The sequence below is a fragment of the Euleptes europaea genome, chromosome 14, assembly GCF_029931775.1.
Source record: "Euleptes europaea isolate rEulEur1 chromosome 14, rEulEur1.hap1, whole genome shotgun sequence".
Taxonomy (NCBI): domain Eukaryota; kingdom Metazoa; phylum Chordata; class Lepidosauria; order Squamata; family Sphaerodactylidae; genus Euleptes; species Euleptes europaea.
Window position 1 is genome coordinate 16334891 of NC_079325.1, and position 62211 is coordinate 16397101.

General features: G+C 44.8%; 4 protein-coding genes and 1 non-coding gene across 5 annotated transcripts; 4 read left to right on the forward strand and 1 right to left on the reverse strand.

Moving 5' to 3' along the window:
• The first annotated feature begins 2746 nt into the window (after positions 1-2746).
• Positions 2747-8432, forward strand: RPUSD4 (RNA pseudouridine synthase D4). Its single transcript, XM_056860878.1, has 7 exons — positions 2747-2914; positions 4015-4180; positions 4940-5141; positions 5346-5439; positions 6273-6423; positions 7068-7165; positions 8229-8432. Exons 1-7 carry the CDS (start codon positions 2747-2749, stop codon positions 8430-8432), a joined length of 1083 nt encoding a protein of 360 aa, XP_056716856.1.
• Positions 8433-14180: 5748 nt separating this feature from the next.
• Positions 14181-22279, forward strand: PANX3 (pannexin 3). The gene is made up of 5 exons (XM_056860879.1): positions 14181-14361; positions 17288-17430; positions 19434-19648; positions 20099-20763; positions 22254-22279. Exons 1-5 carry the CDS (start codon positions 14181-14183, stop codon positions 22277-22279), a joined length of 1230 nt encoding a protein of 409 aa, XP_056716857.1.
• Positions 18985-19050, forward strand: TRNAI-GAU (transfer RNA isoleucine (anticodon GAU)). The gene has a single exon. It is a non-coding gene; the product is annotated as a tRNA-Ile (tRNA).
• Positions 22280-32126: 9847 nt separating the features above from the next.
• Positions 32127-42157, reverse strand: SIAE (sialic acid acetylesterase). Its single transcript, XM_056860663.1, has 9 exons — positions 42019-42157; positions 39675-39847; positions 38259-38397; positions 37365-37548; positions 35178-35287; positions 34953-35086; positions 33779-33933; positions 33268-33463; positions 32127-32363 (listed from the first exon to the last, which is right to left on the reverse strand). Exons 1-9 carry the CDS (start codon positions 42140-42142, stop codon positions 32127-32129), a joined length of 1452 nt encoding a protein of 483 aa, XP_056716641.1. The 5' UTR covers positions 42143-42157.
• Positions 42158-50210: 8053 nt separating this feature from the next.
• SPA17 (sperm autoantigenic protein 17) lies at positions 50211-57300 on the forward strand. Its single transcript, XM_056860935.1, has 4 exons — positions 50211-50384; positions 53618-53688; positions 54138-54200; positions 57091-57300. The coding sequence occupies exons 1-4, from the start codon at positions 50231-50233 to the stop codon at positions 57298-57300; spliced, it is 498 nt and encodes a 165-aa protein (XP_056716913.1). The 5' UTR covers positions 50211-50230.
• Positions 57301-62211: the final 4911 nt, after the last annotated feature.

The window sequence follows — 62211 nt, forward strand, 5'->3', positions numbered from 1 at the left end:
ATTAAAAGTTCTCTATTATAAAATACATATATTCAAATATAATTCTAAGTTTAATGTTTAACTAACAGTTATGATTAAAGTTTATTTTCAAATTCTTGGAATTTTTATTTTGGACCTTAGGGTCCCTGCACCGAACAAAAAAGTCCTAGTGGTCCCTGGTCAAAAAAAGGTTGGGAACCACTGCTCTAGAGAATAAGTCCAGAATGTACCAAATCCACTGCTGTGGCTACACAAGGCAAGCAAAAAGAAAATAAGTATTTTTGTATTACAAACTACTGATAAAGAAATGAGCAATAAAAGCCTATCCAACTATGCATATTCCAATGGAATAAACTGCAGAGAAGGCATTAAAGATTTACTTTCTTAATGTTCACTCTAATAATTATGTGCACAGAAACAGTAGCCAGGGTTTAAAATTCAAGTTCAAATTATTTGTGGTACCCCAAAGACCTGGTCTATCCTGCACAAGGGTAAACACTAGTTTATTATTCTTGTACCATTCGAAAACCGATCTTACATTATGGTAGTTATCTATCTTTACTCGGAATTAAATCCTGTTGTATTCAGTAGGCATCCTTTACAGGTGTGTATGTGTATATAGCTTTAATTTAGAATTAAATCCCACTGAATTTATTTGCAAGTAAATAGGTTTGTTGCTATGTGTACTCATGCCGCAACTTAAAATTAATACTTTTTGCCCTAATCTCAGTGAGGCAAGCAGCATGAACATTTACTTAGAAGTCCTTGAGTTCACAGGGATGCTGCAGTTTATATTGGGCTACTAGTGCCTTGCAGCATAATGCAGGCAGTAAAGATCAATCCCTACTTCTAAGGTGCTTACAACCTAAAATTGTCAGTGGGGGATGTGCAAATTTACTGGCCTGAATGGTGCTTTGAATCTCATAATGGAAGAAAGGTGGGACATAAATATGAACGGCCAAAGAAGACAGCGCAGCTAAGCATCCATCCAAAACTTCACAAAGGTCATATTTTTTAACTGATAACCCGATTTAATTTTTTATTGCCACTTTTTGGGTGAAATAACAGGCCAAATTCAGTAAATAAATAGGGCAGGTAGCACACATATGAACAAACGCCCTTACCCCTATTAAATAAGATTAGGATTTAGAGCCTTAATGAACAGCTTAACCTCTTCTATACTTAGGAAGAAAGAGAATGACAGAGAAACAGTATGGTTTATCCAAGCCCGAACCCTTGACCTTTCCTTCCAGAATGTCATACATTCTGATAGTTAAACATTTAAAACTAAATTCCTACCCTGTTATTAATTATGGATTTAATTGCTTGTAAATGGTGCTTTAACTTTCCGAGCGTTATCATTTTATAATTATGGCTGTATTGTTAACTGTACATCGCTCGAGCAGTTCTTTAAAGGGGGGGTAGGCAACATATAGTGTAACTAAAAAAAACTATACATCTGGATTTTTCATTTTCTCGTTTGGCCAAATACATTCACTAGCACTGTAATGCTAAGCAGAGTAACCGCAGTCAGTGAGCTTAAGTTGGAGTAACTTTGCAACAGACCACACTGTAGATCTCCCAGCCAGCATTTAGGTCATCAGGCAAGGACCGGGGGAAGACCTGGGTTCAAATCTTCATTCAGGCACGAAACCGGTGGGGGTCATCTTGCACTGTCCTTTCTCATTCAGCCTAACCTACTTCACAAGGCTGTTGTGAAACTAAAGGTGAGGGGAAGGGCACCATGTATGCTACATTATAGGCGTCGGAAGTAAGAAGCAGTAAAGCAACTATATGGAACAGCAATCTATAAAGTAAAGCTTCTCCTCTTTACACAATACCTGGTTTCAATAAATTAGTATTTTTGTTGTCAGACACACTGACTCGCTCATCACTCATAGTCTCATTTTTCACTTGAGCAGCTAAAAAGGTAAGAACAAAACTGGTGCCAAATATAGTTATCAGCTAGAACTGATGGCCAGCTAGCATACACTTCAATTATACTGTATTTTATCTTAATTTTACACAGCATTTTATTTTTATTGTATTTTTTGTTTGTTTGTTTCGCTATTTAATTTACTTCGCAAAGGCCTTTGGCTCTCTACCAGAAGCGAGCTGTGGCTCACGAAAGCTCATCCCCTGCCAGAAATTTTGTTAAGTGTTTAAGGTGCTGCTGGGCTCTTGCTCTTTCCTACCAACAAATATTACTGCTACAAGTAAAGGGGAAGGCCAAGTGATAAAAACCCTTTCGGTAAAAAGATAGGAAATCCCTTACGGAAAATCTCAAAGGGGAACCCTCACAAGAGACGGATACTCGTGACAAGGGCGAGCTATAGCGCCACACTACCCTCCCGGGGAAACACTTACGCCGCTGTTCCGCACTCTCACTCTGCTGCCGCCGTTCCTTCCCTCAACGGCCGTTTAAACCGAAAAATGCCACGGGCTACCGCTGCCCCGCCCCTTCTAAGAACGCGCGTTTCCTATTGGCCCGCTTCGCTCCCGCTCCAGATATTATTAGCCATTCCACCTCTTGTTCCCGCCCTCCAACCGCCCTCTTTAAACGATCAGCGCCGGCGCTGCTGGAGACGCAACCTTGTACCGCGATCTCATTGGAGGACAGGGACCAGATCGCAGCGTCTCTCCCGATGGCCCGCCTACTTCGTTTCTGATTTGCCGCGCTGGTGACCCGCGAGCCAAGGAGCAGGCGGCCAGGCCACGCCCCTCCCCAGCGCCTGGCTGCGGCCGGCCTCGACGATTCCGAAACAAGATGGCGGCTGCGGGGAGGGTCGCGCTTCGCGTCGGGCGCTTCGCTGTGAAGCCAGGAGGACGGCTCTTCTCTCACAGCCCGAGCGCAGCTGCCGCCCTCACCGCGGAACAGCTGGCGGAGAAAATACGCGCTCAGAAGCGGGAGCGGCTGAAAACGCCGAAGGTGGAAGTGAGTCCGTTAGTAATTGACGGTTGGGCGGCACGTTTGGGCGGCGACTCTGATTTTCCCGGCGTGCATCAGATATGTACTGAGTCAGGCGGGGACTACATTTCCCACCATGCACTGTGCCGTAGGAACATTGTAGCTTTCTTTGGTTCTTGTAGGTTATTCGGGCTGTGTAACCGTGGTCTTGGTATTTTCTTTCCTGACGTTTTGCCAGCAGCTGTGGCAGGCATCTACTATTGCAGTGTTGTGTTTAGACTATCAAACTATGCCTGAGGAGTTGGCAGTTCAAATTACCACTAGGCTGTGAAGCTTAGTTGGTGACATTGAGCCAGTCACACTCTCAGCCTAACCTACTTCACAGGGTTGTTGTGAGGATCAACCTGAAGGGGGAATCCTGAATGCCACCCTGAACTCTTTGAAGAAAGTTAGGAATGCAGTCTATCAGCACTTCAAATATACCTTGTATCTATAGTATGTAAAGTCATTGGCTGTATACCAGTAGTGTTTTTCAAGATATTTTCATCTCGGGGGAGGCAAAGAGACTGGCAAGCTTTTGCTATACAGCAGTGGTTCCCAAAGTGGGCAGTACCACCCCCTGGGGAACAGTGGGATTACCTAGGGGGGCACTAAGAGGCAAGGAGGCAGCAGGGGGCGCTAGAGGTGGGCCCTTTCAACTGTGTTGTTGGATAGAGTAGGGGACACTGGGATTGAGTTTGTGGAACCAAGGGGGCGGTGGCCTGAAAGGTTTGGGAACCACTGCTATACAGCATTGAGCTAGAAATTTTACAGTGCAATTCTGCATAGTTACTCCAATCTTAGCCCATTAAAAGGAAGTAACTGCATAGGAGTGCACTGTTAATTGACTTATCCAGGTATGTTGCAAGAATGATGCCTGAAACCATGTTTCCATGCTGCAGTTCTGAGACCCTGTTTATGGATTCATTAGTTAACAGTTTTCAAGCAGAGTTCTGTTACAACAATGTTCTTGTTAGGTTATGTGTCACTTGTATATGCTTGTTTTCTCTCTCATATATAAAATATCAGTAAAAGGTAACTAAGAATTGATTTAATTATTGTATCCTTTTCTCACTGGTTATTTACAGGTTCCAAAAGATCCAGTGCTGAGGCGCGTACAAGAACTCATTCAGCTCACCCAACAGCTACAGCGGGTTCATCCTAATGTGTTGGCCAAAGCACTCAAACAGGGGATCCTGTACCAGAATAAAGAGATTGTGGTGATTAATAAGCCATACGGCCTTCCTGTACATGGTGAGAGAAATAGAATCTTTATTTGTTTCCGTATCCTTATTTATTTGAGCATTTGACCCACTTTTCTCCACTGTGTGGGGAAAAACCGACACATACAATAACAAAGAAACATCACGTTTACAAAACACACGTTACCTAACAACAAAACCATTAGCCATCTATGAGTGTCTGTTTGGGGGAGGAAGTCTCCTGTTTGTTTTTGCTGCATCAGACTTATACAGCTACCTGTCTGGAATCTCTCCATGTAGCTTAGTGGAAGTGCGAGAGAATCTATGTTCTAGAGGAAAAAAGCAAAACAGATCCCCCCCAATCTGTGATATTTCAGAACTTTCTAGAAGCTTGTCTATGTTTTACCATGTTTTTCAGGCAAGCAGTGGCTCATGTAATTAGAAATTCGGTTCACATTGCTGGTGGCCGGCGCTGTTCGTAACTGAAAATAAGACTTGGGCTTACCGATTAAAAGACAGAAGGGAATGGAGGGAAATGGTAGAGGAGGGAGATTAGTCTGACAATGCCATAACATGGAGGAGAGTAGTTAAGGCATTTACATCCAGCTGGCTGACCTACCCTTGCGAATGTTCTCTCTAGGAGGTTGGTCCTTTGGCTCGTAGACAGAGTGGTCTTCTCATCACTACTACAGTCACCGGGCATTTGGAGCGGAGCACTTTCTGGTCTGGGGAGGCATGCTTCCTACAGCTGCTGATTCAAAATCTGTTTTGATAGTCCATGACAAGGAGTGTTTCTGCTTTTCCCTCCCAGGTGGTCCTGGGGTTAAAAGTTGTATCACGGATGTGCTGCCAATCCTGGCGAAGATGTTGGATGGCATGAACGCTGAACCCCTGTACCTTTGTCACCGGCTGGACAAAGAGACAACGGGTGTGATGGTGCTAGCGCGGGATAAGGACACTGCAGACAGGATCCACAAGTTCTTCAGAACCCGACAAGTGGAAAAGAAATACTGGTACGGGAAATCTTAGTGGCACTCCGGTAATTTTGTTTTTGAGAAGCTCCGATATTCCATCAGCCATGAGTCTCCACTAAGAGGCAGCCATATTTGGCACAGTGCTGATTGAAAGAAGAATCCTAGAGCACACTTCCCTCTTACAGGGAGAGACAAGCATCCCAGCATCGAGCTGAAATGTTTCATTGTCCGTTATCTTGGCAGGGCAATCTGTGTCGGAGCACCAGAGCCAGCAGATGGGCTGGTGGACATTCCCATTGTGGAGAAACAAGTGGAGAGTCACCAGTCACACTTCAAGGTGAGTTTGCTTCCTCTTGGCAACGTCTTGGTTGCTTTAGCCAGAATTTCTTACAGGAGTGTTTTCTGATACATCCCTTCTGTTCCTGAGCACCGCAGCGTACTTTTATTGCTCCAGTGAATCTCAACACGATGCATATTACAGTAGCTCTCCAAGATCCAGAAAACAGTGTATTGCTCTTGAGTGCTCTTCAATCTATATCACTTTCTGGTTGAACTACTAGAACTGTGCCAGTGGATGGTGTTACCCTTGATATCTCATGGAGGAGCAGTTCTACAGCATTGAGAGCCAGTGTGGTGTAGTGGTTTGGAGTGATGGGCTTGCATCTGGAGAACCGTGTTTGATTCCCCACTCCTTCACATGAGCGGCAGACGTTAATCTGGTGAACTGGGTTTGTTTCCCCACTCCACCACATGAAGCCTGCTGGGTGACCATGGACGAGTCACAGTTCACTTAGAGCTTTCTCAGCCCCACCTATCTCATAGGGTGTCTGTTGTGGGAGAGGGAGGGAAGGTGATTGTAAGCTGGTTTGATTCTTCCTATAGTGGTAAGAGAAAGTCAGCATATAAAAACCAATCCTCCTTCATATTGTCACGTTGAATGCATTGGTTTCATTGCCTAAATTCACCAGGTATGTTAACAAGCTCCACCCAAATCATGTGAAGCAAGGGAAGTGTGGATGGGAATGTATATTTAGGTTGGCATAAGCCAGTCTGCCAGGTGAAAAACTTGCTATTCTTATCCTCTTGCTTGCAGTCTCTACAGACTACCCACTGTGACTGTGTCTAACTGTCCAACACTCTGACTAATCTAGTTCTCTTTCTTTGCCCTAGATGACACTTGCTCCAAACTATCGTGTTTCCCATGAGGATGGGAAGACATTCAGAGTACGCCAACATAGAGATGCCCAGGCGGCAGTGACCCGCTACCGAGTTCTGAGTAGTGCTTCTTCTTGTTCCCTCCTTGAACTCCAGCCCATCACAGGTAAGGCCTTGTGTGGGTCACTCTTTGGCAAGTGATTTCTGGATGAGCAACCTTCCCTCTAGAGCAGGGGGTCCCCAGCGTAGTGGCCCCATGGCACTCGCTGACCCCTTTCCTGGTGCCTGCCAAGTGTTCTTAGAAAGTGTGCGGGGCCCAGTGGGGCTTTTGCCCAGCAGGGCTTCTGGTTCACCACTGGAGAGCTCATTGGCTGTGCAGATATTTTAGGAGTTGCTTCAGCAACAGCTGCCACAATGGCACTGGGATCTTCACTGCCTTAATCTGCGTGTAATGCAAGAAAATATTTTTAAACACTACGTTCATTTCAAAAGGTACCCTGTTAAACAGTTCATGCCTGAAATGCTGAAGTTACTATTTGAGTTATGCATAACCTCATTCCCTGACATTTTGTAGTTGGCTGTGCCTCCTGTGGCAGCCATTTTGTACATGCGCCCACCAGCCTGTGTGAGAATTCCAAAGGTGTCTGCAGGCTCAACACGGTTGGTGACCCCCGCTCTAGAGATAGGCAGTATATGGAGTGCGTTGCCAAGAAAGGGCCATAAATGGAGAGGATATACTTAGCTGTTATACTTAAGGTGTGGCTTTCTAAAAACGGCCTCCCTCTCCCATCCCTTTTGTTCCATACGCAGGAGTGAAACATCAGCTCAGAGTCCACTTGGCCTACGGCTTGGGCTGTCCAGTCCTTGGGGACCACAAGTACTCACATTGGAGCAAGTTGGCACCACAGGTAAGAGATGCATGATGACAAGCCATCGAGGGTGGGATAAAACATCAGTGTACCTCAGCTGCAGAGGCATAGGTAACTCAAGGCCTGGCATAGTCATTCTAGAATGCTGCCAGGCATGTTCATGTCTTGCTGTTCCATTCCAGGATCTCCGTTTGGCCACATATAAAGAGTATAATGTCAGTAATTCCCCAAACTTACTGACTCCAAGCCAAGAATATATTGTGGTCCATTTCAAAACATGTTCTGAAGCCAGCGTGGTGTCGTGGTTAAGAGCGGTGGTTTGGAGCGGTGGACTCTGATCTGGAGAACCGGCTTTGTTTCCCCACTCCTCCACATGAAGCCAGCTGGGTGACCTTGGGCTAGTCACAGTTCTCTCAGAACTCTCTCAGCCTCACCTACCTCACAGGGTGTCTTTTGTGGGGAGGGGAAGGAAAGGTGATTATAAGCCGGCTTGATTCTTCCTTAAGTGGTAGAGAAAGTCGGCATATAAAAAAGCAACTCCTCTTCTTCTTCTGTCCAACTATTAAGTTTGTATTTAGAGGTGCCTGTGCAAAACAACTTGTGACTTTCTCAGTTTCCCATCGGTATTCACTTTAGGATTACGGTATCTGCAACATTTGAGGTCTTCTTTGATTCCCCCCCCCCTTTTCTTTGCAGTCCAGTGTAACTGCATTTGCTTATTGTATTTTTTATATTTTGCAAGCTGCTTTGGATCCCCATTGAGATAAAAGTGGGATAAAAATATTGAAATAAGTATGCTCAAATAGACTGACTTCAGAGTCATATCACTAGCTGGATAGCTTTGAAACGGGACTAGACAAATTCATGGAGGATAGGTGGCTGAGTGGCTATTAGCAGTGATGGCAAAAGGAAACTTCCACATTCAGAGGCAACAGGCTAGGGAGGTAGCAGCCATACCCCACTTGTGGGTTTCCTGTCAGTATTTGGCTGGCCATTGTGGGAAACAGAATGATGGACAATTGGGTCTGATCCAGGAAAGCTCTTCTAATGAGGGCTACTCAGTTAAATCACCACTCTTTTGTTTCTTTCTTTTTTTTAACAGAAGCTTCCCGCAAAAGCGCTGAAGAGGCTGGGTTTGGAACAGGTCAAAGCCCGTTACCTCCCCCTCCACCTACATGCCTGTGAGCTGACCCTGCCTGAGGGAGATGAGAACGAGGAGAAGATCCATTTAGTCTGCAAACCACCCCGCTTCTTCTTCCGCTCTTTAAAGCGCTTGAATTTAGACTTTCCAGAGGGGGAGAAATAGTGAGTGAAGCCTTTATTGGGGAAATGGCTTTGCCTGACATTCTCGTAATGTGCAATCTGCAAGCCGCAAAGCAGTTGAGACCCCAAGAGGGCCAAATGTGAAGTGGGAGAGACTCTCCTCTTTCAAAGCTCGCAGCATCTGGAGAATCTTGGTACCCAGCTTGAGAGACCAGAGACGGCAATTCCAATGCCTGGGGTTTGGACTGTCCACATGGTTAACTTGTTTGAAGATCCACGTGCTTCTGGTATCAAAATGACTGTCAAGACTCATTATGAGTGAAAAGTCAGGAGGCATATGAAGCCCAACACAACTGATTATTCTTTTGAATAAATAACCTGCCGTGTGCTGAGTGGGTGTAATCTAACTGAGGCAGAGAGAAACAGTCAGGAATCACACACAGTTGCTGAAAGGATTCCCAGGATTAATCCCAGCCTTTCCCCCAGGCCTAAAGTTACCTGCCTTTCACAAGTGCAGTCATGAAACTTCCCTTCCCCCCCGCCAGCTGGCAGGACAGAAAGGGTAACCTGATTTTTAACTACCTGTAATGCCCTGACCTGGATGGCCCAGACTGAATAGCCTCATCTTGGCACCTCAAGCTAAGCAGGGTCAGCCCTGGTTAGTACTTGGATGGATTAGTACTTTGGGGAGGGGCTGTGGCCCAGTGGTAGAGCATATGCAGAAGGTCCAAGATTCAATCCCTGGCATCTCCAGTTAAAGGGACTAGGCAAGTAAGTGATGTGAAAGACCTCAGCCAGAGACCTTGGAGAGCTGCTGCTGGTCTGAGTAGACAATATTGACTGACGGAGCAAGGGTCTAATTCAGTATAAGGCAGCTTCATGTGGGAGACCACGACAGAAGTCCAGAGTCATGACACAGGGTCCCCCTCTTGCCTTGAACACCCTATGGGGCGCCATAGGTCATCTGCGATTGATGTCACTTTCCATCACCAATGCTTCTCCTTCTGGTCAGGAGGGCATCTTGGAATGGATGGGTATTCCCTTCCATGGGTCGTTAGGGTAGGCAGGAACTAGTAAAAGACTTTTGATGACATGCTTCCTGCCCGGGCCCACCCCTCATCCTCAGTTTTCTTCCTGCTTTTGTTAGGGTAAGGCAGCGCTTGGGGTTGCTCTGCTGCAAACCCCCCCCCCACACACACACACACACATGTATTCTACAGGACCTAAATTCACCCGACCCATCTTCACTGCAGCCTCAGACCGTAAGCGACGGTATGGCTTCGTCTTTTGACCCCACCACTGGAGGACCACATGTCGGGCCTGCCCTCTGTCAGCCAGCCATGGGGAGATGATACAGGTAGGGCTGGGGTGCTGATGAGGGGTTTAACCCCTTTCCCCAAACCATTTTTCTGACTCAAATACCACCACCACCCCATGCTATTTGCCATTGGTGGAAAATGCATGGCAATTCCCAAGTAGTGGGTTTGCACTGGAATACTACTTTCCCCCAGCACCAATCCTCCCCCCTTCACAAGGCTGCTGTTAACTTCAAAGAACTACGAAAGAGTCATGGATCTCCTGCCTTCTTGTCTAATTTCAACCTGAGCTACGGCTTAAAAAAACAGACTGTCTCATGGGTGGCTGGAATTATCCTCATGTGCCAACAATATTGCTTATCGTGTACAAAAGGATTTCGCTTTTGTGACTATGCTTTTCTGTGGACAGCCACAGTCGGCTCTGGATTCTTAAAATATATACATGTGGTCTTGGTTGGTGGAGTGTGGCTCTCACACACTGCAAGTACAGTTTACAGCCATGTCTGCTAATTTGCAGACCACATGGAGTAACTCAAGCCTTGGAGGGCGGAGCTTTTTCTTTTAACGCAGCAGGGCAGTTGACTGACAGGTGCACCATCTCTCACCATTGCTTCATTTTTGTATTTTCCCGCAAACTTGGTGTCATAAAACACCAAAAACTAACCAAAATAAAACTGCCTGAGTTCTGTTGATAAGTCCCAATCCTGCTTGTCATTTCCTAGAAAGGAGCAACAATGATTAAATGTAATGCCACTGTGACATTACACTTACAGTCATGTGTGTACTTTGCAAGCACCTTTCTGCAAATCTGTGTTGCCTTTGTCCTATTGTGGTATAGATTGTAGCGAGGCACGTGTGGGTCGGACTGTCGGAAGACGGTTCTGTGGTTGGACTAGGTGATCTATAAGGTTTCTTTCTTCCCTGGAGTCTGTGGAAGGCAAGTTGTTCCATGAAAACCTTATTGGATGAGGAGGTACTTTATATGGAAAAATATCTAGGGTAGGGCAAGCAAGATAGTAGAGCAGAGGGACGGGGGTCCAAAATTTACAAATAATTGCAAGCAGGCAAGCCAGGTCCTAAGAATCCATAGATGAAACATTTGATACAAATGAAATGACATGCAGCACACACCCTGCTTTGCTGCAAGCTAGAGAAATCTCTGGCACGGACAATGCAGCTGAATCACAGGCAGAGTGAAAACATTTAGTACTAGGAAGCATGAGCCACTTTCCTCAGAGAGGCTGCCAGCTTCCAGAACTCAGCATCCTTTGGCCGTTAGTAGCAATAGACAAGGATGTGTGTGTACGTTTTTCTGGGAAAGAACTGTAGACTACACAGGGCCTTGGGTTATTCACTGTTGGTATGATACTGAACACAGACGTCATCCTCAAGAATTCTCATCTTGCACCTGTATAAAGTAGGCATGATCCAGTCCAAGCCTTAAGGCGTGCACAGTGTTCCCACATGCAGGAAGGAGATCAGCAGGACATAGGAGGGAAAGATTCAGAGGGGCACATTTTGCAGCTCAGAGCAGGAATCATCCCAGAAAAAGGCACGTGCTCACTGTACTCGTTGACAGGAGGCAGTTGTGCGGACTGCTCAGCTTGTGCCTTTGGTCGGCCTCTTGGTTGTATTGGCCATTACAGGCGGAAACTCCAACTGTGGGGCCTGCAAGTGCTGAACTGGTGCATCTTTTAATAGGAGACATCTGGATGCAGCCGCAGAGGTCACACAGGGTGATATCTTTCATGGCAAAGAAGGTCAAGCTGGTACTTGCTTTGGGTGAAGTGCTGTTGCAACCTTAAGCAGCATGACAGGAGGGGATGCAAACTGGGGGTTTGTAAATTCTAGCTGAGTCCCAATGTCTGCAAATAGGCGTTGGTTCTTTTAATCTTCCTGTCTTCTCTACAATTTTTTGTTGCTGGAAAATGCATATTTCTTTGTTATTTGATACAACATTTGGCATGGGATGCTGACTGGACATTGCAGCCATACACAGTTCCCAGCAATGTGTATTGGAATAAATATTTTACTCCAGTCTGTAGATGAAAGGAACACATGAAGCTGCCTTATACTGAATGAGACCCTTGGTCCGTCAAAGTCAGTATTGTCTACTCAGACCGACAGTGGCTCTCCAGGGTCTCAGGCAGAGGTCTTTTGCATCACCTACTTGCCTAGTCCCTTTAACTGGAAATGCCAGGGATTGAACCTGGGACCTTCTTCATTCCAAGCAGATGCTCTACAAACAGCTACAGCCACAAAGCACACACATAGTTGGGCCTGTTCAGATGCGTTGTGCTGGGGAATGGATAAATTCAGTGGAGAAATGGCAGTAGAGAATTTTGGACCAGGGCTGACCCAAAGGCATATTTTGTGTGTGCTGTCAAGTGAGAGATGATTTATGGTGACCCCATAGGGTTTTCGAGGCAAGAGACATTCAGAGGAGCATGGGCCAAGAGTGTTTGGAGAGAACTGTGACTGGCCCAAGGTCACCCAGCAGGCTTCATATGTAGGAGTGGAGAATCGAACCCAGTTCTCCAGATTAGGCTGCCTCTCTTAATCACTACACCATACTTGGTGTGTCATCCTCCAGATAGTAGCTGGAGATCTGCTTTTACAACTGCTCTCCAGCCGACAGAGATCAATTCACCCAGAGAAAATGGCTGCTTTGGCAATTGGATTCTATGGCATTGAAGTCCCTCCCCTCCCCAAAAGCCGCCCTCCTCAGGCTCCACCACAAAAATATCCAGGTATTTCCCAACCCGGAGCTGGCAACCTAACCATGCTGGCTCTCTAAAGGCACATTAAACACATATTTTCCCTTCCCCGCCCCTCCCCCAATTCAATATAGTGAAATTTGAGAAGGCTAGAATGAACTTTTCAGGATCCCAGCTCATAACGTGGCTAAGTGGCAAGTGATACAGACTCAACTGTATTGCTGGCCAGCACTGGGCATCTGAACAACTGAGCTGCCAGACCCCATTCCCAGGCAGCAATCCTCTGAAACTATGCAGTGGCATCTTTTCACTGTATTTGCATATACTGCCAAGTTTTACAGTGTGAATTAAATAAGTCAGTGACTGCCATGGCAACATGCACTATTTTACAAGCAAAATGTTTAATGCGTTCATTTATAAGAGGTAACATATTGATTATATATATGTATATATTTAATAAAGAAATTCCCTTCTGTCTAATTCAGCGCCTAGGCAGCCACCTAGTTCACCTAGGAGAGCCAGCATGGTGGTGTGGTTAAGAGCGGTGGTTTGGAGCGGTGGACTCTAATCTGGAGAACCGGGTTTGATTCCCCACTCCATATGAGCGGCAGATGCTAATCTGGTGAACTGGGTTGGTTTCCCCACTCCTACAGCTGAAGTCAGCTGGGTGACCTTGGGCTAGTCACAGCTCTGTTAGAGCTCTTTCAGCCTCTCCTACCTCACAGGGTGTCTGTTGTGGGGAGGGGAAGGGAAGGTGATTGTAGGCCAGTTTGAGTCTTCCTTAAGTGGTAGAGGAAGCATATAAAAACCAACTCTTCTTATTCTATATGGTGGGGCTGACCCTGGTTTGTGAGCATCCTTATTGCAAACGTGCGTTCTCCACCTCTGAATTGTCTTCCGCTTACCGGCATTAGATTTTCTAGTGAAAGGTTAGAGCAAATGAAACATGTCTTGATTCAAGTCCCCTAGCACCTTACAGATCAACATTTTAGAGGTATAAGCTTTCGAGAGTAAAAAAGCTCCCTTTGTCAGATACCTGATGAGGAGCTTTGACTCTCGAAAGCTTATATCCAAGAAAACCTTGTGGATCTCTAAGGTGCGAGTAGACTTGAATCTAGCTCTTCGACTGGAGACCAACACAGCTACCCTCCTGAAACTGACACGTCTCGATAATCAAGTATGGAAAAAGCATTGTCGATCCCACCACAAACGGGGAAACCATCTAAAAATATTCTCTGCGCCCATGTGCCAGGTTCTGGAGTGCACCCCACCCTCCGCTCTGCAGATGAGGCCTCAGCCTACAATTCCCCATTTACCAGCCCTCCCCCCATACCCACTCGCCTGTGTTCCTGGAGGTACAAACAAAACCGCACCCCTCACAAAGGGCTGCTTGAAATAAATCTGCTTATGAAAGAGAGATGTAAAACCACGAAGGCCCAGCCTCGCCTCGCTATGCCTGTGGCAGGCCATGGAACATGGCGTGCCCGGCAATCACAATGCCGCTCTGCTCGCAGCTCTATTTCTAGGACCGATGGTAGCGATTGCCTTGCGGGAGAAAGGCTGCCTTGTAATTATAATTTGGGTTAGCAAACAGCCAAGGCTGTTATTTTACAACTGTCCAGTACTTAATGCCCTGAAAAACTAAGCTTTCGGTTTAACAGACGAGATCAAGCTAGCTGTTGCTTAGATGCTGTTTGAGAGCATCTTGAGTAGCGTTTCCCTCTTCGCTCCACTGAACTTGAACCATCCCAAGCCGTCATGTCTATCGCCCACACTGCTGGCGAGTACATGCTCTCAGATGCATTGCTTCCAGACCCTAAAGGCTCCAGGGCAAAGGGGCTTCGCTTGGAGTTATCGTGTGACCGCATTGTGAAGTTTGTCACAGTGGGCTTACCGCTCTTCCTGGTGTCCCTGGCATTTGCACGGGAATTTTCCGCTGGTATGTTAATTCTTATATTTATCATCCTTCCATTAGCTATTATCCTACCCATTTTTTAACCTGTCTTCTCTGTCTTCTGACAAAAAAATTGAGAACTGATCCACCCTGCTCTGTTGCCATACCTAAAGTCAGAATAGTTCTTGGTGTATTTTGCTGTCAACTTTCCAGATGTTCTCAGTATACTCGAATACTTGCTGGATATTTATCAAATATTTGATGTCCATATGTGTATGCAACATCCTATGATGATTGATTTCAATGTTTGTTAAGTGATGGCATTTAATTAATGTCAAGCAAAAGTATTTTGTTATTGGCGGCTTATGTGATTTCATATCTGATGCCTGCCAAAAAAATACCAAGAGATGGCAGAAAGCCTAAAGAGTTCCAATTTCAAACTCTACAATATTCAAAAATCTGAATTTCATTCAAACTTGAAATTTTTACACTCCATATTTGAGATGAAATGGCAAACTTCTTAGCAAGTGTGTGACTATTTATTTGTTTTTGCTCTAGTCGATAAGAATGTATGTTATGTAAATGTTCAGCCTACACCATTTCTAGGACTCAGGTTATATTTTGAAAGTAGGATCCCCAATACAATAAGAGCCAAACATCTGAAGAAGAAGAGTTGGTTTTTATATGCCGAATTTCTCTGCCTTTTAAGGAGAATCAAAAACCGGCTTACAATCTCCTTCCCTTCCTCTCCCCACAACAGACACCTTGTGAGGTAGGCAGGGCTGAGAGAATTCAGAGCAAACTGTGACTAACCCAAGGTCACCCAGCAGGCTTCATGTGGAGGAGTGGGGAAACAAACCCAGTTCACCAGAATAGAGTGAACTCTACCATTGAAATCAATGGATTTTTAAGTGCTATATTTTGGTAGGATTGTGCTGTTTGCAGAAAATATGTAGGTATATATTGGGTGGGAAGTGCCCTCACGCCCGCAGCCAATTTATGGCAACCCTGTAGGATTTTCAAGGCAAGAGACAAACAGCAGTGGTTTGCCATTGCCTGCCTCTGTAGCAACCCTGGACTTCCTTGGTGGTCTCCTATCTAAGTACTAACCAGGGCCAACCCTGCCTATCTTCTCAGATCTGATGAAATAAGCCTACCTGGGCCATACAGGGCAGGGCAGGTGGAAACATTTGCAAAACCAACAGTTAATGCATTCTATATAGCTGCCTGTGCAATGAGGTGTGATGTTTCTCTTAATCCTTTTGATTCAGCCCAATTAGCAGAACCCAAGAAGAGTGAAAATGAGAGACCACCAAAATAGAGCAGCAGCGACCATGTCTATTAATAATCTGCAATATCCAGGCTTGGGTCTACGGCAGTGTTGGCCGATGTGTATGTGGCTTTGCATGTTTCTGTCTGAACTGAGCTGAGGTTCAGTGTATGCAGTTACCCAGTCTGCCTCAGGAATTTTTTGTTTGGAGAGAGAATGCCTGTGTGAGGTTGGGGTGGATCCAGGGGGAATAAACAAAACGTTTGCTCTGGCTCGTCCTGTTTCAGAGGGTACCTTTGGGGTTTCTTAAGGGTTTTAGTGTGAGTACACAGCTAAAATTGTACGGAGTGGTTAGCGACAGTGGTATTTTTGCAGCACTCCTTGAGTAGAGGGATGGCGCTTTGTCAGCCTTGATGGAAGGAGAAGAAAAAGCGATGAAAATGTAAAGGGGAAAGAGTTGTAAAAACAGTTAAAAACACAGGCCTAAGCAAAAGGAGAGGGCTCAAAGTGTTGTAAGTTCTCCTCTGAGGGATGGGCATCTTGGAAGCTGTAGGTGATTCCTATTGCACACAGTTTCCAAGATGCCCTTCACCTCAGAGTAAAATAGGGTTGCCAGGTCCTTCGCCCCCAGCGGGAGGCTTTTGGGGCGGAGCCTGAGGAGGGCGGGGTATGGGAAGGGGAAGGACTTCAGTGCCATAGAGTCCAATGGCCAAAGCAGCCATTTTATCCAGGTGATCTGATCTCTATTGGCTGGAGATCAGTTGTAACAGCAGGAGATCTCCAGCTATTACCTGGCGGTTGGCAACCCTAGAGTAGAAGGAACCCTCACGGTAGGTTATCAAGGTTCCATTCTCTTCTGACAGAAGGGCATCTTGGAAACTGTGTGCAATAGGAATCACCCACAGCTTCCAAGATGCCCTTCACCTCAGAGGAGAAGGAACCCTCATGGTAAGTGATCAAAGTTCCATTTTCCAATTAGAGCACTGGTATTATCACATTAAGCCATGAGCTGGATGGCCCAGGCTAGCCTAATCTTGTCAGATCTCAGAAGCTAAGTAGGGTCAGCTCTGGGAGACCACCAAGGAAGTCCAGGGTTGCTAAGCAGAGGTGTGCAGTGCCAAATCACCTCTGTACACCTCTTTCCTAGAGGTGTCACCATACGTTGGCTGTGACTTGACAGCACTTTACACACGTACACATTATCATATTAAAGCTGATGTTATTATTATTATTTATTATTTTATTACTTTATTAGGTTTATAACCCCCTCTCTTCCTGGCCAAGACCGGGAATTCTTGCATTTACATAAAACTCTAGCTATCATACTGCATGAGAGGTCATACCATCTGCAAAAGTGTATGTTTATCACCGTGGTCTCTGTGCAGTCCCACATGGGCATCTTTACCAGTATCTCTCCTCCAATCTTAATCAGCACAACACAAAAGAGATAACAAGTCAAATCAAATGGTAGCAAAATTATATTAAGTGGTAAAACAATCAGTAAGGGTCTGTAGTGGGAAGAGGAAAATGACTGTTTGCTCCACCAACATTACCAACATCTGAAGTTGACTCCCTATATACTTGCCTTTGCACAGCCTCACAGCGGTTGTCTGTAAGGTTCCAGTAGACAGAGCAGATGGGGACTAAAGGAGACCCTACTTGAGGTGAACTGCTTCATGTCCATCCTGCCTTCCTTTTCAGGCTCCCAAATCAGCTGCTTTTCTCCTGGCAACTTCACAGGGAAGCAGTCTGCCTACGTTGACGCCATATGCTGGGATTCCTTGCTTCACTTTGAATCAGATGCTACAGGAGACTCAAGATCCAGTTTCTTCTGGGTCCTCAAGGTATTTTTGTGCTTCTGAGGAAAAGGTGTTGGAGAAGCCTAGCCAATAGACTGGGCCCCATTGTGTAATGCGTGCCCCAAGGGCCTGATTTTTTTAGGAGACCTTGAAATCCTGATGTAGGTCAATATTCAGGTGGGAACTCACTTGCACACTCTTCTTGCTCCTGCAATGTAATGCCTGAACTATCCAAGCCTCTAGAACAGGCATATTTCCCTCACAGGGAAAGGCAAACATTCCCTTTTCCTTTTTGTTGTATGTTGCACAAGAACTAAAAGCAGAAGAGGAGTAAGTAGCCCATTTTCCCTCCATCATCACATTTATTTATAACATCTAAGTAGGCCATTCCATGAGAATAACTTGCATCCCAAACTGGGCCGCTCAGGACCTTTAAGGGGAGGGGGCGGTGAAGCGGGTCAGTGCCTTTCAAATGACTATGCTCTTAGTATCAACCCCTTCCTGAGAAGTGGTATGTTATCTTATTCAGTTAGTCACCTACTAAGCAGGACTCAACTACTTTACTCACTTAAAAAATAAGTCTTTTTATTGATGTGCTCCAATGTAATTATGTATATATATGTGTGTATATGCAAGCATTACAGTCTTAAAATTCAGTAACAATGTATACAGTAAAGCAAGCAAGTTCTACATACCATTCAGTTTTAAAATCCAACACTTAAAATACAACAGTTAAAGAAGTCTGATTTAGTTCAAAGTATCTAATTCACATTCTAGAATAATATATTTGTAAAGCCATACATACCAATACCATCTTCTGAGCCTCCCTTAGAGGTCTGAAGTTCTAGCCCTTTCCCTGCCTGTATTTATACTGTTTCAATCACCTTGAAAAGGGGCTGTCTTGAAAAAACTCCATGCATTGGAGTAAGAGCACTTCTGCACTGTTTTAGGAATGTTACCGCACATGCTCAGTTGCTCTGCTACAGACTACCATATAAGGACTTCCACTTCCAGGAGGCTAAGCATACTATTTCTTAAACAGTCAGTTTTGAGTTTTGTTATACTTTATATAATCAATTTTATCATCATTCTCATCTCCAGAAAAATACGTTGAGATTGAATCTATTCATAAATTTGTAGCATCAAGTCTTCATGTTTAAATCATAAAATATAATATATTGTTTACATTACATCATTACATCATTAGTCAGCATGGGTGGAGAGCATTTCTGCACTTGAAGTCATTGGAAAGGCAGGAAGTGCGGCGAACACTCTGCTCTGTAGCTTAAAAAATGTAGGAAGTGCTGTGAAGCCTTTGCTCTCTAGCCATTGAAAAGGCTGGGAAAGGTCATAGAAAAAGGCAGAAAGTGCGGCGAGCAAATCTGCACTAACACTGAAATCTTTGACAGAATAATTCAGAAACATAAGCCTCTGGCCAAGAATATCCAGGCTTTCTTTCCTTTTTAAAAGGAAATTTAAGCCTCTGCTGTATAGTTTGTAGTTCATATGTGTAGCTTGGTTTTACATTGAATATTTCTGCATATGTACAACACTAATTCCAAAGTTCATGTGCTCTAATATGTCAAAGCCTGTAACACTGGGGCTCAGTGGTAGAGCATCTGCTTGATATGCAGAAGGTCCCAGGTTCAATCCCTGGCATCTCCAGTTAAAGGAACCAGGCAAGCAGGTGATGTGAAACACCTCTGCCTGAGACCCTGGAGAGCCACTGCTGGTCTGAGTAGACAATACTGACTTTGATGGACCAAAGGTCTGATTCAGTATAACGCAGTTTCATGTGTTCATGTGTATGATTCCTTGTAAAGTGTACTCAGTCTGTCTGTCTCTCTCTCACACACACCCCATGGTTCTGCCACCCCGCATATCTTTCCTAGCACATTCTCAGTAACTTTCCTGAGGGTCCATCATTTATATGATTGATTCTTATTCTCTGTGACTGGTCTACGCACAGCTCTTATTTGGGCTGATTCGTCTCAGAAGCCAACAGTTGCCTCAACCATCCCTTCTGTGTTTCTATCACACCCACCCAGGTCTTTCCATATTCCTTGCTGGTTATTGCAGTCGCCATGTATCTACCCTACCTGCTCTGGAGATACGCTGCTGCCCCGTCACTCAACTGTGACCTGTTCTTCATCATTGATGAACTGGATAAATCCTACAACCGTTCCATCCGCTTGGTGCAGCACATGGTGAAACTGCAGCAGGCCGGCACTGATCCTGAGGAATTATGGGAAGAATATGACAAGTAAGCTTGGCCAGGATTTCAAGATAGTCAGCTGCTCACATGACTCATGATTTTTGTTCTCTGCGTACAAACCTGCAAACAAGCCAATTCCCATGTTCCAAAACATCTGAAGTATCTGCCTCCCCATGTCACGTAGTTGCCTTGTATGTCCTGTAAACTGTCCCTTAAGCCCATGCAGAACTTAGATCAGTGGCACTTAGGGTTGCCAACCTCCAGATGCTAGCTGGAGATCTCCTGTTATTACAATTGATCTCCAGCCGATAGAGATCCATTCACCTGGAGAAAGTGGCCATTTTCTCCAGGTGAACGGATCTCTATCGGCTGGAGATCGGTTGTAATAGCAGGAGATCTCCAGCTAGTACCTGGTGGTTGGCAACCCTAATCATTATCCATTAAAGGTTGATGCTCTACTGTTGTACCACTGACCGGTCTTGTTGCTTTCCTCCCAAGGGCTCGCAGTGAACGCTACTTTGAGTTCCCTCTGTTGGAGAGGTACCTGACTTGCAAGCAGCACTCCTACTACCTTGTCAGCATCTACGTGTTGAGGAACCTCCTCCTCCTGTTTCTCCTGGCAGCCACCTGCCTCTACTTGGCATACTGCCACGCGGGTGTGTTTTTCAAAGACGAGTTCAGCTGTCCAATAAAAGCAGGACTCCTCAAAGATGAGCCTCACATCCCAGACTTTGTTCCTTGCAAGCTGGTTTTCTTCTCCGTCTTCCAGTTGACCAGCATCTGCCTTGGAGGAGTGTATGTCCTCCTGGGGCCAGTCCTAATCTACCACATGCTCCAGCTGTGTCAGTGGGACAAGCGGCTTCTGGCCATTTATGAGATGCTCCCGGCTTTTGACCTGCTCAGCAGAAAAATGCTGACCTGTCCTCTGAATGACCTGAACATCATATTACTGTTCCTGCGGGCCAATATCTCTGAAGTCAAGTCCTTTAGCAGGTTGAGCGTGCTCTGCACCCTGAGGGATGTCACTGCAGACAAAGAGAACATTGACACTGTCGTAGATTTCATGACCCTCCTTGCTGGCCTGGAGATGTCCAAGCCTAAACACAATTTTTGCTCATCAGGCACGGATGGAAACTCTCCTCATTCCAACAGTGAATTTGTGGGTAAGTGGCACTAGGAGAGAGCCAAATTTTGCTCATATTTATGGATGGTGGCCAAAATCCAACACCCAAACCTTCTCTCACATTTCAAATCTCATCCTTCTTCCAAGGATCATACCTGGCTCTCCTCTTCACAACAGTCCTGTGAGGTAGGTTAGGCTGAGGGACAGTCACTGTCCCTAGGTCATCTGGCGAGCTTCATGAACGAGCAAGGATTTGAACCATGTCTCCCTAGTCCTAGACTGACACTCTAACCATCCAGCTCACAATTTTGTTATTCACACCTCTTTTCCCTCCTCATCCTTTTTGGGGTGGAGCCTGTGGAGGGTGGGGTTTGGAGAGGGGAGGGACTTCAATGCCATAGAGTCCAATTGCCAAGGCGGCCATTTTCTCCAGGGGAACTGATCTCTGCCGGGAGATCGGTTGTAATAGTGGGAGATCAAGTAACAGCGTTAGAAGTAAGTCCATTAAAGGGGATACAGCACCTCCCTTTAATGGACTTCTAACGCTATTACTTGATTGTAAAAAGGCATAGCCTTATTTTTGGCGTTGTATGTTGAAGGCTATAACCAGTATCAGTTGTTTTTGCCTATATAGTATTAGTGGTGGTTATGAAATTAAATACCACTACTACATAATTTTTGTGTCTAGCTAATTGTGCTGTTTTTGGTTTGCTAAGTATCATACAGCACGCTAACCTTTGTTTGCCATACCACCTGGAGGCTGGCAACCCTAAGTCAGTCCAATGTAATTTCTTTGACCTGCTTCTGAGTAAGGATGCTTAGGATCATACTATGGATGTGTGGAGAAAGTCGAGCTGTGGGATCTATGACTTTTTCAGTGGTTTGGGTGTGAATAGTATTTGTAATTTACAAGGAGCCACTAAGAAAAGTAGAGAAAGTGATGGAGGGAATATAACATGTTCCCCTTATGTTAAGAATGTGTTTTGGGCAGCAACTAGTTTCTAGTACACAATGCTGTGACAGTTTGCAAGACACATAGGCACTGCCAGCATGGTGTAGTGGTTAAGAGTGGTGGTTTGGAGTGGTGGACTCTGATCTGGAGAACCAGGTTTGATTCCCCACTCCTCCACATGAGCTGCGGAGGCTAATCTGGTGAACTGGATTCGTTTCCCCACTCCTACACACGAAGCCAGCTGGGTGACCTTGGGCTAGTCACAGCTCTCTTAGAGCTCTCTCAGTCCCACATACCTCACAGGGTGTCTGTTGTGGGGAGGGGAAGGGAAGGTGATTGTAAGCCGGTTTGAGTCTCCCTTAAGTGGTAGAGAAAGTCGGCATATAAAAACCCACTCTTCTTCTTCATGGTATCGCACAAGGCAAAGTGAGAGAGTTCTGTGGACAATATCTAGTCCAGTACTCTGCTCCTTAATCCTCCTCATGATAAATATGCACACTTGACACTTGAGGCAAATTCACTTTCTTAGTGCAAAGTGCCTTGGCCTGGAACTTTCAATTTCTTTCTCCCTTTTAAAGCGTACACTCAGCTGTTCCTCAAATGAAGCCCTGTTTTTGGTCTTGTACCACGCAACAGCTACGTACCATTTTGTTTGGCTGTCCAGTAGCATAAGTCCAAACAGTGTGGTAATAGATCACTCACCCACCACAAAGAGGGGAGGGGCTGTGGCTCAGTTTGTAGAGCATCTGCTTGGCATGCAGAAGGTCCCAGGTTCAATCCCCAGCACCTCCAGCTAAAGAGACGAGGCAGGTAGGTGATGTGAAAGACCTCTGCCTGAGACCCTGGAGAGCCGCTGCTGGTCTGAGTAGACAATACTTTGATGCACCAAGGGTCTCATTCACTATAAGGCAGCTTCATGTGTTCAAAGTTGCATATAAAGAAGCCTCTGGGTAGATGAGGCCCTTCTACCTTTACGAAAAGGGATGGAAACTTAGTTGGCAAGGCAAGAGCCAAGACCATATGATGGGTGTTGTCTCTGTATCTCCAGGGGAAAAGATGTTTCCATTCAGAGCTCAGCCCCCGGGCTTTGTGCAGCAAAGCACAGAACAGCAGAAGGATCCCTGGAAACAACAAAGCCCAGGATCTCAGATCCATTCACCTGCAAGAAGATACACAAAAGGGGAAAGACACATGCTGTCGCCCACAGAAAAACCCAATTGTTCTTACATTGAATACAGGCTGTGAAAAGCAGTGTTTCTCAGAACGCTTTGAGATTCCTTCCTAAACCTATTTTGACCTCTTGGCTTCCCGCTAGGGTTGCCAGCTCCAAGTTGGGAAGTACCTGGAGATTTTTGGGGCAGAGCCTGAGGAGGGAGGGGCTTCAATGCCATAGAGTCCAGTTGCCAAAGCGGCCATTTTCTCCAGCTGAACTGATCTCTATTGGCTGGAGATCTGTTGTAATAGTGGGAGGGCTTCAGCCACCAGGATGGTCTGATGTGCAATGGAAATAAAAGGGTCATTCTAATGGAAACCTCCATGAGTCCAGGATCCCAGACACTCTAGGTGGCGGTCTTGCCCTATTAAGGTGTTAGGGTTTCTGTCACAGCTACTAGCCATGGTGGCTAAATACAGCCTCCATGTTCAAAGGCACTACTGAATAAGTCGTGCTGAAGGGTAACAATGGGAGGGGGATTTGTGTCCCTATGTGTGGGCCTTCATGGGCAAAGAAGAAGGTTTTGCCTTTGTGAAGCCTGCCCCATGCCCCAGTCCCCATTTGAAAACCACCAATGGAGCAGAGAATAATTTGTCCTGCGAGTAGCTTTTAGCAGGAGAGAGCTGGCGTGGTTGTGAATAGTATGAGTTTGACGACACAGAGCCAGCTTTTATAGCCTATAAAGCTCCAGCCCTGAAATATTTATTTGCTGCCGAGATTCTGCCACCAGCACAGCAAAAGCTGGCCGAGGAGACATTTTACTCTAAGAGGTTGTCCTTTTCAAGGCAGCAATGAAAGTAATATCCGTGGCAGGGCCCCTGTCTAGTAGAGTGTTCAGTACCAATAGGCCATAGCCTAGAAGACAGGCATTTTGAGGGTATTTCTAGCTGCCTGATTTACTTTTGGAAATGTACCAAAGGCTGTTTATGCCAAAAAATTTACTAAAAACAGCAAGGTCCAGGAAAAAAATCCATCTATAACAAGTCTAGAAGAAACCAATAACCAGCAGCAGAATAAAAGTAAGTTTTAAACACCTAGGAAGCCCACAATCAAGACGGCTGCCACAGCATTATCCTGCCTTAGGGTTGCCAACCTCCAGGTACTAGCTGGAGATTTCCTGCTATTATAACTGATCTCCAGCTAATAGAGATCAGTTCACCTGGAGAAAATGGCCGCTTGGACTCTATGGCACTGAAGTCCCTCCCCAAACCCCGCCCTCCTCAGGCTCCGCCCCAAAAACCTCCCACTGGTGGCGAAGACGGGCCTGGCAACCCTATCCTGCCTGTGTTCCACAGCACCCAATATGATAGGCATGCTCCTCTGATACTAGAGAGAATAGGTGTGCACAGTTAAATGGTGGAACTCCCTACTCCAGGATGTGGTGATGGCTACCAACTTGGAAGGCTTTAAGAGGGGAGTGGACATGTTCATGGAGGAGGGGTATTCATGGCTACTAGTTAAAATGGATGTGAGTCATGATGCATACCTATTTTCTCCAGGATCAGAGGAGCATGCTGAATATATTAGGTGCTGAGGAACACAGACAGGATGCTGCTGCAGTCATCTTGTTTGGGGGCTTCCTAGAGGCACCTGGTTGGCCACGGTGTGAACAGACTGCTGAACTTGACGGACCTTGGTCTGATCCAGCATGGATTTTCTTGTATTCTTATGACTAGTATTCATTTTGACTAGAAACTACAGATAGCCCTACCTTCCATGAACATGTCCACTCCAGAGTTCCAGAGGTTGGGGTTCACACCGTCCTGGAGACCTGCCCACCTTTCTTCTGCTGGAGCTGGCACACCAGCAGGGCACCAGTGGCTGATCTCAGAGCACTGTCCTTGTGCCATGGCCAGGCTAGGCCAGAGGCCTTTTCTGCTTCTCCCTTGGTACACTACACACACATCCCTTTTCTGTGCTACTTCAAGCATCCACAGACCGGTCATCTTCAAGATACAGCATCATTTTAACATTTGAAACTTCCTTCCTTGTTGGCTAGATGTGAAGCCCACCCATGAAGCTAAAGAAAATTGCAACAGCGTGCCATCTTTGCCCCTTGCTTGACTTGAAGGAGCTGCGGTTGAGAAAGCCATCGGGACAGGGGAATAGCACTGGAGTGCAGAAGAGGACAGCCAAACACCCCAGAGCTGGAGACTGGCAATGGTAAAGTGCTGTGTGCCTAAATCATGCTTGCCAGGATGGACTGGTGCGGCAGTCTGAAAGCACTACCTATGCTGCCTGCTTACTGGCTACCAAATCCATAGCATTTAATGTTACCACAAAAACCTTTTTTCTTTTTTTTGGGCGGGGGGGGGGAGGAAAAATGGCAAATGCTTTTACATTGTTTTATGTTTGGGATTTAATATTCTCAAGTATTAGGGCTGTCACTTTATTATTATTATTTTTGTTGTTGTTATTTTGGTATGGTCCTGTCTCTTTAATAGCTACCTTCAAGAAAATATTTAACAGGTATAGGTTTCCTTACACAGAGGACATGATTTCTCTGTTCAATGTCTATCGTGACTGTTGAATGGAAGGGTGGGGAAACGGTAGCCCTAAATTGTGGACAAAGATTAAGTTTACAGTTATCCTCTCTCTTCTCTTGGGCGCTATCAAATTTCACATTCATCTGTTTAAAGCAGGTGCCTTTACTTGTTTCAGACATGAGAACCATGCTGCAAACTGGCAGACAGCATCATCATCTGAAACAGTTTGTAACGGAAAGAGCCATAGTTAGAGCCCTCCTGTGCATGAGGAAGGTGCTGAGTTCAAATTCTGGCATCTCCAAGTAAAGGATCTCAAGTAGTAGGTGTTAGGATAAGCCCTTCTCTGCCCAAGACTCTGGAGTGTTGCTGCCAGGCAGACAATAGTGAGCTAGATGGGCCATTGCTATGGCCAGGGCAGCTTCATTTATGTTCCACCGAGCTCTACTCTGCAGCTGGTTTATAAATCAAGACTTGCTGTTGAATACATCCAAAAATGATTTTTACAAACTTTTCACTAATGGCTTTTTACAAGGTGCAAGACATTTTTTTAAACATCCCAACCCAAATCATTTTATTCCTTTAATATCAAGAGGGGGGGTTATTAACTTTGGCTATCCAGAAACTCTCAACTGGCAATTCTTGAATAAATTATTTATAGACAAAGACTCTTAACTTACACAACTGAAATAAATTATGCAAACTCACACAAATTGCAGAGCTGCTCTTACTGTGGTTTTTAAGGGTGTTTTGTTTCTCCATTCACTTGCTTGCATGAGAGGATGGGGCAGATAATCCTGAGCTACCTACATGCCGATCACTTGAATTTCCCATACTGACCTTTTTATACTTTGTGTGTGAAGTGACCTTAAATCCACACTGCGAGTTCTCAGCTGTGCAGATTTCCAGACAGGAGGGATTATATTTACACCAAGTTTTTAATACATATGTTTTCCAATCAAGCATGTATACCAATTGGTTGCTGTAAGAATGAAAACAATGGTGGTTGCAGTTGTTGTTTTTAATTAGAGCTTTTATACTACCCAGGAGAATATTCCAGAATCTCTGGGCATGCAGCCAAGCTGCCCTTTCACTGTATAGAATTTATATTTACTTAGACAGGGGAGCAATTAGGAAATTAAGGATTTCTGCCTGGTGCTCTGTATTTCTAAGGAGACCAAGCCAGAGTAGTTATAAAAAGGCTAAATACCCAGTTCCTGTCAAAAGCACAGGATGGTATTTACTGAGTGGAACAGTCTTTCAGTAGATTCAAAAAAAAAGAGAATGTGTAGGTTAACATGTTCATTTTAAAATGAAATCTACACTGAATGCAGGTATAAGGGACAGTTAATGCAACATAGGCCTTTTATGCAGGGACGTTTTCCCCGGGGTCACCCCCACCAACTGCTTCATGGCTTACTTTTGATGATGCATGCCTTTCTTACCCATCAGAGGTTGCCTCTCTCCCCCAGCGCATTTTGCTCATGCTTTCAAGATGCTGTTTTAGCCAGAATCTGGGAAATGTCGGCAAAACGCACAGGGAGAGCGAGGCGACCTCTGACAGGTGGGAAAGGCATGCATAATCAAAAGGAAGCCCCAAAGCAGTCGGCGGGGGTGATCGCTGGTAAACGTCCCTGTATAGAAGGCCCAAGTTTTTTAAAAAAGTTGAAATCCAATTTAAGTGCAGATAAAACAGATTTTTTTTACAGCACCTCTGATTTTTCACTTTTTGACTTTGACCAGCCTTCTGCTGTCGGTTAGTCATTATTTGGAACATTTTAAATTTAAAAAAGTATAAATGCCAAACACCATTTCACATATATCCATTACTGAAGAGCATGAGAGCTGCAAAATGCTGCACTCTGTGCTGCCTATATTTGTTTCTGACATTTGAGAAGCAGGAAAAAACAGCAATAATAAAGCATTTTAGGAAACAAAATATGACTTATTTATTAGGTTTTAGAAAGTCTTCATACTAGAAGCAGATTTGGATATTGAGTTAAAGGTATTATTAAAGCTATCAACTTCTCCAGTAATATACTCATTCTGTGTTATTAATTGTGCACAAAGTTAGTCATATTTAAACAAGAAGCATATTTCCAAGGATAGGTTATGTGCCCATAGAAGAAGAGTTTGTTTTTATATCGATTTTCTCTACCTCTAAGGAATCTCAAACCAGCTAACGATTGCCTTCTTCTACTCAGACACCTTGTAAGGTAGGTGGGGCTGAGAGAGTTCTGAGAGAACTGTGACTGTCCCAAGGTCACCCAGCAGGCTTCTTGTGGAGAAGTGGGGAATCGAACCAGGTTCTCCTGATGCCAGCTGTTCTTAACCACTACACCACTCTGGCTCTCAACAGAAGAATTATCTAAGAATAGAAGAATTATCTAATGCTGTAGACTGAAGATTTGTGTAAGCCATACTATACAGTTCTGAGAAAGCATTTTAGTGAGTAAAGACTTACCTTAAAACATTTGGAATGAGTGAAATGCTGTATAGCAATTTTTTTCAAGCACTACCCAAAATTCAGTTTTTCAACTGAGAAAAAGTAATCAATGACAACTTTCCTGGGCCTTCATCTCTATTTTTCTGAAGCTATTTATGAAGAGAGATGACAGGAAGAAAGTAGACTTCTTTGAAATGTGGTGTTAGAAGTGAAGAATTGGTTTTTATATCCCACTCCGATCTGGAGAACCGGATTTGATTGTGAGGTAGGTGGGACTGAGAGGGTTCTGAGAGAACTGTGACTGACCTAAGGTCACCCACCTGGCTTCATGTGGAGGAACAGGGAATCAAAACCAATTCTCCAGATTAGAGTCCGCTCTAATCTACACAACACTGGCTCTTCAATATTACGGATACCACGGACTGCCAAGAAGACAAATAAGTGGGTTCTAGATCAAATCAAGCTTGAACTCTCTCTAGAAGCTAAAATGTCTAAACTGAGGCGATCGTACTTTGGTCACATTATGAGAAGTTGAGAGTCCCTGGAAAAGACAATGCTAGGAAAAGTTGAAGGCAGCAGGAAAAGAGGAAGACCCAACAAGAGATGGATCGAGTCTATAGAGGAAGCCATGGCCCTCAGTTTGCAAGACCTGAGCAAGGCTGTTAACGACAGGACATTTTGGAGGTCACTGATTCATAGCGTCGCCATGTGTCAGAAGCAACTTGACACTTAACACACACTCATGATCAGTTTCATAATCCACTGAAGGCTGTGACACTTAAATATCTGATTTCCCTCACTTAATACAGGCTTTACAGCCACTGCAGAAAGGGTTTTTTTTTTAAGGTTAAAAATGACCTCAGGAGCAGACTGCAGGGGGGAAATCACATCATCCTTAAACTGTGGCTCTACTCCTGAAAAGCCACTTAACACCTTGCTCATCTTGCCTCCTGTGCATTCACTAAAATCCAGTGAACTTAGCAACAGGAGCAAGCTGTTCCTCCTTTCTGCTCTGGTTAGCATGACAGGAACAATCACAGTGGAGTGCAAAAGGCTGGCTGGCTGCTCCTCTAAAACAGACGAGCAATCATTTCCACATGGGCGGCAGAGACAGGGTAACCAAGGTCCACTGTAGGAGAAACTGTCGCTGCTCTCAGCTCCCGGCCAGGATTTCGGTGGTGACAGCTACAAAGAAATTACTTGTCTTGGTAAAGCAGACAACACAGTGACACAAATTTGGCTTTTAATATGGAACCTAGTTCAAGCATCACTGAGTTGTTCTGGGCATTTATTTTTCTTAAATGATCCCAGCATGAAGAGGTAGCTGCGGTGATCAAAAGCAAACTCCAAAATTAAACACTGCATAATACCTTTTATTAAGACCAACCAAAATGACTCAAAACGGTATGGGTTGGATTCGGTTAAATTTTCCAGCAGACGTTTTCTGCAGAAGTCCACTGATCATGAAATACTACTACTGGAGGGCTAGGGGACCCTGACAAATGACACGGGTGGGGGTCTGCAGTGGGGAGAATGGTTCTGTATTGTTTTGGTTGGTCCTAATAAAAGGTATTATAGGAGCCCTGTGGTGCAGAGTGGTAAGCTGCAGTACTGCAGTCAAAATCTCTGTTCACGACCTGAGTTCGATCCTGACGGAAGTCAGTTTCAGGTAGCCGGCTCAAGTTTGACTCAGCCTTCCAACCTTCTGAGGTCAGTAAAACGAGGACCCAGCTTGCTGGGGGTAAAGTGTAGACGACTGGGGAAGGCAATGGCAAACCACCCCGTAAACATAGTCTGCCCAGTAAACATCAGGATGTGACATCACCCCATGGGTCAGTAATCACCCAGTGCTTGCATAGGAGACTACCTTTACCTTTAATAAAAAGTATTATGTGAATTTTGTGTTGGATATTCAAGCATGAATCTCACTAGGGAACGTTGGACCGGTTTCTCAGCAGAATGCTACCTAGCAGTGTTGCTGTGAAGCTATAACAGCAGATATACCATTTATTTTGCCCTTAGTTTCCTGGTAAAAGGAATGGGATAGAAATATGCATTTTTTTCCAGTGAGCAAGGGCCATTTCTTGTTTTGCAGGGATTCAGTTTGTTGAACTCCTTTTCATCATGTACGTATATGAACCAAAAACTGCAACTGAAAACACAAATTTCTTGAACCAAAACAGTCCCAAAGTATTATGTTGCATTTTGCACCCCACTTTATTTAAAGCAACAAACAAAGCCGCTTACAGTACAAAAGAAAAAGATTTTTTTAGTTATTCTGTTAAAAACAATAAAAACAGTTCATAAAACATCAGCCAATAAGTTTTAAGAAGTCAGTTACAGCGGTACCACCAAACCCTCAGAATGGACTAAACGTCAGGAGATTAAAACCATCAAATGTCCTCCCAAACAAGTGTCTTGATCATACTCCACATCGCCAAGAGCAAAGGGGGGGTGAACATTTTGAGGCAGGAGTTCCATAGACTGAGGCCACCGTAAGAAAGGCCCTGCTCCACAAGCTCAGCAATCCTCTCCTCTCACAGTGGGTGCGCCATACAGGTACCAGCAGATCTTAGCTTACTTGGCATGCTTTAAGACAGGGGTGGGGAACCTTTTTCCTGCCAAGAACCATTTGCACATTTATAACATCATTTGGGGGCCATACCAGGTGTAGATTTCCTGGTGGGGGGGGGAGAGGCTAGGGTTGCCAGGTCTCCAGCCACCACCTGGAGGTTGGCATCCCCAGGGGAGGTCACACAGAGAAGGCCTGCAGGTCACCCCTGTTCCCCCCCTCCCAGGCAGGAGGGCAGTCAGCAGTGGGCCCTAGCAAATGAGGTGCCAGGGGGGCGCAGCCCGCAGTCGATCGGCAAGGGAGGAAAGAAAACAGAGAAAGAGGAAAAGGGAGGGAGAAAGGGAGAAAGAGGAAAAGGGAGGGAGAAAGGGAGAAAGAAATGGAGAGAGGGGGAGAAAGAAAGAAAAAGACGGAGGGAAAGAAAGAAAAGGATGAAGGGAGACAAAAAGGGAGAAAGAGAGGGAGATAAAGGAGAAAGTGTGACAGAAAAAGAGGAAGAGAGCAAAGCCTCCCCCACTCACACACCCTGCGGCACATGGAGCCCTGAGCGACTGGGCCCCAGTCTCCGTGCCCTCCCCCCCCCAGAGTCCATAAAAGGCCCCCCTGAAGCCTGATCGGCTCCCGCATGCATGCTCTGCCACCAGGAGTTCTGCCACCAGGAGCCATCGGCCTCTTCCCCCCCTCTCTTCTCAACAGCCGACAGGCAGCGAGAAGGGCTTACAATGTGCCACGGTGTTCCTGCACGTTGCGGCTGTAGGGGGCAGCCTTGGGGGAAGCGTCCCCCTCCCCTCTCGCTGACCAACAGCCGACAGTTGGCGAAAGGAGGTCCAAAGGGCACTGCAGCGCCCCTGTAAGCTGCGGCCTCAGGAACACCATTGGGGAGGGCCGCCCTCCGCCCCGCCTCCATGGCAGGGCCCGGAGCTCCCGAGGGCCACAAAAAATGTCCTCGGGGGCCACATACGGCCCCCGGGCCTGAGGTTCCCCATCCCTGCTTTAAGACCTTATTAAAATTATGTCAACTCCTTTCATAGTTGGAAAAAGAATTTCAGCAGGGTCGTCTTCTTTCAATATGATGTTGCAGCTGCTCACAGATAACAGCAGGCATGGGAGAAGGCAGCCAGCCAGATCCAAACACCATGATGACCCAATAATTAGAAGTGTCCAGTTTCTTCCTGCTATTTCTAGTCCACATTTCGTGAATATGGCGCAGGGATTCATGTAATAGACTGGTACAAGGAATACCTGATCTACGGTGTCATTTCTCTACAGTGTTTGTTATGATGGTTCATGTTGACTGGCACAAGGTGGTACAGGTAATATAATTCACAGTGGGTAGCCGTGTTAGTCTGTCTGCAGTAGTAGAAAAGGGCAAGAGTCCAGTAGCACCTTAAAGACTAACAAAAATATTTTCTGGTGAGCTGTGGCTCACGAAAGCTCATACCCTACCAGAAAATATTTTTGTTAATCTTTAAGGTGCTACTGGACTCTTGTCCTTTTCTACTACAGGTAATATAGCAAGCGCTACTTCTTAATAGCCACCTATTCATCGCTACATGTAAGAGAGCAAGCACAAACTCCGTATTATGATTTTTCTTCAAGATCACACTGAAAGTGTACTACTTTAAGAGAAACAGTCAGTAGGTACAGTGATTCTGCATGGATCAGTCAGCCTTTTTGTTAACAGTGGTGAACGGGACCAAAATAAGAGCTCATCAGTCTGATACCACCCACTGCCACTCATGACACAACCCAACTTGGGTTCTTGTGAGAAAATGAAACAAACGGAGGGGCAGGCAATGATTGCATGTTGTAAAGGGGACACTGTTTGTACTTGCAAGGCCAGTCCGTCCATGCATAGCGCAGGCCAGTCACTGTTTCAGGGCAAGTTAGGTTGTGTAGAGTCACTGTGCGGAAGGAGGCGGTTTTGATAGGTATTGGGTTCCACTTGCACAGAGCTGGGTCAGAGCAGCACACCTGCCAGAGAGATACAGAAAACTCACTCAAACCTGTTTGGAGTCTGGAGCACTGAAATTAGTGCCGCAGGACAGCACAATCACTCCACTAGTGTGGCAACTTCTCAATATCTGGCGGACCAAGCTATACATTATAAAGAGGCCTACAATTGAATCTCAGGATGTTTTGTGGATTTTTTTTACTAACAAGCTGGTGTTGGATGCTCCTTTGGATTGAACAATAGCCATGGGTAGGGAGTGCATGGCTTAGAGGTTAGAGTGTCGGACTGGGAGACCCAGGTGCAAATCCCCACTCTGCCATGGAAGCTCGTTGGATGACCTTGGGCCAGTTGTACACTCCCATCTAAACTACCCCACAGGGTTGTGAGGATAGAACAGAGGAGAGCGATGTAAGCCCCATTGGGAGAAAAGGCAGTATATAAATAAAGTAACTATAAATAAAATAACCATTATAAAAATACATAAAAGACCACAATAAGTGTATTGTCAGGACTTTCCAAGATCTCAGGCAGGGAAAGACCTTTCTCCAACATTTATTAGCAGAGATCTTCTACTGGAGATGAAGTTGGGACCATTATGGATACTAACCATAAGCTCACAGCAACCTTGTGAGGTTTGCCAAATGCCAATGCTTTGTGACTCACCAGGGATCTGAAGCTGGACCTTCAGAGCCACACATTCCATTTCCAGCACTATGAACTTATATCAGCTTTATACCAATATAGCTGCCAGAGCATCCACCAAAGTCCCTTGGGAACTGTAGAATGGTTATGAGTGTTGAATACAATTCGCCTTACTGTTTCTCACAGGACTCAGACCAGAGGTCCTTGAATAGTGGCCAGTAGGACTGTGTGCCGTTCCCATGAAGTACAGGATATAAACAGCAGATCCCTGCCAAGTCTTACCTCAAATAGCTTGCTGTCCAGGTGGTGGAGCTGGATATTCTGGTTGTAGGTAACATTCAGAACCTTAAGGGCTATGTCCATGTGCACTTGTTGAGGGTATGGACCTTGGAAGGTTATGTTGCCCTTACCATAAGCCACCGCCAGAGCACCAAGGTGCAATCTATAAGCCACACTCTGTTTATCACGGGGGTGGATACTGTAAAGCAAGGAAAAGCATATATTTGGGTTCTCACTTGAAATACGCCATTTTCAGTCCTCATGGTTGCAAACAAAAGTGTGTGTGTGAGAGCGAGCGAGCGAGAGGTCTGTGTCGCTCTCTTTCTCTGTGCCTTTCATGGAGGCTTGGAACCAACCAGAACTTAAGACTTGAGTTACTTCTTTCTACTAGCAGTCATCAAGTTGTAACCTCCAGGTACACCTGTACTGAATGGAATAGATAGTGGCTGCTCTAGAATCTTTGCAGCTGCTTGGGAGGGTCTGGACAATCTAAAGCAAGGTGGGCTTTCCTTACCTGCCATAGGGAGAAGATCCGTCACAGAGGTCTAAGGCGACAGCCATAAAAGTATTGGGCATTTTCTTATTAGGGACATAGCCATAGTCCGCTGTTTGATGCCATCGGATACGCGGAAAGTAGTCATCAACCTTTACGTGGCGAGATGTAGATAACTGCAACACAGGGACAGCTGGCAGAAGCGAAACCAACCTGCAATTGTAGCTTGCCTAGCCCTTCTAGGCTACAATCCCATTGTTCATATTTGTGCTTCCTACTGCCATGCCAGGAATGACTCAGTTTCCCAACAGGAATGTGACGATCATGGAAGACAATCCCACCCATCCCTTCTGGGGTTACAACTGTGACCCTGGAGGCAGGGGTCATGCTAGGGTATAGATGATGAGAAGGTGCCACAACTGTTCTCCCTCCAATAAATGTCAAAGTCTGGTCCAGAATATCCAGAGGGCATGGCTTTCCCAAAGCCCCAGAATATGGCTGGAAGATACATGATACAACGAGTGGGTATAACTCTCACTTGGATGGGAGACCTGAGAATTCTTGCATTAGCGCGAGATATAAATGCAACAAACTATAAATATAGCCTTCCTGGGTAGAAATATCATCTTCTACATAATTTGCCTGTTCCTGTATAGTTAAAGACCGAGATTGCCCCCATAAAGCTACAAATATATTAGGAAGCTGCCACTGTGGATGGAACTACACGTTTCATAAGGGATCAAGGCTGCCAATGCAAATGGCATCCACATGTTGAATCTCACTAGCCCCGTGATGTATTAGCAGCAGCAAATAATGCAAGCAAAGGGCACTGGCAGGCACAAAAATGAAGACATCAGCACACAGAATCAGGGGTCCTATACTGTGTTGGCGGGGGGAATATACATGGGGATGCATCTATGTTTTGTTAATAGCAATCATGTATGTAGAGTAACACGTAGCTCTGCCCCTCATTCTGCTGAGCACCCTCAGGGATGAGAAGATCCAGGTTTTGTTGTGTGCAAGCACTCAGCAAAGATTAAAGATACAGGAAATTAGTGGGAATACAGAAAGAGGCTGAAACCCATTGCTTTTTTTTTGTTTTTAAAAAATGCTGTGTTCCTGCATTTATTCCCTCATGTTTGCCAGTGCCAAATAACCATCCCTGTATCAGCACTTTTGTGCCCTTTCCAATTACCTGGACAAAGCCAAAGGGGAAGTATCGCTCCGTTTGCCCAACTGACCCTTCGTGGAAAGTTTTCCGCCAGTCTTCAATGAGAGCCGGGAATGTGCAGTTGTACAGATCAGTGTTCATTAAAGTGTTTGCTTCACCTGGGAGAAGGGCACGGAGGATAAGACAGGCCAAACGCAGTGGCAAGGGTGCCACCATCCCTGCTCAGTCCCTTCCACTGGCTTTACGCACCTTGGTACCAAATAACGCCTTGGAGGGTCATGTTGAGGAGAGGATGGATCATTGCATTCCACAGCAAAGAGTATTCTTTAGGGCCAAATTTAGGAGAGAAGACAGGGGCTCTACAACATGAGACAAACCCATTAGGTAGGGGATTTATTTTACTGCACACAGATATTGCTTGAACACCTATGGCTGGGGTCCTCTCTAAAACTAGAGCTCAGAAATCATAAAGTACTGTATTAAATGCTTGATGTACAGAAGAGGGGATCAGTCTTGGGCCAGCAAGTGCAAAGTGCAGGTTTACATACCACAAGCTACATATTTATTTTATTCATTTATTTAGATCTGTGTTCTGCCCTCAATTCCCAGCCAAGGCAGGGCTCATTACTGCCTTCTGTAGCCATTCTGGTTCTCAGGGCTAGCCAAGCATTTCTTGGCTGTTACCTAAGATTTGCCAGCCATGCCAAAATCTGACCCACATTTAATTGTTGTCACTGCATCTACGCACCTCTGAGATATGCTTTAGTAAGAGTGAAGACAGATCGTAATATTTATAGAGCAGTGGGAGTGTTCAGAAACCAGTCTCACATTTAATCAAAAATAAATCTTCCAGAGACAGGTTCTGAAAAACTAGTTCCAGAAGTTTGCAGCCTTATTTTACAAAAATTGGTTGTGGAGGCCATCAGTGCCCATGACTTCAACAACACATCTCCTCCTTCCAATCCCCAGAGCAGTTTTCCACTGTCTTAAAAAAAGGTTTTTTTATAAGGTGAAAGATTGACACACAAACACCAATAAATATACATTTACCACCTGGGGGGAAAGTTTTAGAAGTAGAATGTCCCACCTAATACACAAAGGGAAGTGTGAGGACTAATCCAGCATCTGACTGCTGGAATATATTCCTGTAACGTGACAAAACCTGTCATTGCAATTTGGAAGTGAAGAGCTAGTGCCAGTGTCAAAGGTCGTCAACATGGTGGGTATTTCCCAAGCCCTGCAGCTTGGCATAGGGGCTGGCCCACTGCTGACCAGAAACGCGTGGTTCATCTTCTTTCACTAGGATCAGAAGATTATCCCCAAATGCCCTTGTGATATCTTGAGCAATCTTCCCAATTCATGTTTGGAGCCTGGCCAGAGCAAGGCATGACTCTTTGGGACTTGTTAGCCATGGCAGCGTTGCACAAATGGGGCTTTATAGGAGGAGATGCACTCCACTCCCTCCTTCAGGAGGTTATGTGGAGGTGCAGGGTTTCTAATGGGAAAGGCACTGGGGAGGATCTATCCTAGGCTCGCAAACCCGGTGAAGAGTCCACTGTGACTGCTCTTAAAAACTGAACTGTCTCTGAGAACGAATGGGCAGGCTGTGTTTATCTGCCTCTTTAATAACTGTATTTGTTTACATACCTCTTTAATAACTACTTTTGAAAATAACTTGGAAGATGTGCAACTTCATAAGTCTCCACCATGCTAAGATGCCATGGGGAAAGGGGATGAAGGCCAGGTTGGAAGCTAGCAAGAGATTTCAGTCCACACTCCTTCTTGTACTGCTCTTAGCTGAAGCAGGGAAGTCTACCCGTCTTCACAGCAGTACAGTTTGAACCTCGCTAGTACATGTTCGTCCTGCAACGACACTGATTCTCAAATGTCTTCAGTACAAGACATTTGCTTGATTATATGCTATTGCAGAAGAGCATGCTATTGTGCTTAATATACTGGTTTGCTTTGTAAATCTAACTAGTAGCGTGGGTGGTGTGTCTTGACACCACTGGAATCCTGAAAAGAATCTGGGGCACTGAGAATTACTCAGAGGAGGTGAACTCAGGGGAACGTTAAGTTGTGATATGTTTGTCAGCTCGCTGAGGACACCCTTTATGCATCAGATGAAATGGACTGTAGCCCACAAAAGTTTCTACCACAGTAAACCTGTTAGTCTTCATACTCATTTTTGTTCCTGCTGCAACAGACTTGCATAGAATGTTAAACTAGATGCAGCTCAGGGAAGTTGTTATCCTGATTCTAAATGCAGTGGAGGGCTGACACATTTCCTATCACTGTAAACTGTGTGGCAGCTTGAGGCAGAGAGGGTGCCAGAGAAGAGTCTGCCCACAGAACTCAACAAGAATGGAAAGGCAACCAGTCTCCCAAGAAACATACAGGAAAAGAGCAGGATCTGTTGTCGTCAGCTCTTCTTACCTGCTGTGGTCCTGTGAGAGCCCACATTTACGCAGTGCCTTCGGGGAGGACCAGGCTTCAACTGGCGTCCCTCCCCAGGAGGACTCTACCAGTCCTATGGGGTACTGGAGCGTCTCATACAGATAGCGCCCAAACAGCCAGCACACAGCAGAGAAGTAACCGAAGTCCCCATGGCCCAAGTTTTCTTTTCAGAGAAATGTTTAAAAAGCAAGGAGAATATTGAAAAGTTTGGAAAGTAATGTGACAGTGTTAAACACACCACTGCCTTCTTCTGCCACACTTGCAGCTAGCAGCCGCAGAACAGCAGTGCGACGTTTTGGGGCATATCCTGGCCCATGATCTTACTCATCCTGACTAGGGATGCTTGGTCAGGCTCCCTGCTACTACAGTAAAAACCCTGTCTTGTTTTTGCTCCTCCTTTGCGCAAGCTGAACCTGCATGTCTTCACTGCCACAGCAGTTTTTGTCTACTTGGGCTAAATTTCTTGATAAACTTATGCAATTTAGCATCATTTTGCATATAGCGTAGAAATGGTAGAAAGATGATCTAAAACAGCATTAAAAGGAACAAATAAATTGGTGACAACAGCAATGAAAATGGGCAGTGCACATACGCTCTCCTATTCCAACACCATACCCTACCAATGCAGAAACCAATTTTTACTTTGCATGAACAGACCAGAGGGGCGGTCAACTAAAGTTCACAAGCAAAAACTGAAGTCTTGAAAAAGAACATCAAATAAACTAGTTATGAAAACAATACAGGCTGTCATAATGGCAATCGGCCTCCAGCTAAACCATCAAATCAACAGGATTTGTCAACACTACACAACCAAGTTTACCAAAAAGATTTTTTTTTAAGCATTAGTTTTCCAAACTTCGGCAGATTTCCTACCGGCTGTCGGCACAGACCACTGCAAATCAATACTGGGCAGATCCAGCAGTTCCTCTTCAGACAGAGCAAGAGAAGCTGTGAACACACGTACGTATGGAAAGAGCGAAGCCTCCGCAAGCTCCTTGCTGGCATTGAAGACCTAGGAAATGGGGCAGATTCCACTGAAACCTTAATTCTAAAAGTTAAAAAACAAGTGAATTATCTTCTTGGGTGTGAAGGTCTTGATTAACGACTACAGAGGGAGAATCAAACAGCTGCCAAAATGTATTTCCCCCAGAGTTAGACAAAGAAATAAACCAAGTTTTCCTCTTTGTTCCCAGCAAGGACATGTAGGAGTCTGCATGGGCTGAATAAAACAGGAGCCCAGCGGCACCTACTACATGGCAACCTGTCTGGAATTATCAGCACGGGCCATGGGATTCAGGAGGCACTCTTCCCCAGCTTTTTCAGTCCCTAAGGCTAGCCTGATTTTGCCAGATCTCAGAAGCGAAGCAGGGCTGGCCCTGGTTAGTATTTGGATGGGAGAACACCAAGGAATACCAGAGGCATGATGTGGAGGCAGGCAATGGCAAACTACCTCCAAACGTCTCTTGCCTTGAAAACCCTACGGGGTCGCCACAAGTCAGCTGTGACTTAACAGCACTTTACACACACACAAGTCTAAAAACAATGCCATCTGCCCAGTTCTGCTTCTTTCTTTTGATCTATTCACCCTCAGATTGAAGATGAGGGTGGCAGCTGCCAAGCAATACATTTGGAAAGGCTGAAACAGTTATTTTCTTGCATTTCTAATTTTAGGTGTGTGATGATTTCCTTGTTCCAGAAAGATTTCTTGTGGCATTATTTCTAGTGTGAGATATGTATTTTGTTGGGCCAGTAAATGTAGATGACAGACCAAGGTACAGAGGACAAAATTACAGACCAGGGTTTACCGGTCCACTCTGTCACAACTGTGCAGGCATAGTTTTGCAGCCTAGTGTAAAAAGGAGTGATAGCTACCAAAGGCTGAGCACCTTGAGAGAATTTTGGCCATCATATAAACAGAAAAATATACAGAAACATGCAGGCACTGTCTACTAAAACATCAGACACTAGAAGGAGCGACAGGAGAATATCCAGTACATCATTAAAAGTACTGTGCATCACTAAACATGTGTTATCTTCTACCCATATATTGACACACTTCTGACAAAGTGGGCTCCAACCTACAAAAACCTATGTTGGAATAAAAACTTATTAGTCTTTAAAGATGACATAAGACTCCTTTTACTTTTTTTGCTACAAGAGATTCTGAGTTTTTAAGTGCAAAAATTCTCTCACACACCAGCTGCAATTGCACAAGTCACACACAATTGAACAAGTATTCCGACAGTTTAAAAAATTGCCCACTGGCTCCACTCCACTCAAAAGGCTCACCTGAGAGACTGTCATCTCCATGTTACTTTGCCCACTGCAAAGCCAGACATCTCCAAAGTACACATCTTGCAGCGTAATGTTGGATACCTTGCCTTCATAGAACTGATATACCTCTATGGTATGAGGACCACCCTGGGGCATGGGGTTCAGGACTGCCTTCCAGATCCGAAAGACTTCAGAGAAAAAAGTTTGAAAACAAGCCATCAGGCCAATTTATGAGTCAGAAACAACTCCTCAGCAATATTCAGCTGCTAGAAGGAAATGAAGAGACAGCAAAGCCTCTCCGCTGGCCCTGCTAGGAAGTTGCCACTTGCCTCCCCCCCAAGTGACCACTGTACAGGTGAGACATATAGTCAGATAAATTTCATTTCCAGATGCATCTTTTCCTCCTTTTTATGGACTCCACAAATCCACTAAACTACCTGCCATGGCCAAAAGTCATTCTAGTGAAGGAAGATAGTGGGGGAGTCCCCATCCAAGGTTTTAGATAAGGACAGGGATGGCAAAAGCAACAGTTCCCTTGCTACACACATACACCTCCTCCCCCGCCCCACTTTCACCTCCAGTCAAACAGGTTTTAGAACAATTCATAAGCCTGTAAAACCATTGGTTCTTGTAGGTTATCCGGGATGTGAAACCGTGGTCTTGGTATTTTCTTTCCTGACGTTTCGCCAGCAGCTGTGGCAGGCATCTTCAGAGGAGTAACGCTGAAGGACAGTGTCTCTCAGTGTCAAGTGTGTCGGAAGAGTAATATATAGTCAGAAAGGGATTGGGTTTGAGCCGAATCATTGTCCTGCAAAAAGTATCAAAGGTAATCACTTCAGGATACAATGGTTCCATATTAACATACCACACCCTCATTAGCACATTATCTTGATACTTACAGGACAATGATTAGCACATTACCTTTGATACTTTTTGCGGGACAATGATTCAGCTCAAACCCAACCCCTTTCTGACTATATTACTCTTCCTACACACTTGACACAGAGAGACTGTCTTCAGTGTTACTCCTCTGAAGATGCCTGCCACAGCTGCTGGCGAAACGTCAGGAAAGAAAATACCAAGACCACGGTTACACAGCCCGGATAACCTACAAGAACCAATGAACTCTGACAGTGAAAGCCTTCGACAATATCCTGTAAAACCAGTTTACTGGAAATGAAAGTGGATCAGTGTACACACCACATGTTACAATCCTTCTTCCATACAGCTTCCCTCTCTCTGAAAAAACCCCTCAGCAACTATTGTTCACTGAAAGGTGACATCTCCTGACAGGTGATTCCCAGCACCTCCAGAAGAGAAGAAAGGCAGGAAAGAAAGTTTTTTTTTTTGGTCTGAGACTCATGAATATGAAAATTGAAGCACAGGGGGCATAGCCTGGTCTCCATATATTTATTTAGAAAATATGCATGCTGCTTCTCCAAAGAACTACACAAGACAGCACACAAGCTATTAAAAACCCACCTGGAGCACAAAAAACATAAGAATATTTAGCATCCTAAAACAATCCTTGCAAAACAGTCCTGCAGTTAGAAGCAGGCTGCAAAAACCATTTTAAAAGATCAAGCTCTTTAGTTAAAAGCCTGGGTAAAAATGAGTGTCTTGGTCCTGTGCCTAAAAAAGAACAGAGGAGGCATCAGGTAAACCGCAAGGGGATGTGCATTTCACAGGCAAGGTTTCACCACTGAAAAAGCCTGCTACTAGCTTCACCCTGGCTGCTACTTGCCTCACCCTCTGTGGCTGGGGTGGGGGCAAGAGAGCAAGGCTTCTGGGGAGAATCTTAAATGGCAAGCTGGACAGCAGAGGAGGAGGAGGAGGGACTCAGTAGTTCAGTGGTAGAGCCTCTGCTTGGAATGCAGAAGGTCCCAGGTTCAATCCCCAGCATCTCCAGTTAAAGGGACTAGGCAAGTAGGTGATGTGAAAGACCTCTGCCTGAGACCCTGGAGAGCCGCTGCTGGTCTGAGTAGACAATACTGACTTTGATGGACCAAGGCTTTGATTCAGTATAAGGCAGCTTCATGTGTTCATGTGAGGCAGTCTTTTAATCACTCTGTCCCCAAACCATGGGTACGGTACAAGTAGCTAAGCAAAGACTAGTACCTTTCCCAAAGACGTCACTATGTCTTTGCTCAAAGTTTAACATAGCATAACAACCAGTAAAGAAGTTGCTATGCCCCTTCTTTCAGAGAACCTTCTTGAGCAGAAAACTGCATTGAGTACTGTTGATAAAGAAACACATCAACACCCTCAGCCAAGACAGAGGCAGCCACAAGAAAGCTGTGCCAGCCTGGGCAGAGGTGTTGGGTGGAGAACACATTCCCATCGTTTGATTATTTATTACCTTCAGCCTGTGCTTTTTTTTTCATAACGATCTTGCTGCCCTGGTAAACCATCACAGTTATATTGGCAGCAGGTTGACCATAGCCCCATAAAACTGCGCACGCTGGACCCTTCTGCAGTACCATGTGGTCAGCAAAATAAGAGGCAAAGCGAAGTTCGGCACCTGGAATACACAAAACGTCGTAACATTTCTGTTACTAGCTGTGGCATCCTTGGAATGCTCCTGCAGCATACTGGCCGTGGTGAAGCCAACCCAACATTAGCCCCTTCTCACTGCAAAAATATCTGCCAATTTATAAGAGGTTAGCTGGGAAGCAAGACATTGAGAAGAGGAACACATTTGGTTGCTTCAGTTTGGTCTTGCTTGTATTTTTTAAAAACTCAAGAAAACCTGACCACAATCCAGTTTCCACTGCAGGGGAAACACAAGCACACAAACACATATATCAAGGGAAAAGTCAATTAAGCAATCATGAACTGTCACAAAAAGAAGCTTCTATATATTTTGTAACGAATGCCTGAAAGAGGAGTGTTGACAGTTGCATGTCAATACTGGTAATCCCACAAAAATTTTGCAAATATATAAAAAAAATGTTTTCCCCCCTCATTTGTCGACAACCTTACTGGATATTTATAATTCAGTTTAGGTGAGTGTCCACAGTCATCATTCTGTCTCTGGGGTTTCAGAAATCCATAAAAATTAATCTGGGGTTGTCAATGTTCATATGTGAATAGCGACATTCAGCACATTTTAAAAATATGTTGCTGGGCAAACATTCCTTTATTAGGCTGATATTCCAGAATGATCAGCATGTTTTATCAATGGGGCTATTATATTTTGAACTCCTGATGTCTCTCTCATTCAAGAATCCATCAGAGCTTGGAGAAGGTGTCACCTCTGCTGTTCAGGGAAGAGGGCAGGTATGTGGTGCACAGGAGTCAGAAACATGGAAGAAATGGAGAGAGACACAGCTGAGAGCTGGCTGCAGATCTGTTATTTATGGGTGTAAAAATATTGGAAATTCCATCTATAGTGTTTCTACAGACTGCACAATTGGTCATTTGCACCCAGCAGGTGATATGGACTTGTATTTCTTGAACTGCAGTCTACAAGCCACACAGCAGTGCTTTGGAAACTACTGGGAGTTTCAAAGGTAGTTGGTAATCTGGCACAGAGATCAGAGGAAGAAAGGGGGGATAAAAACTCCCATTGGGCATGAACGTAGCACCTGATGTAGCACTCTGGATACCACGAATCCACAGCCAGTTTTATATTTTATCTATTAAGGTATTTAACTGAAACACCTAAAACACCACATACATTTATTTCTTGTATAAGGAAGAGCCACTGGCACCCTTTGAACTAAGGACTCACAAAAATCCAGATAAAACTCTGAATATAACTCACTGCTATCAGTTTATCCCCCCCCACACACACACACACACCAAAACCTGCAAAGGATTATACTCCAAAAAGGTAGTCAGCTGAATGGAGTTAAACGTTGAAACTAAGTGGGCACTCATTCAAGTAAACTAAAATTGGTAAGCTTTTTTCTTTTTCATAATCAGGTGATTAAACACATGGCAGAGCAATGATTTCCCCCATTGCCCAACAAGTTTTTAAAGGGATAAAATAATAATGAATTTACATAATAGACTGCATAAACAATCAAGGCACACTAACAAGGTAGTGCATAAAGACACAACATTATAAAAAAAGCATCACTAGACTGAGGGAAAGCATTCTTTATTATGTAAACATGAGCAATAGAAACATATTAAAATGTTCCTTAGAATAATCCTGAAATTGGTTAAAACGGGATTGCCCTCTTTTTACGGGACCAGGTCTTTGCATATCAACCTGACATTAAGTAGGTAAAACTTCTCTTGCTGGATAAGTCTTGAGAAAAGCTTCACATACTACATGTCAGCACATGTCAGCATGTTAAACTACTGCTCAAAGAGAAGGGCCAATAAAAAAGAGGTAGTACTCCCACTTTCTGAGCCACATTAATATAACAGTTGCACATACCCAATAAAGGCGAACAGCATTACAAACATTTGTAGGTGCTAAGAATCGTTACTTTCTCTCTCTGCTACTGATTTGCAGAAGCATGTATTTCCACAGCTAGATAAAGTTAAGGAAGGTTAAATATTTTCCTCATAATTTTCTCCTCTTAGGTGCAGAGTCTAAAGGGGCAATTCTAAGTGCAGCGTTCTCTCCAGCATGACTATTTTGTACATGTTTTCTTGGAAAAGTCCCATACATGTGAATAAGTAATGCATCACTAATTTTAAACTATGGCTTTTAAAAAAAACCTACTAATCTCAAGAACACATCCTTAATAACAATAGTATTTCACTGTGATCGTCAACAATTCAATTGCCAATCACTTTGGCTGTAAACTGCAAAAAAAACAAAAAAAAAAAACAATTTTCTGAGGGAAAGAAAGCCTTCAGCATGTCCAAAACCCGAATTATTTCTTCATATAAAATAGTGGCAGAGAGTTCTTTTTGACTTCTACAATGTAAATACAGGCTGACATAAGAACCCACATGCACACAAAAAATGAAAGAAACAATACATTTCAATGGTTTTAAAAAATCCCAAACAGGATGTTTAAGTCTCTCTACTAATGGCAGCATTCCTTTTTAACATTCAGTTTAATAACTGTCTCTCCTTCTGTTTAAAGACAGCCCCTATAAAAATTCCAGCCAGCTGAACAACGGAGCTTACACGACAAGTATGAAAAGTAAACAAGAGAAAGAAAGAGGTGGAAGGGGAGAAAAGCACCTTTACAAAATGGGGGTGGGGGGAGGGAACCAGCTGGTGCAAAACAAATCAGATACTTACCAGAATGCAGAACATTAAAAAGCAGAACTGAAAGGAGAAAGAAATTGATTAAACAAAACATGTACTGAAGTGACAAGATTACAACTCTCAAAGATCAATGAAAACTTTCTGCTATTTACAGACACTCAGAGAATGCTCTCAAATCCAGTTCCCCAGAAAATTGTGTTACAATTTACTTTTTGTACCCCCTCCCCCAGAAGAAGTACCCTCCCATCAGGGAGATTCAAGTGGCATGTACAGGAAAGTAAACATGAACTGCAGGTTGCTAAGCACTCTTGGAAAGTAAGCCATCCTGGAAGGTTTCCAGGTTGCTCTACACATATGCCCCTCAGCAAATTATTTGCTCAGCGGCATCCCAACTCACCTGCCATTAAAGCCCACGTGAGCACAAATAACAGACAAGCCGCCATCATCTCTCTGAGAACAGGAAGATCCAAGAAGAGGAAGTAAAATAAGATGGTTCTAGGAACTAAGAACTTGATCCGCCAACATCTTAAAGAGACAAGCTTCCTTATGACCTCACATATATACATAAGGCAAAGTGTATTGTAAAGGAATAACCTCAACCTTTAAGGTGTTTTGTTGTCATGCAACTTGCGCCAAAATTTCTTATTTTCTAAGGGACTGCCTGTATGAAAGCACTGGGATTATTTGGGTTTTTTGGACTGTGTGTGTGTGTTAAGTGCCGTCAAGTCGCTTCCAACTCATGGCGACCCTATGAATGAAAGTCCTCCAAAATGTCCTATCTTTGACAGCCTTGCTCAGATCTTGCAAACTGAAGGCTACGCCTTGTTAATTTTTGGACTACGCCTTGTTAATTTTTGTAGTGATTTGCCAGACTTGTCATAATAAGGCTGCAATCCTATGCACTTACTTAGTGATAAGCCCCATTAAATACAGTGGGATTTACTTCTGAGTAAACATGCTCTCTCATAGCCCAACCTACCTGACATGGTAGTTGTCGTAAGGATAAAATGGAGGATGGGAGACTGATGTACAAAACTTTGAGTCGCCAGTGCAGAAAAATGCAATACAAATATCTAAACCAATGCAGCAGAAGACAACTCCTCCCTCCAGCCGCAAATAGGGCTGCAGCTCCAAACAGCAAATGCCCCCTTAGTTTTTAAACTGGCAGGAGACAGCCTTCAATAAGGCTGGCTCACACAACTTATACCCCACTTTTCTCCCCAATAGGTGTTCCTTGCATCGCTTCCCTCGCCTCCATTTTAACTTCACAACAACCCTACACGGCAGGACAGGCCGAGAGCGTGTGACTAGCCCAAGGTCACCCAGCAAGCTTCCAGAGCGGAGAACTGAACTTGGGTCTCCCGGATGCCTGTCCACTACATGCAAGGCCTCTTTCTCTGCCAAATTCTGGAGGACCTGCCTTCATATCCCCGCCCCTATTCAAGCCTGAGGCCTAGTCCCTGATGTCACAGCGGCCCTTTATGACAGGCCAGCCCGAGACGGCCGTTTCCTCGCGCACGACCCCCTCAGAGGGCGAAGCCAACGGGCCCTAGCAAGACATGTTTAAGGAGCCAAGGCTCCCCGGCTCGGACCTAAGGCCTCGGTTCTGCCGCCACCTCTTCCGCCGCCACGAATACCGAAAGTATAGAGGCGAGGCTGAGGTAACGGACAGCGCCGGGCCAACGGAAAATTTGGAGAGGCGGGGCCTTCAGCCAATAGAGGGCGCTTAAAAGGCGCGGGTGGGCGGGGCTTCAACGGACAGGGAGGATTCCGGGACAACCTCCCAAAGGGGCCGTTGTTTTGTCCCTTCCCGCTTGCCGTCGGCTCTCGCGTTGCCGAGGCAACCGGCAACTGTGGCGCTGTAGTTGTGGACAGGTCGGGCTTTTTTGATCTCTCCCGCATCCTCCCAGCCAAAGAATCGGGGAGTGCAGGAAAAACGCGGTGAGCCCTGCTGCGAGTCTAAGCCCTGGATCCTAAACCCCGGATCCTGCTTTCACGGTCGAGTTTTCAATCTTGGGTCAGGCTGCTAAAGCCAGGGTGTCGTTGAGCATGGGCAGAGTGGCCCGCAGGGGGGAGTAGCTACCGCGGACGCCTCCTGTCACATTGGGAAGGAGGGGCGGGGCGTCCTGGCAGCATGTCTCAATTAGAAACCTAGGGTTGCCAACCTCCAGGTGCTAGCTGGAGACCTCCTGTTATTACAACTGATCTGCAGCCGATAGAGATCAGTTCCCCTGGAGGAAATGGCCACTTTGGCGATTGGACTCTATGGCACTGAAGTCCCTCCCCTCTCCAAACCCCGCCCTCCTCAGGCTCCGCCCCAAAAACCTCCCGCAGGTGGCGAAGAGGGACCTGACAACCCTATAAACCCCTCAAAGTCTTCCCAGGTTTACACATGAAGCAGGATGAGGTGGTATACTGGCCTAGGAAGAGCAGATGAGAAATTGCATTTCTAAGTGTTCCTTGCATTAAAACACACACACACACACACACACAAAACCCTCTACAATGGAAAACTAGTACAGCAGGGAATGAATCACCACCAGCGTGGTGTAGTGGTTAAGAGCGGTGGTTTGAAGTGATGGTGGAGTCTGATCTGGAGAACCGGGTTCTATTCTCCACTCCTCCACATGAGCAGTGAAGGCTAATCTGGTGAACTGGATTTGTTTCCCCACTCCTACGCATGCAGCCAGCTGGGTGACCTTGAGCTAGTCACACTCTCTCAGCCCCACCTACCTGACAGGGTGTCTTTTGTGGGGAGGGGAAGGGAAGGTGATCGTAAGCTGGTTTGATTCTCTCTTAAGTGGTAGGGAAAGTCGGCATATAAAAACTAACTCGTCTTTTTCTTCTTTCCATAGGGTTGCCAGCTCTGGGTTGGGAAATACCTTGGGATTTTTGGGGGGTGGGAGCCTGGGGAGGGCGGGGTTTGGACAGGAATTGGAGCTCAGCATGGTATAATGCCACAGAGCCCACCCTCCAAAGAAGCCATTTTCTCCAGGGGCAAGGATCTCTGTCGTCTGGAGATCAATTGTCATTCCAGGAGACCACCAGGCCCCACCTGGAGGTTGGCAATCCTAACCTTCCAGACTAGCCTTTTACTTGTAGGGAGTCTCTTATGTGATAGCAAGCACATCCCCACCTTGAAGAGGTATACTTGCCATTCTGCCCGCTTTGATTCTACCACATCTTGCTGCATGTGTAAACCAAATGGTGGCATAAGCTTTTTTGCACACTAGAGCCAAATTTGCCTATGGATGTTATGTGTTTTTCATTAATGAGATATGTTGCGTGTGATCTCTAGCAAATCATAAGGAATAAATTTCCTGTACTCTTTATGTTGGTTGTACTATTAATAGCCTTTGTCATTGATGGTATCCTTTATTTTATTTATATTATCTTTAGTCCATTGCTCATCCTTGACCCAATGGTCTCTCAGCAGGAACAGCGCTTTTTCTCTACACACAATGCACTTTTCTAGTCATCCATCGCTCCTTCATATCACATGCTACAGACCCTCTTCTCTGTGCATTCCCAGTACATTTTTTCCACTCTCAAAATAACTGCAGAAAATAAAACGAAAGTGTGATTCATGTGTTACCTAAAAGGCGTGGAGCTTCTGCATTATGGCTACTTTCCATTCTGTCTAGGTAATGTATGACTTACCCAAGGCTTTGATCTTAAGTGCACTTAACTAAGGAATAAATCTTCATGACTTCTGGGGACTTCTGAGTAAACGTGATTAGCTGTGGGCTCTAAAGGCTGCATCCTGATCTTATTTACTTGTAAGCAAGTCCTCTTGACCTCAGTGAGAGCTTTCCAAGTAAACACAGTTAGCATCTGGATGCTAGAACTCTAAATAACAGTGACAAAAAACAACAACAGGTAGTTCAAAGGGAGATGTCAAGTGATTTTTCTCTACCAACTTTGCAAGTATCTCAACCCACCACATCAAATTCTAAAGTGTACATTTGGGCCCCTATATAGATTGGACACAATCCAGACACACTAATGTTAAATGCTTGACAAAATGACAAAGTAAATGTCCAGAAAGATAGTGTACTGCTTACAAGCAGAATTTTTTAAAAAATATGCATTTAGAGAATGTATGTGCTGCCTGCCCTGCCCTGGATAGCCCAGGCTAGCCCAATCTCATCAGATCTTGGCTACTAAGCAGGGTCGGCCCTGGTCAGTATTTGCATGGGATAACACCAAAGAAGTCCAGGGTTGCCACGCAGAGGCAGGCAGCGGCAAACAACCTCTGGTTGTCTCTTGCTTTGAAAACCATAAGTCAGCTGTGACTCGACGGCAAATAAAGAAAGAAATGCTGCCCACCACAGATGTGCTTAAGGCAAACCAATAACAAATAACAAACCAATAAAGCCCAGCCAGGGTCTAACAACAGCATAAAAAAGAAGGCAAATTAGTATAATTTGCGGTGAGTAGACCGAAGTATTTGTGCCTCTAATTACATTCATTAGGAGTAGTGAGAGATGTAAATGTTCACACTTGTTCCCTCTGATGAGCTGCAAATGTAAACTGTGACTGTATCAAAGGCAACTCAAATTTAGCATTGGTAGGTTCTCCAAAGGAGCAAGGATTAGTGCTGATATCTCAACTTTAACTCTTGTGCTTCCTGACTTTGCTATTTGGAAATTCATAACTTAACATTGTAGGTATTTAATTTCCTAGAGCTTATTTTTAATGGCAGAAAGAAGGACATGTACACATGAAGCTGCCTTATACTGAGTCAGACCATTGGCCTTTCAAAGTCAGTACTGTCTACTCTGATGAGCAGGGACTCTCCAGGGTATCAGACAGAGGAAGATCTTCATAATATTTATATCCTGCCTTTCCTTGTAGCTTAAGATGGCTTACAAGTCATAGTTAAAACATTACAATTTAAAACCTGTAACCTGCCAGAGATTGAACCTGGGGTCTTCAGCATTCATCCAGGATTCTATTCAGCTCCAAGTAGTTTAAACAAGCTGATTCCCCCCTTCTCCTCTTTTTCTGACATTCAGCTGCTCTCAAAATTCAGAAGGCTGCTCTTGTATGGTTTTGATTAATTCCTGAAATCATATTTTTCTGCATACCTGGGGAGTCTTCTGAGGATGTGGTCTGAGCATGGCCCAGTTTGCAGCTTTTGTTGCCCACATAAGAGCCAGCCAGGTCACTATCAGATATTGTGATGTTCGTACTTGATTCATTGAATGGTGCTGGGGATGGAGGAGGTATGAGTTTCCTAACTTGCTGTAAAACTTGCTATATTTGTTTGTGCTAAAACAACAAGAATATTATAACATATCAATAGAACAAGTATGCCTGTTTTCGGATATGAGTCATTCACCGCTTTTGTAATGAAACTGCAGGTGCGGTAGAAGCCTATTAAAAGACAATGTCTATTCCATTCTCCAACACCACTCAACGCATTCCTCGAGGATTCGCAAATCTGCTTGAAGGGCTTGCCAGAGAAGTTTTGAGGAACCAGCCGCAAGACATACCATCCTTCGCAGCCAAATATTTTGAAAATCTCCTACTTGAAAGAGAAAGTGAGCATAAATGGAGCTGATTTAACATATTTTCCTGTGTTCGCATGTAAATCCTTCTTCCCCATGCCCTAGAAAAGACCCGTGCAGCACAATCCTAAGCAGGTTTATTTAAAAGTAAGTCCCACAGTGTTCAATGGGATGTACTCCCAAGGAGGACTGTGAGCTGAACTTCTCTTCCTCTGTTTTTCCAAGATTTGGAAAGGCTTTGAAATTCATGTGTTTTTCAGCACTGTGAACTGTTTGAGCTGTGTGGCTACATTGTGTCCTCCTTTGTCCCTGTGAACCCCAGTGTATTTACCTCCTAAGTCTGCAAGAGCAAAGCATGATCACACACTGTGCTATCTCACGCAAACTCTGTATAGCCCTCCCTTCTACCAAGAAGCTCAGTATGGTGTACATGGGCCTTTCCCCTCCCTTTTTATGTGCACAACAACTCTGTGAGGTGTAGGGTTGCCAGATCCCTCTTTGCCACCGGCAGGAGGTTTTGGGGGTGGAGCCTGAGAAGGGTGGGGTTTGGGGAGGGGAGGGACTTCAACGCCATAGAATCCAATTGCCAAAGCGGACTTTTTCTCCAGGGGAACTGATCTCTATCGGCTGGAGATTAGTTGTAATAGCAGGAGATCTCCAGCAAGTATCTGAAGGTTGGCAACCCTAGTGAGGTGGGTTAAGCTGAGAGAAAACAGAGAAACTGGCCATCGTTATATTAGCATGATCCACCTCACTGGATCTGAACGCAAGTCTTCTTAGTTTAAATCCAACACCGTCACCATAATGGCTTCCAGCACTTATTTTTAAACAAGCCAGTTCCTAGCCTTCAGCTGTGGAGAGTAGCTTACAATCATGTGGACATTGTCTGGTGAAGGATATTGAGAAGATCTGACAGTGGACAGGAGACTGCTCAAGTTTTCTCCAGCTGTCTTCTTCTTAAAGTTCCTGCCTTTTACCGTAACAGTCTTGTTATCTAACCACACTGATCTTGCCCTTCCGTTTCTCTTTATACCCTCCATTACAATACTACATGCTAGAAAAAATTATTCCAAAATCCAAGTTTTCAAATTGGAGAATCTGTATTTTCTTGGTGCAGTATTGGGGGGCGGGGTCATGGTATAAGAGGCACAGGGCTCTGCCTGTACACCAGTTAAACTCTGCTCACCAATATGAGGGTGTGGGTTTATGGGTCTATGAGGTACTTTCCTACCACTTGATGTACAAGAACTGATCAGGATATTGCTTGACCTGGCCTGGACCCAAGGAACAGAGTTCCTACAGTATTTTCCTTCCCTTTCCCGTTTATACCATCTTCCTTACATGCTATCGTTAGTGGGGAAGACACTTGGTCGAGAGGGGGGGAAGCCGCTTACGGTTTTGAGGCCCTTCCCTCATTTGAAACTCCTTAATCAGCCTGGGCTTACTGGCTGATTTCATATTATTTGTGGTGGCTTTCTCTTTATAGCATCGAAGCTCTTGGTTCTCTGAGAAGAAGTTTGCAATGCTTTGTAGGAAACCGTGGGCCAGAGGAAGCAATTGAGCTGATCTGCTAAGCTACAAACATGTTTTTAATTACAGGATGACTCATAGGCCAGCTCTGAGCTTTCTGGCTTCTTGTGTGCAATGCTCAGAGAAGGATGATGTTATGCAAGAAAAGGTAGTAGTGAGTGGGCAATGTGCTGAATGTGCAACAGAGAGCATCCTTCAGTGTCACACACAACCTGTGGTTTTTCCCCCCTGTTCTTAGTTGGGCCTTAGCTGAGGGTAGAAATCTTTTTTCTTAGGGGGGGTGGGGCTTGGAATAATTATTTCCTGCAACTTATGCTAAGCTTCACAATGCCATGGGTGCTATATGTATGGATGTTGCTAGGCAGATTGACTGCGAGGGGGATGGTTTCACCGTATGCAGCATTGTAAAAGCTGGCAACTGCACAATAGGATTCTGTGAATTCTGGCCCAAAATATTCTTCAGTGTATGTAGCTAAGACATTGTTACACATTGGAAGGAAACTGCAGACTTGTCTATTTTTGCAAATAGGATAGAAAACTTAGAAGAAGCAACAGCTGGGGTGGCCAGGCTTGTAGAATTTACCCCATGGTGTCCTAGAGTTTGGATGTTAAGAGAGAGAGAAGGTGATAGACAGGGGATATAACTGCGCACAGGATGGGTTCATGTCTCAAAAGTGGCATAAATCAATAAGGGCAGTCTCTAAACCTAAAAATCAGCATTGAAAGCTATGTTTTCACCATTTTTTTTTTGCCATCAAGTTACATCTGACTTATGGTGACCCCATAGAGTTTTCAAGGCAAGAGATGTTCAGAGGTGGTTTGCCATTGCCTGCCTTCATGTCACAACCCTGGTATTCCTTGGAGGTCTCCCAAGCAAATACTAGCCAGGGTCAGAGCTGAGAGTGTGTGACTAACCCAAGGTCACCCAGCTTCTATGCTACGTGGGGATTCGAACCTGGGTTTCCCAGGTCCTGGTCCAATACCTAACACTACACCAAGCTGGCTCTCTTCGCACCATCTAATATAGGGCAAATCTGTTGTTTTAAAATAATACAAAGTTCTGGTCACACATTACATTGCACACTCGGGTGAGTAGAGATGAATCTGTCAATATTTAGTTTTTTTAATATATATATAAATCTGTCAAGTGCAAACTTAGGCCAAGGAATGTCATCTAACATCTGCTATGTTAGACATCTTGTGTGTGTGTGTGTTAAGTGCCGTCAAGTCGCTTCCGACTCATGGCGACCCTATGAATCAGTGTCCTCCAAAATGTCCTATCTTTGACAGCCTTGCTCAGATCTTGCAAATTGAGGGCTGTGGCTTCCTTTATTGAGTCAATCCACCTCTTGTTGGGTCTTACTCTTTTCCTGCTGCCCTCTACTTTTCCTAGCATGACTGTCTTTTCATCTTAACATCTTAATAATTAGACCATGGCCAGGGAGATATTATTTTGTTTCTTAGGAGAGCTAGTAATAAAAGTTTTTAGCATTTATGTAGTGTTTTCAGTGTTCAAAGCACTTAATACACATTATCATGAAATCCTCTACAACAACCCTGGAAAAAGCCAACTATTCTCCAGCCTGAAGATGGGGCTACAGTGACTGAGCCTGAACAGCTTGCCTAAGTGAGTTTGTGGGCAGAGGATATTTGAGCTACAGTTCACAGCTCTTTCTCTTAATTGCTGTGGTACCAAATGTGGGTTTTTTTGTTTGTTTACTATGCTTTCTTTTCAGAAACTGGGTATGACCCGACGGTGTGGGGAGCAAAACTAGAGGATAGATACTACAACAATCGTGCTTTCAATGTAAGTCCTGGTTTATATTGTAAGCATCTCTTTTCCTGCAGCGTACACAAATTTGTCGGTTCAGATGACCATTCCCCTCATTGTGGAGTGACAATTTGTTCATGCCATTCTAGTAGAGATCTGAATGGAACACGGCTTTACAAAGAGGTCCAGCATGAGTTTAGCATGGTCCTGCTGCAATGTGTCCTGCAAATCCAGGGGCAGGGAATGACAAAATGCACCAGAGGCAACAGGAAATCCTCTAAAAGTATGCAGTGTAAAAAGAACTATGCTGGACTTCTTAACCTGGCTTATCATTTGTAGAAATGCTAACCCATGGTGCTTCTAGATAGAAGGTTTTGTGAATCTCTAGCAGCAAAAGTTTGGCTTCCCGGTATGCATAAAGCCTCACCTTTACCACCCTTACCGTTGACTGACTGATGTACTAAAAAGGGTCGCTATTTTTGCAGGAACTTGCCCCTCCAAAAGGAGATGGTCAAACAGAGGATAAGAAAGAAGAATCCGCTGAATCAGTAAGTAATCTTCCCTGAAACTGAGAATTTCAGTCCCTTTGTTGTTGGCTAACCTGTGCTGATCTTGGTATTTCCACAAAAAGCCACAGTGAGAGCCCACCAAACCAGAGAGGCCAGACAGGGAGTGTGGTTGTAGCCAGTGTCAAATATGGCCTCATCCTTTAACTTTTCTGAAGTCTTGGGTTAGAAAAGAAAAGGGTTAAACCGCCCCTGACCGAGCGCTGTGGCATTCCTAATGTTAAATTTGGAGATCTGATCCCAGACAAATCTGGAGATCTGATCCCAAACACCACATGTAGATTGGATGTCTGTCTAGTGGTGAAAGAGACTCCCTGCTTCCCTGTTATTTTGGTTTAGAGCCCCAGATCACAAAATAATCCCTCCACTGTAAGCTAAGACTTGAGAAATTAAACCATTCAGCCAAGGGGAGAGCGATAACATTTCACCAAAGCCAGCTCCTACACAGCTCATATTTGTTGCACGATTAACTCTCTTACATAAACCAGCAGCCAGCTCATTTTCTGACACCTGGCTTAGATCTCCAGGCTGATTTTGACAACAAGTGTGTAATTTATTCTCACAATAAGTCAAGAGCCAAACTAGAAGTTACAGCCATCATTTTCAAATACTGTGTACATTCTGGTTGCTGTATCTAAAAACGGATATTGCAGCTTTGGAAAAAGTGCAGACGAGGGAAACCAAGATGATCAAGGGGCTGGAGAACCTTTCTTGTGTGGGAAGTCTAGGACTTTTTGGTTTAGAAAAAAAGAAGGCTTAAGGGGATGTTTGGTAGAGGTTTATAAAATTATGCATGGGGTGGAGAAAGTAAATAGAGGGAGCTTTTTCTCCCTCTCCCATAATACTAGAAATTGGTGACACCCAATGAAGTTGATGGGCAGGAGGTACAGGACAGACAAAAAGAGATACTTCTTTGCTCAACGAGTAATTAAATTGGCAGTGAATTCCACAGTGGAGGTAGCAATGGCCACAAGCACTGATGGCTTTAAAAGGGGGGGGTGTTAGAGGGATTCATGGAGGATAGGTCCATCAGTGGCTCCGAAACCTGGTGACAAAAGGGAGCTTCCATATTCAGATGCAGTAACCCTCTGAAACCAAATGCTAGGAGAAGGCCTTCGCCTCTGTGCCCAGTTTGTTGGCCCTTCAGAGAATAACTGGTTGGCTGAGAGCCAGCGTTGTATAGTGGTTAAGGGTGGTGGTTTGGAGCAGTGGACTCTGATCTGGAGAACCGGGTTTGATTCCCCACTCCTCCATGTGAGTGGCGGAGGCTAATCTGGTGAACTGGGTTGGCCAGCTGGGTGACCTTGGGCTAGTCACAGCTCTTAGAGCCCCACCTACCTCACAGGGTGTCTGTTGTATTGAGGGGAAGGTGATTTTAAGCCGGTTTGATTCTTCCTTAAGTGGTAGAGAAAGTCGGCATATAAAAACCAACTCCTCCTCCTCCTCCTTCTTCGATGGTGGCTGGATGGATTAGTTCTTATGTTCTTACGTGATAATAGTATCCAAGTATATCTTACAATCCACATATAAAAGGAGCGTGGGGTCTATTTTTTTAAAATCAAAGTGAAGTGTGCAAGTGAGGGGAACTAAACCCAGCTCTTCACCTTGCTCCTGTGTTCCATTGCTTGATCATATCACCGTGGCCCACGTATTGCTACACTGTGAGCACGGCTCACCCTTACGGGAACAGATCATTGAACCCCTTTTGAAAGATTGCCCTGGTGACACCGATAAGGAGCTAGTTAGATTTCTTTTAAATGACAGCTATCCTCAGGTTACTGCAGGGGTTGCTAGCTTCTTGGGACTTATTTTAATTTTTTTTAAACCTCGTATATGATCTAAGGAAGAGACTTGTTCAAAATTTTAAAACCTCCTTTTAACCTCAATATGTATTTTTTTATGCCAATAAAGGTCTGATTTGATTTGATTTGATTTACCGGTAATCATATTTCCTCTAGGCTACTTCTGATCGTGGAAATGAGCTGGGACAAAAAAATGTTCCAAACAAAGTGCAGCAGGGTAGGGTTAGAAAGGGTTTAGTTCCCTTTGCTTGCCTCCTTTTTTCAGGTGTGTGTGTTTTTTTTTAAATAGACTCTCCCCATATTTTACACTTGGCAGGTGAATGGGAAGACATCTGAATAAATATGTATAGGTCCCCGTATCACTGCTGGTCTGGCCTTATACATGGTAGCCCACAGCTGAGAGCTATTTCATACCTTGTGTTCGATCTCAGTACAGAATGTTGGGTGGTGGTGGTGGGGAACGTATGCAGGCAACATTAACCACTTCCACTTTCCATTGCTTTCAACTTTAAAGATTTAATACCTGCTTAACTGTCCTGTCAAAATCTCTGGGATTCACAGTGCTTAATTCTGGCTGGATGGTACCCTGTGCATTTCATATTGTTTGAGTGTGCAGGCACCCTCCCCCACCCAGGTATTCTGATGAGAAAGCTTCAGCCTATTTTGGCATTCTTTCTCTCCCAGGAATGAGAGATTTGCTCTTGCAACCTAAGGGAGAACAGTTGGTATTACCTAAGTGCCAAATCCTGACATTCTTTGCGGGCAAAACTTAACTTTGAAAAATGATGGAAAGTTGCCCAAGCGACGTTCACAAGATGTGGCACTAAAAATAGCCTCACCGATGTCTTGTTGCACACACAGATCTGAAAAGTGACATAACAAGATGCAGTTTTTCCCACCCACCCTTGGAATCAGCTTCCAAAGTGCCTTTGGGGAAAACAGAGATTATCACAAGTTAGTTTTTTTTAAAAAATGTAACTTTTTAAATACTACGTTAAAACTTCTAAACCATCTGCTGGTTAAAACACAAAATGTACACATGTAAGTTGCTCTCTCTCTCTCTCTTTCAGGAGGAAGCCAAGACATCAGGCACCACTGAAGGAAATGGTGTTAAATTAACAGAAGAGCAAGCGGCCACAAAAATCCAGGCCAGCTTCAGGGGATACAAAACAAGAAAAGAAGTGAAGGACTCCAAAGAAGAAGTAGCAGGGAAAGAAGAGCCAGCAGGGAAGGAAGAGCCAACAGAGCCTGATAAAGCAGAGCCGGAGCAGGCGCAGTAATCCAGCACAGCGCTTCTGCCAGCCAGCGAGAGTTTAGAATGGCATACAACAGAGGGCTCCTGATCTGCTTTAGAAGCAAGTTTATGAAATAAACCGTAGACTTTAAAAACGCTCCTCGGTGCTCATTGGCAGGTCACTAAATGGGAATCTGTTTTTGCACGCTAAATCATCATGAAACAGCTTCCCAGATCGGGCTACAGTGAGACTCAGAACAAAGCTATGTGTTGCATGGCAGTCTGGGGTCAGATCTCCTGACATATTTTTAAATGTTAAAGAACAACTATGAGGGATTTTCCCCCTCCTTTGGATTGGAGCTGTATTGTAGGGTTTTTTTAAAAAAAAAAAAATTCTGCTGCTCTATGTTCCTGGATGCTATTGCTTCCCACTCCTGCTGTTATTAGTCTTGGTTAGAGGTAAGGAATGGGTGCAGTCTAGTTACTTGGTTTCTCCCCAGGCTAACAGCAGTTCAGTAGGGCTTTTGTCTGCCACGGAAATTGCTAAATTCCACCACTGCCATAACCCACATCATCCTATTCCCCACCCTCTAGTGGTGGAAAGTGCCAGCAAGTCGCAGCTGACTGACCTTGTACGGTTTTCAAGGCAAGAGATGACCAGAGCCAGCGTGGTGTAGTGGTTAAGAGCGGTGGACTCAGATTTTATTCCCTGCTCGTCCACATGAGTGGCGGAGGCTAATCTGGTGAACTAGATTGGTTTCCCCACTCCTACACGTGTAGCCAGCTGGGTGACCTTGGGCTAGTCACACTCTCAGCCCCACCTACCTCACAGGGTGTCTGTTGTGGGGAGGGGAAGGAAAGGTGATTGTAAGCCGGTTTATTCTTCCTTAAGTGGTAGAGAAAGTTGGCATATAAGAACCAATTCTTCTTCTTCAGAGGTGGTTTGTTATTGCCTGCCTCTGTATAGTGATCCTGGACTTCCTTGGTGGTCTCCCATCCAAGTATTAACTAGGGCTGACCCTGGTTAGCTTCCGAGATCTGACAAGATTGGGTGAGCCCAGGCCATCTAGGTCAGGGCTCCCCACCCTCTACCTGGTAGCTTTTTAAAGTCATTTTTAAATATTGCGAGATCTGGTCACGATGAGCCTCTCATATCACATGTCCTTTGACCCACATAAACATTGTCCTTATGGTCCAATTGAGGAATCAAAGGTGTACAATCCCAAATCCTAGCAGAGCTCTATCTGCACAGTATTTCAGTGATGAAGACGCTGTGGTTTGCTGGTTGAAAAGTGTGCTTCAGAAGTTCAGACCACTTTCATGACTCTTTGCCCCATACGGTGCATCCCATCATAGTGCTGGTGTGCCCTTCCTGTGGGTTAGCCCATGAATTCCACACTGTTGGGATGTTTTGTGTGGTCCTGCATTGAATGAGAGTGCCCATTTTGGTCCTTGTATAATTTTCTTTGGAACAGTGAATTCTGAACTTGTAAACAGTGCAGGAAGGAAATGTGTCAGAGTCTCGTTTAAGTGCCTGTTGCCAACAGTATTTATTGATTTTAATTTCTACACTGTTTCCATCCCTAGCACTCGGAAACTAGTTAAAAATTTTCAGCACATCCAACGATTAGTCATGACTTACACAGCAGTCAGAGAAAAGGAAAGTGAATGTGGTCACCGGGGGTCCATTCTTTAAGTCCGAAGAAACATTCATTAATCTTATTTCTTTCTCCCTCTGCTCTTTCTAGCCTTTGTGCTGTGTCCTGTACATTCGGACCTGTACATTTCCTCCTCAAAATAGCCTGGCTGGACAATGTCCCTCTCTTTCTGTTGTCTCTCGTGGCCACTGTTTCCTTACCAGTTTAATCTTGTTCAGAAGGTCCACAGGGAAAGGGAAATTCTTTTAAAAAATACTTTGTCCAATTGTGCACACCTAGTAAAGTCATACTATTATCCACACTGGTGTAAAACTAAGAAAATACTGTTTTGCTGATTTGAACCCTACTGTGGGAATGCAAGATTGCCATCAAGGTATTGGGAAATGTAAAAGTGAAGCTGAAAACAGACAGTAAAGCACTTAGAAATTAAAGCAATTATGCACACACTTAGAATACAACGGTATATTCTAAAAGAAATACCATCTTTACAATTTTATCTAACAATAGAAAAAACACAGCTAATTTAATAAACTGAAGATCTGAATTTCAACAACGGATCATTTTAAATCACAGAATTTCTTCTGCTTCTGGCATATACCTTATCCATTAGTTTGTCCAAAGCACATTTTCTTAGGGGCAGTTCCTTTGGTCCTAGATAATAACCCAAGCACAAGTAAACAGGCTACTAGCACAGGATGACTGGACTGTCTTCAACCATCGTGGTGCAGAGGATAGAGTGTCGGACTGGGATCTGGATGACCCAGCTTTGAATTGGCGCTGTGCCATGAAAACTCGCTTTTGGGCCGTGGGCCAGTCACTCTCTCAGCCTAACCTACTTCACAGGGTTGTTGTGAGGATAAAATAGAGAAGGGGAGAGTGTAGTAAGCCACCCTGGGTCCCCATTGGCAAGAAAAGTGGGTAAAAGTGATGGAAATAACCCTGCTTCAGCACTGCGTTATTCACAGGTATTCAAAGAAGGTGTATTCTATAATTGCATCATCCCATCCGCATGGACCTGTGCTAGGACTTTTGTCTGCAGAAACACCCGAGTTAAATCCAGCGTGGTGCAGCGGCAGTACTACTTGGCAAGTTTTACCAAAGGTCTGACTCTGTGGCCTCCTATTGAAGAGAGGCCGTGAATCCACGATGCACATACTTTGCATGCAGAAGGTGCCAGATTCAGTCCCTGCTATCTTCAGATACAGGATTTCCAGGAGCAGATGTTGAGGAAGGCCCTGCAAGAGCTGCTGCTAGTTGAGAGCAGACAGTAATGAAGCTAACTGTCTGATTTAGTGTAAGGCTACATCATATTCCAATTAAAAGTCTTTGTGTGTCATCAAGTCACAGCTGACCTGTGACAACCCCTCATGGGGTTTTCAAGGCAAGAGACGTTCAAAGGTGGCTTGCCATTGCCTACCTCTGTGTCACACCCCTGATATTCCTTGGAAGTCTCCCATCCAAATACTTGCTAGGGCTGACCCTGAGAGCCAGAGTGGTGTAGTGGTTAAGAGCGGTGGTTTGGAGTGGTGGACTTTAATCTGGAGAACCAGGTTTGATTTCCCACTCCTCCACATGAGCAGCGGATGCTAATCTGGTGAACTGGGTTGGTTTCCCCGCTCCTACACATGAAGCCAGCTGGGTGACCTTGGGCTAGTCACCTTCTCTCAGCCCCGCCTACTTCACAGGGTGTTTGTTGTGGGAAGAGGAAGCAAAGGTGATTGTAAGCCGGTTTGATTCTCCCTTAAGTGGTAGAGAAAGATGCCATATAAAAATCAAGTCCACTCCTCCTCCTCTGAGATATGACAAGATCAGGCTAGTCTGGGCTATCCTGGTCAGGGAATGCAAATTCAAGGGGAAGGTGCCTGCTTTCCCTTTGAATACCAAATAGGAACTGGTTTTTTAAGACAGAGTGTAGGCTACGCGCTTGGGAAAGTCTTATGAGCGCATAAACAGCTATGCCCTGTGCAAAAGCCTAGACATCCTACCTAGACAGAGGGCAAGGGACTGTGTCACATGAACAGTGAACATCACTTGCACACAAACACACACTCAGCAATGGTGCAGGTGCCACAGTGAGTATGTGACAGAAGTATAGTGTTCTTACATTAATGTGCAGTGCCACCCGAGCAGGAAGAATCCACACGGTCATCTAAATCAGTGGGTTTTGATTTCACAACAATCCTGCTTCTAAAAACATTTTGCCTCATCCTTACTGCGTTGGCTTCTGTTGGTAATTCTTATGTATGTCATCTAGCTCCTGAAGTGTGTCTGAAAATCTACCGCTAAGCCGTTTAATATCTTTTTGCATTTAAATATCCCCTAGGTAAAAGATGGGAAAATATTTACCTAGCACAACAGTAAACATTTCAGATTCTTTGTGGGTGTAGTTGCTTAGTATTCTTGGTTAGGAGTGAAGGAAGTACAATACAGCCTTATGTTGGCATAGATGCTTTTATAATTCTGCAATCATTATCTTGGAGTTACAAATAATCTGATATTAGTTGTAGCATATATAATAACCGCCAGATGGTGCTTGTCAGGGTGTTAAAACCTCCGCAAGGAGGAAGAAAGCAGTCTCCTGTCTTTTTCTGTCTTCTGAACAGTGTCAAAACAGACTGGAGAAGTTCTTCCACAACAACACAGATCTAGAACATTCACAGTTGGTACTGGTCCTCTAGGGTTGTGTATAAAAGCTTTAAAAAAAATCAGGCTAAAGTTAAGATATTTATTCCCCAATCCCCCCCCCCAACACAACTTGCAGCATCATTCTCCACCTCTTCTATTTTATCCTCACAGCGACCACCCTGTGAGGCAGGATAGGATGAGAAAGTATGACTTGACTACTTTAGGACTCCCAACACTGAGCTTCCATGGCAGAGAGGGGGTTTGAACCCGGATCTCTCAGATCCCAGTCTAGCACTTTAGCCAAACTGCCACCATGTTACACTTGCCACAGTACAGCAGCAAAAAACAACTTCCACTGTACCACGATTGTGATGTACATCGCTGTTTATCGTTTTGGAGGGTAGCCATGTTGGTCTGTGGTAGAGGTGCTATTGGACTCAGATCTAATAGTCGTTGAGGCTTCTGTGGATGGGACTGTCATGCCCGTTTTGGAGCTCCAAGAATGCCCCACAGGGAGATGTAGGCTGCAGGTACTGTGCACCTCCTCCATGTGGTAACCAGTGCTACACATTATAATACACAAGAGCCTCTGTGGTGTAGTGGTTAGTGCAGAATGTGGAAGACTTGAGTTCGAATTCCTCATTTCATCCAAAGCTCACTGGGTGATCTTTGGC

Bases quoted from the DNA above. Each gene is read 5' to 3' on its own strand.
- SPA17 (XM_056860935.1), top strand. From the start codon at position 50,231: ATGTCTATTCCATTCTCCAACACCACTCAACGCATTCCTCGAGGATTC. The intron at 50,385-53,617 runs GTGAGCATAAAT...CTTTCTTTTCAG, and splicing joins TCTCCTACTTGAAAGAGAAA to AAACTGGGTATGACCCGACG. The intron at 53,689-54,137 runs GTAAGTCCTGGT...CTATTTTTGCAG, and splicing joins ACAACAATCGTGCTTTCAAT to GAACTTGCCCCTCCAAAAGG.
- PANX3 (XM_056860879.1), top strand. From the start codon at position 14,181: ATGTCTATCGCCCACACTGCTGGCGAGTACATGCTCTCAGATGCATTG. The intron at 14,362-17,287 runs GTATGTTAATTC...CTTCCTTTTCAG, and splicing joins TGCACGGGAATTTTCCGCTG to GCTCCCAAATCAGCTGCTTT. The intron at 20,764-22,253 runs GTAAGTGGCACT...TCCCTTTTAAAG, and splicing joins TTCCAACAGTGAATTTGTGG to CGTACACTCAGCTGTTCCTC.
- RPUSD4 (XM_056860878.1), top strand. From the start codon at position 2,747: ATGGCGGCTGCGGGGAGGGTCGCGCTTCGCGTCGGGCGCTTCGCTGTG. The intron at 4,181-4,939 runs GTGAGAGAAATA...TTTCCCTCCCAG, and splicing joins ATACGGCCTTCCTGTACATG to GTGGTCCTGGGGTTAAAAGT. The intron at 5,142-5,345 runs GTACGGGAAATC...TTATCTTGGCAG, and splicing joins CAAGTGGAAAAGAAATACTG to GGCAATCTGTGTCGGAGCAC.
- SIAE (XM_056860663.1), bottom strand. From the start codon at position 42,142: ATGGTACTGCAGAAGGGTCCAGCGTGCGCAGTTTTATGGGGCTATGGT. The intron at 33,464-33,778 runs GTAAGGAAAGCC...CTTGCTTTACAG, and splicing joins GGATCTTCTCCCTATGGCAG to TATCCACCCCCGTGATAAAC. The intron at 32,364-33,267 runs GTAAGACTTGGC...TCTCTCTGGCAG, and splicing joins TGGACAGCAAGCTATTTGAG to GTGTGCTGCTCTGACCCAGC.